This window comes from Dermacentor silvarum, chromosome 7, assembly GCF_013339745.2.
Source record: "Dermacentor silvarum isolate Dsil-2018 chromosome 7, BIME_Dsil_1.4, whole genome shotgun sequence".
NCBI classification, from domain to species: domain Eukaryota; kingdom Metazoa; phylum Arthropoda; class Arachnida; order Ixodida; family Ixodidae; genus Dermacentor; species Dermacentor silvarum.
Window position 1 is genome coordinate 165481985 of NC_051160.1, and position 70745 is coordinate 165552729.

The window sequence follows — 70745 nt, forward strand, 5'->3', positions numbered from 1 at the left end:
GTGGAAAACGTGTTACTGTGGCTTCGAGTCATGGTTTGTGGAGAAATTTGTTGAAAGTTGTGCTTTCGTGTGCTGGAGCTCATCGGCAATTAGACAGTGTTTGCGCCAGAAAAAGCGTCGGCGCCGCGGTGCCTACGAGACAAGGAGCGTTTCATGATCACATCTTGAAAGGTAAGCAAGTCTCCCGTTTGCGCGCATTCTTGTCGCTTATACAGGGTGTTTCAGTTTACTTCGGATAAACTTTAAAACTATGCAAATGTTACGTAGCTTGACAGAACCAAGGTAATGTGTCTGCCGTCGCTTGGAGATACTCAGGTTATTTTTTTATTCCGCCTAAGTAGATAATTAGTTTTAATAAATACTTCTCAGTTATTACAATTAGACTAAAAGTGTCAATGAGAAAGTTGTAGAGTGACATGAGAAACTCCCGATACAGCTTTCTTTTACTCGATCAGTGCTAGATAAAAGTGTTTTTCCGAGCGTGAAAGATGCCCGCGAATTCCCGCAAAACGCCTCGAGCAGCCAGTCTCACGGCAATATTGTGTGCATTCGCGGGCTTCTTTCACGCTCGGAAAGAAAACAAACTTTCGGGCAGATGGCAAAAATCACGCTCGGGCAGATAGCAACAGCCCAGTCTGGTTAAAATAATTCGTTTAAGGCTTCAGTGTTGCCCTGATCTTTTGTTTATTAACTATTTTTGTTTATGAACTTCTAAACCACATAATAAAAGAAAATAACATTGATATATCTAGTGGATCACCAAAACAACTGTGTTTATTATTTGCATGTGTGTTGTGTTTTTCGTCACTGATCTCGGGGGAGTGCGGGTGTTAGAAGAGATGGGAGTGGAAGACGCATGGCAACACAGTAAGCAGATTTTAACAGCACTCAAACTCAAAACCTCAAACTAAAAACTCATTCAAACTAGAATACACTGAACAAATAAATGCTAACAAATATACCACCTAACAAATCACTAAACATGCCCTTAATTCCTCCTACACTATTTCAGGGCGTTTCCTCCACAAAAGTCAGGCAGCCCTAACCTCAGACTGCGACTATACACGAAAGGAATCGTTCTTACAGAGTTCGTCGACGCACGTATTTTCCCGGCCGGATACTTGTCAAATCTTCTTCAATGTCATTGCTCTTGCCGACTGTCGCATAATCGTTGCTGCATTGAAGTCGGTCCGTCCACTCGTTCGTCTCCGAAGCCTGTTTAACCCGGTCGCTGTTGCTGACGTAGAAGAGAGGCTCGACGGGTTAGGCCTAACGACGTTATCGGCTGTTGCTTCCGTCTAGCTCCGTTCTCAATGTGCCGACGTAGCGTTACAGGGATCATCGAACACGCTGGTCTGCCGATGAAGGGGGATCCTCTCTGGAGTGCCCGGCCTGCCATGTGATGCTGCAGCTGGTCCAAGTAGCCTCGCTCGAACGTCTTCGAGGTCGACGGCTGCACCTCGGATTGCCCACGTCACGGACTCGGTCGAACCTTCAAGTCTCCCGTTGCCAGAGCGTAGCTCATGATGCGACCTTCCTGGCCCAGAGTCACGTCGATAATTCTCGATCCATGCTGTTTCTCCCTCGATCACAGCTCGGTTCACGCGCCTCGCGGCCTCGTGACGCATATTGAAAAGCAGAAACAAGGCATATGACGCAGAAAACATGTGCATGTACACATGCACAGCTTACCACTTCATCCTCTATCTTGCAGCAATAAAAGTGCCATTGCGAAATGCAAAAACGCCCGTGTGCTTGTGTTGTAGGGCACGTTCAAGAACCCCAGGTGGTCAAAATGTATCCGGAACCCTCCACTACGGCGAGCCTCATAATTAGAACTGGTTTTGGCACGTAAAACCCCAGAAAGAAGAAAAAAGTGCTATTGAAGTTTTTCTAGTTTTTGGCAGTCCCATTACGTGCCTTGAAGACGTTGTCTGCGTTCATTGCATGTCTTCACAAAGATGATGCGCTTGTTGCTCCGTGGTTGTAACTGAGGGAAGGTGTTTGGAGCCCGGCAAAAACGAAAATCGCACGACATAATCGTCCAGCGGATCGGGCAGCTCTCTGCCTCTAAACATCAGCCTTTGGCGATACCGATCTTTTGCTTCGGTACTAAGCGACTTAATGTAGTCGCTCGTCATCTCGACAATATTCACGATGTAGAATCAGCTCATCACAGATTCCACCAAGCAGTGCAAATCTTTCAGCAGTCTCTTGATCAAGGAATCTTGCCGCTCGATTGGAAAATTGGTAAGGTAGTTTCAATACATAAGTCTGGCAATAAACACTGCGCTCTTAACTACAGGCCCATCTCATTAACAAGCATTCCGTGTAAACATATGGAACATATATTGTACTCACATATTGCTAAATTTTTTAGAATCTAATTCATTTTTTGCATCGGCCCAACAAGGGTTTAGGCGTACATTTTCCTGTGAAACCCAGTTACTTCTGTTCACTCTTTATCTGCATACTGTACTTGACAAACACTCCAAGATAGACTGCATTTTTTAAACTTTGCGAAGGCCTTTGAAAAAGTTTATCACGCCTTACTAATGTTAAAACTCTTATCACTCAATCTCGACTGTAACATACTGTCTTGGCTCAAATGCTTTCTAACAAACCGCCTCCAGTACGTCACAATTAATGGTCATAACTCACCTGAAGTAAATGTAACATCGGGAGTACCACAGGGTTCAGTTTTAGGCCCACTTTTCCCCGCAGGGGCGTCTGCGTCAGCAGACGTTTGGTGAGTTGCGGCACCACGTACCCGAGCACATGGGGGTTGGACCCTTACGCGTGTAGCCGTGCGCGGCTTAGCCGTGTCTGGGGAAAGAGGGATCCTGGGGGTTGAGCCGATGCCGGGTGTTCGGACATTTAAGGCCCCCCGGTGGAGGCAACACACCTCTTCGGCCTCTGCTTCACATAGACGGCACCCCTGGGCGGACCCACCCAGGGGAAATCGGCAGTTGCCTTTTCCTGTCCTCTCTTAAATCTTCGTCTTTCGCTATCACTTTCAATCTATCCTGTCTTCTGTTAACTTCCTTTACTTCCAATTTCCTAGGCAGCTAGGGTTAACCTTGTGTGGGTAGCCAACCTTGGATACTCCATATTTGGTTATAGTGGTTACTTACAGCTGGCGTCTGCAGGTCTTGTGTTTACAGGCCCTGGAGCGTCCCCTTGTTGGGCTCCATGGTGGGTGGCTGGCGTTGCTGCCGAAAAATCCATATATACCTATGGCAAGTTCATTCCCTCCAATCCGTGATCACCGTCTCAAACGAGGGCGCACCGATGAAGTCTACCAGTTTTTTGGTCACCAAAGAGAAACTTTTCCCCGATTCCACGTAATTCACTCAGAAAAAACAGACAAATCAGTACGAACAATTTCACCCTTCCTTGTGTCAAAGACTTTGACTGATATTTTTGGACCAGGCTATCAAGCATGCCGGATGGCAAGCGGGGATCTCCTCTTGGAGCTCCGTGATCTGAAACAATATGAGAAACTGCCTAACCTAGTGTCATTTGGAGAAGCTCAAGTAAGAGTAACCCCGCTCCGTACCATGAATACCACCCGTGGCGTTGTATCAGATGATGATCTGTTGCAGCTGAGTGAGGCTGAACTAGACGGTTTCAGTGAGCAGAATGTAATCAATGTTAAGCGGATCAAGATGAGGCGCGACGGTAAGGAAATCCAGACCAAGCACCTGATACTTACTTTTAACTCAAGTGTTCTGCCAGAATCCATCGAGGCCGGATACATCAAACTGCGTGTTAGGCCATACGTGCCAAATCCTCTCCGATGCTTCAAATGCCAGCGGTTCGGCCACAGTTCACCGAACTGCCGAGGCCGCCAAACTTGTGCGAAATGCAGTACTCATGAACACTCCTCCGAGTCTTGTTAAAGCTCTCTACATTGTGTTAACTGTGATGGGGAGCACGCCGCATACTCGCGGTCGTGCCCATCCTGGAAAAAAGAAAAGGAAATAGTAACTATTAAAGTAAAGGAAAACGAAAACATGACTTTCAAGGAGGCACGCAGGCGGGTATCGTACCTGCCGAAAACCAGCTTTGCCGAAGTGGCGCGTCAGGGGGCAGCGCCACAACGGCTTCCGGCGGCTGTCCGGCACACACACAGTGAACCGGCAGTGACGCCATCCGCCCCCTCAGCGGCTGAAGCTAGCGCTGCTCTGCCAACTCACAAGAAGGGGCCATCGACCTCCGGGCTGGTGGCCTCGAGGGCCTGGTCTCTCGAGGCGAGGCCTTCTCGTCAAGCCAACCGCTCGCAAGAGCGCGTGTCCAGCGCCTCGCAAGAGGCTATGGACACAACAACCAACCAAACGGCGTCACTTGCGCCTAAGGAGCCGCGAGAGTCTCGCGATCGCTCCAAACAAAAAAAAACACCGCATCACGGCGCCCGGAAAGGGCTATGTGAAGTAATTCCTCTTTCTTAACACGCAGCACAAAACCCACATTCAACATGGATACACAAATATTACAGTGGAACGTCCGAGGACTCCTCCACAATCTCGATGACATCAAAGAACTCCTACATAAGTATAATCCAAAGGTGCTGTGTGTCCAAGAAACACACCTCAAACACACGCAAACAAATTTTCTCCGACAATACGCCATTTTTCGTAAGGACCGCGATGACACAGTCGTGTCTTCCGGTGGTGTGGCTATGGTAGTCGACAGAGGTATTGCCTGCCGGGAACTGAAACTTCGTACGCCCCTAGAGGCAGTTGCTGTCCGAGGGGTGTTGTTTGACAAGCTGGTCACTGTCAGCTCTATATACATCCCTCCCAATTATCAACTACATAAAACCGAATTCCAAAACTACATAAATGAACTTCCGGAGCCATACATAGTTGTCGGAGATTTCAACGCACACAACACTTTGTGGGGAGACTCACGTTGCGATGCGAGAGGTCTCCTAATTGAAAATTTTCTGTTTTATTCAGGCGCATCATTACTTAACAAGAAAGAACCTACGTGTTACAGCGTTACACATAACACATATTCATCCATTGACTTAAGTATAGCATCGAGTACACTAATGCCATACCTGGAGTGGTCCGTTCTCAAGAACCCCTTTGGGAGCGACAACTTCCCCATTATGCTAGGCTTAACAGAACAAGATAGATGCTCGCCACACGTTCCCCGATGGAAGGTTGACTCGGCTAACTGGGAACTTTTCCAACAAATAACATATTTAAGCCGTGATGACATTGCCTCTTTTAACGTAGACGATTCTGTGACGTATATAACAGGTTTTATCATTGACGCTGCTGAAAGGTGCATACAACAAACTAATGGACTGGCTAATAAACGTCGCCTGCCTTGGTGGAATGATGAATGCCAAAAAGCACGTAAAAAGCAAAACAAAGCCTGGGGATTGTTTCGCAACTCCCCAACAGCTCAAAACCTGATAAATTTTAAACAAGCAAAGTGACAGGGCAGAAGAACGCGTTGACTTGCAAAGAGAGAGAGTTAGGAAAGGTACATTTCCAGTATAAATTCATACACCGACGAAACAAAAGTCTGGAATAGGGTAAATAAACTAATAGGCCGGGAGTCACATCATCTACCCTTAGTAAGTAGCCAAGGTGATAGCCTGGAAGACCAGGCGGAATGTCTAGGTGAACACTTTGAATATGTATCAAGTGAATTGCAATATACAAAAACTTTCCTGAAGTTCAAAGAACGCGAAGAGCGGCAGCCTCTTAACCGCAAAGGTTCTTCGAGTGAGGCTTACAATCAACCATTTAGCTTAGCCGAACATAAAGCATCTCTCGCTTGTTGTAACAACTCGGCGCCAGGTGGCGATCGTATCATGTACGAAATGATTAGGTACTTACACCCCGAAACACTGACAACACTCCTGTCTCTTTTTAATGCCATGTGGGCGGCTGGCTGTATTCCGTCCTCATGGAAAGAAGCCATAGTCATCCCGGTACTTAAACAAGGCAAAGACCCGTCCTCAGCCAGCAGCTACAGGCCAATAGCTCTAACAAGCTGCCTGTGCAAGCTGTATGAAAAAATGATAAACCGGCGTTTAATCAGTTTCCTAGAAAATAACAAAATACTAGACCCCTTCCAGTGTGGCTTCCGAGAAGGTAGGTCGACAATAGACCACCTTGTTCGCACCGAGGCAAACATGGGAGATGCCTTTATTCATAAACAGTTTTTACTTTCTGTATTTATAGATTTAGAGAAAGCGTACGACACGACATGGCGCTTCGGGATTCTGCGAGATCTTTCTGCGATGGGGTTCCGCGGAAATATGTTAAACACAGTCGAAAGCTTATGTCTAACCGCACGTCTCGTGTAAGAGTGGGCAATGTTTCATGTAGAACATTAACCCAGGAGGCTGGCGTGCCGCAAGGGGGTGTACTTAGTTGCACACTTTTCATTGTAAAAATGAACTCCCTGCATACAGTTATTCCACGCAGCATGTTTTATTCTGTGTATGTCGATGACGTACAGATAGGTTTCAAATCATGTAACATCGCTATCTGTGAACGACAGGTGCAGCTTGGATTACACAAATTGTCTAAATGGGCGAATGTAAATGGGTTCAAAATAAATGCACAGAAAAGTACATGCATACTCTTCTCAAACAAAAGAGGCGTGACACGGGTGCCAAATCTCACGATCAATCGAGAGGAACTATCCATGAGCAGTGAACACAAATTCCTGGGCATAATTCTGGACTCTAAGCTTACCTTTATCCCCCATCTTAAATATCTGAAGACAAAGTGTCTGACGACTATGAACCTTTTAAAAATTCTCTCGCACACAACATGGGGTAGTGATCGAAAATGCCTCCTAAATTTGTACAACAGTCTTGTCCGCTCACGCCTTGATTACGGAGCTATAATTTATAACTCCGCAACGCCAAGTGCATTAAGAATACTAGACCCCGTTCACCACTTAGGTATCCGCCTCGCGACCGGTGCTTTCCGAACAAGCCCGATCCAGAGTCTCTATGTACAGTCGAACCAGTGGTCACTCTATCTGCAGCGTTCATATAGCAGTTTCACGTATTTTCTGAAAGTACAAGCAAACAATGAACATCCTTCTTATTCCACCATAAACGATATGACCGCTGCTACACTCTTCCATAACCGACCTGCAGCGAGGAAACCGTTAAATTAAAATTAAATTAAATTATGGGGTTTTACGTGCCAAAACCAGTTCTGATTATGAGGCACGCCGTAGTGGGGGACTCCGGAAATTTGGACCACCTGGGGTTCTTTAACGTGCACCTAAATCTAAGTACACGGGTGTTTTCGCATGTACTCTTCCGTTGTCCTTACGTTCTCTTTACGAAACCGTTCTCTTTACGTGTAAGGAATCTTAGTGAGCTAATGGGTGTTCCAGTGCTTGAACATCGACCTATGGCTCCTGCTAAACTGTTACCGCCGTGGCAGTGGCAGATCATAGAGTGTGACACATCGTTCGTAGAGGTCACGAAAGACGCTCCAGAGGCACACATTAAAATGCATTTCCTAGAGCTTCAATCCAAGTACTCGTGTAGAGAGTTTTACACAGACGCTTCTAGATCACATGCCGGGGTTTCTTATGCAGCCGTCGGCCCATCTTTCTCGGAATCCGGTGTACTCCACCCGCAAACAAGTATCTTTACGGCTGACGCCTATGCACTATTGTCGGCTATGAATCATATAACGAAAACAAAACTTCAAAAAACAGTTATATTTACAGACTCTCTAAGCGTTGTGAAAGCCCTGATGTCACTCTGCAAACAAAAATCCTGTACTCATTGAGCTCTATTCCACCCTGTGCAGAGCGTATATAGCAAACCAGCATGTAATAATATGCTGGGTGCCAGGACATAGAGGCATTGAGGGTAATGTGCGAACAGACCAAATGGCCACATCAGCTACATCACACACTAGTAATCATACAGTAGCTGTTCCTGTAACAGACTTGAAACCTTTCTTGCGAAAGAAACTGCGAAGCCACTGGCAACGCTTGTGGGACGCTGAAACAAATAATAAACTTCACATGATTAAACCACAGTTAGGTTTCTGGCCCTCAGATACGAAAACACGACGAATTGACGTCATATTCTGCCGTCTCAGAATAGTACACACGTACGGCACCCACAATTTTTTGCTTACTGGTGATGAACCACCAACCTGTGGTAGATGTGGTGAGAGGCTGACCGTCCTCCACGTCCTGCTGGAGTGTCGGGAAGCCGAAACGGAGAGAAGAAAACATTTTCCTGTAGCATACCGCTATCATATCCCTCTTCATCCCATGATGCTTATTGGTGAAGAACCACTTTTTAATGCCAATGCAATCCTCGGCTATTTGAACGATGTGCTACGTGTTATTAGCCCAATAAGTTCGTAGCGCATCCTCTCTCTAGAGGATGCCGCTGTGATAGTTTTTTATAGCACATGCCTCCAGGCCCTTGTGGTTCAAGGGCTCTGTCTAGGCAGTTGTGCTTCTTGCCAATTACTACATCTTAAATATTTTGAATATCGTGTCATTCTTTCTCAATGCATTCTTCATTGCATAGTACACCTCATTAGTCACTGCCATAATTTTAGTTACATGTATATTTTACGCACTTTACAGCGATTATTTTTAGGCCCCTTTACAGCCACGCCTCATCTACTCAGAATTCATCGCTCCACTGCAAACTCACAAACACTGGCATGGCGCTCTTTTGCCATACTTGGCCCTTGCGCCATTAAACACCATACATCATCATCATAGGCCCACTTTTGCTTTTAATATACATTAATGATTTGCCTAACTGCGTTTCATCTATGTATTTGTATGCCGACGACTGTGAACTTTACAGGGAAATACGCAACGATAACGATAAAAATATCTTGCAGACAGGCTTAAATAACATTTCAAGTTGGTTCGATAACTGGCTCATGAATTAAAATCCAAAGAAAGGCAAACTAATGACTGTTTCTCGGCAGTACGATAGCTCCTCAACGTACAAACTAGGTGACATCGAACTGGACCACGTATCATCATACCGGTACTTGGGGGTTACTATTACCTACAATATAACATGCAATAGTCATATTATTATGATCAGTAACAGTGCTAACCGCACATTGGGATACTTACGACGTAACTTCAATAAAGCCCCACCTGCCCTTAAAATGCTTCTATACAAAATTCTTGTGCGCTCGAAGTTAGAATACGCCGCTGCAATCTGGGACCCTCATCACGCAAATTTAATTAGGTCTTTATATTAATTCAGAATAACGCCGCACGTTTCATTCTTTCTAATTACCATCGTACAGCAAGTATAACAGCATTGAAACAAGCTCTATCACTGCCATTTCTGTCATTGCGTCGTAAGTATTTCCGCCTTTGCCTCTTTCATAAGGTCTTCCATCATTCATCACTACGTACCGAGGTTATCACGCCACCCACTTATCGCTCATCCCTGATTGACCATAAACACAAAGTTAAAGGCATTTTTTGGAAAACAAACACATTTTATGTTTCTTTCATACCGCACACATCAAACGATTGGAACCACCTACCTGACAATCTTGTTTCAATTTCTGATCATTATCTTTTTTCCCATTCTTTATCTGCGCACCTGCAATGTGATAGCACTGCTGAATCATCTCATATGCATCTCTCCTCCCCACTTCTTTCTTTCTGTCTTTTTTTTACATGTGTCGGGATGCCTGCAATTTCGTTTCCTTTTTCACGTTTTTTTTCTCATGTTTTCTTTTCTCCCTTTCCCAATTTTGTTTTATGTTCATATTTTACTACTAATATTGTATTACATGATGTGTTTATTTCTGTTCTGTTCAGTTCAGTTATATTTGTTTTAGTACCATTCTGTTATATTTCATTTCACTTTTACAATTTGTCGCTAATACTGTATAATGCTGCATGTTTCATTCTGTTCTTTTCTTTATTTATATGTTACCCACTGCCCTCTGCAAAGCTTCGGCGATTGAGGGTATCGAAAATAAATAAATAAATAAATCGACACGCCGGCCTCACGTCGCGCATGCCTTCAAACAACATAGCCGGAAGTGTTTCTAGCTCTCCTGCCGGAAGTTCCGATGGGTCAACCAATCAGCGGCAAGCGAGGTTTGTTTGTAAACACTGAAACCGTCTATAGTATATGTACGCAACGCTCCGTCTTCCGGAAGCCGGCTTCCGGTTCCGGCTTTCGGCTTCCGGTTCCACTAACGGTTCCATTTCCGGTTTTGTTTCCGGTTCCGGAAACCGGAAGCCAGCTTCCGGCTTCCGGACAACGCTTCCGGCGTTTTGCCCGAATGATCCCCCGGCCGGTGCTTCGCCCACTCATAGATCATTTCGTGGATATGCGGTGTTTTTTTTTTCAAAACACTGCTTTCTCTTGGCCTTCTCTGTTGGGAATCTGACTTTTCTTCAGTGACTTGCATACTACTTGTGTACTCGTAGCTCACTCGTCGCCACCACATTTTCGCTCACCATTCACATTTCACTACACAGTACACTGCACTCGATTGTTCATAATGTTCATTAGTTCAATGTCCCAAACACTATAGACTCGCACAGGGAGACGCGCCCCGCAACGCGGTTGACGGATGCAATTCTCATGTTGCTGCGCCGATTTCTTGGCTTCACCCTGGACAGTGAGATCCTAGCGTACGTTCATCGATGTCGTCGGCTTCCTAACAACGAGAGGAATCTAGAGCCACCGACCAGAAGTACGTACGACGACAAGTGACCTTTTTAAGGCAAACTTTTCCCTGAGACGACGCCGATGCTTCGCTAGGCCTAACGCGTCGCGCCGAAGAGTACGAAGCTTCGCGTCGCAGCTGTGCGTTCTCCAGCTGCGCCGCGTTGTCGACCGAGCCCGCACGCCATAGTTCACCATGAAGGTCACCGTAGAGGGCATCCCAATTCCTCGGGAGGAATTAGCAGCCAGTGATTGGTTGACTAAAGTTAACAAGCTCCGGGTAGCGCGAGCAACACCAGGGCCAGCCGTGCCCGAATTCCCCGGAGACAAAGCGGGACCGGATCAACCGCCCCAAAACAACAAAGGCCAGGCCTCGGGCGCACCTGCGACGAAGAAGGTAGCTGAACCAAAGCCTCGGTAGTGAGGATGCTTACTAGCCGAGAATTCTGTAGCTTTGAACCAGCCTCACTTACCCATCAACGCTCTCAAGCTGATTGTGCGCCCACGTGGCGGACTGCTACTCTCCAAGATCTCGACCTACCAACTACTGGAAGCGATCTGCATGGCTGCTCGCTTCACCAAGGACGCCGTGCGTCACCAAGACGTAATACAAGCTAACCTGATTCAGAACACCTTCGCCTACTGCACCCCAGACGTCCAAAGAACTGAACAGGTCAAACGACTCAAAGTGATCACCATCGACAACAAGAAGTATGAGGTGTCCGTCTACTGTGCTCCAGACGATAGCTCGGGCCGCGGTGTAATTCGCGGCGTCCATCTTCGACTGGACAGAGATACAATTCAACCAGAATTGCAAGATAACCGCAACCCAGCCATAGTGAACTTTCGGCGGCTCGGGAACACCACCGCAGTACTCATCACGTTCGCTCAGCCCCAAGTGCCGACCTGGGTCTACTTTTGCAACAGTCGACACAGATGTAACTTATTCAGGAAAAAGTACGAAGTGTGCTATCACTGTGGCGAGCTCGGTCATAGAGCCGACGTCTGCGCTAGCCCAACTACCAAATGCAGAGGCTGCGGGCTATATATTCCGCCAAACGACTACACGTGCAAACCAACCTGTCGCCTGTGTGGCAAGGAACATTTCACGGGCGATAGTCACTGCAAGAAAATCTACAGAATCCCCTACACGGTCAAGCGCCAGCAGTGGGAGAATTGCCGACAAGCCGAGGCGAACATACTTAAGGCCCAAGAGCCCGCCAAGCAGGTCACGCTTCAGCACACCAGCCTATGGGACCGCCATCGCTCCGGCAGCCGGCAGCGGCAGCCCCGGGACCGCTCGAGCTCCTTTCCATGGCTCGAGTCTACCACTCACCGGGGGCGGTCTCGGACTCCCTCCCGGAGCCGACACGGAGCACCTGCACTCATCCAGCAGCCCCGAGCCTCTTCTCCTCCTCCGCGGCAGCCACCTGGCCCACCGCCATCTCCGCCCGTCCAACAAGAACATCAACTACCGGTGAGTACGCAGGAAGGGACTCCCAGTACTCCATACACACACAACGTGATTGTAGAACTGACAGCAGTCATCCAACAACTCATACTCCGAGTAGACGCTCTCGAAAAGCGAACCGCATCAAACACCCCGTCTCCACCCACTCCGCAGGTCCCACCTACGACGGTACCTATGAAGATCACACCCTCCAGGAGACCCACACACAAACGCAAAGCCCCGGCCGACAACGACCCCCCGGCGGAGAATTGGCAGGCACGTCTCGACAGACTCGAGCAAAAATACGAACTCAAGTCAAGCTCACATCAGAGCTCTAGAAGCACATATCGAACGTTCAGTCCACACAATCGGCTCACAGATCGCCCAAAAAATTGAGACCCTGAGTAAAACTATATAAGCCCAGGGAAAACCCGTGGTGGTCGCTGAACTCGCGGCCTCTGCGCCCCCACTCCCTCCAACCCCAGAACTTTCCCAGGTCAATCATGGCAGTCAGCTCGGGTAACACCATCCACCCGGGAACTGTCGCGGGTTCGCACGTAAGCGTCCGGTCCTCCAACAGTTCCTCACCGCGAGTGATCGCCCCGAACTGATAGCCCTTCAAGAATGTGGCAAGAACACGCAACTTGCCGGTTTGAGTGCATACCTATCGGAACGAATAAAGCCTCAAGTAGCCACTCTCGTCAAACGTAATCTCACTGTCCTCCAACACAATTTGGATCCTACTTTTCTCGAACACGTATTCTTAGAAATATTGCCTCAACCCTCGCGCAAACGTCGCACTAGTCTGTTTGTGCTTAATGTTTACAGCCCTCCACGGGCCCATAAAGACGTTTTCGGGCCCCTTTTCCTCAAAGCCCAGCAGCTAGCACAAGGGCAGCCTCTCCTCATCATCGGTGACTTCAACGCCCATCACCGCGCTTGGGGCTACCACTGCGACTCGGCTAAAGGCAGACGCCTCTGGAATGACTGGCATACGCACCAGCTCGCCCTCATCACAGACGTCTCCTACCCCACCAGACTTGGTTCGGGCCTACACCGAGATACAAGGCCGGATCTCGCCTTTACGAGCTCCGGAGTCAAAGCTGCTTGGTGTCACACTCACGAAAATTTTGGGAGCGATCACTTCATGCTCGAGATCGTGATACAAGAGCCCGCGAGGCAACGTATGCGGCCGACTCAGGTAATTGACTGGGTCGCACAGGAATTTCGCACGCACAGGAAAGAGCAGGCCACACCTCCCGCCATTACCGACATCAAAGCATAGACAGCCGAAATCGTCAAACAAGTGACTGACGCCACGCAAACCGTCGAGGTTGAGGACACAGTCCCACACTGCGCCCGTTACTACGCCCATCTCTGGGAGCGCAAGAAGTCACTCGAAGCTCTTCTCGCCACTCGAAAATGGGACCGCGATATCCGCCGTCGGCTGGCGCGCGCCCACACGAACATTTAGAACTATGCAATAGAACTCACCCGTAAGACCTGGCACAACATTTGTGAACAGATGAACAAGACTCCTAGCGCTCGTAACACGTGGAACCTTCTCCGACATCTAATGGACCCGGCCGGAGGTGATATCCGGACACGCCAACAGCTTGAGCGAATCTTCCATGAGTATCCTGGTACGCCAGATGAGCTCAAACAAGAGCTCATCTGGCGTACAACATCTGCCCCGAACTGGAAACCAGCCTCCCCCCTATCAGGGCTCGACCAACCCTGGCCTAGACACCCCAATCTCTTTAGCGGAGGTCCGTGCAGAACTCAATCGCCTCAATTCCAACTCGGCGGTCGGCCCCGACCGCCTTTCTAACACGATGCTCAGGAATCTAGATGACGCCTCTATTCACGCCCTCAACGACTACCTCCAAGAGTGTTGGGCCAGCGGTGCCATCCCGCAGGAATGGAAGTGCGTCAAGCTAGTCTTCTTCCCCAAGCCGGGAAAACCACCCACCTTGGCGAACCTCTGTCCTATCTCTATTACGTTCTGCGTTGGGAAGTTAATGGAACACGTTATCTAGTCCAGACTTCTTCACTACCTCGCAGACAACCACCTCCTACCTGACACGATGTTCGGTTTCCGTCCTCACTTAGCAGCCCCGGACATAATGCTTCTTCTCCATCACCAGGTAGTCATGCATCGCACACTAGACACGAAAGTCATCGTCGGCCTCGATGTTGCCGAGGCCTTCGACAATATTCTCCATGAAGTGAGCCTTCAACAACTCCAGACTGGGCGTCGGACATCGCACGTACAACTTACGGCTACGGCGCCGCTACAAGTTACGGCGCCGCTCACTTATGCGGAGGCCCTTACACGATCTCATGCCCAACCGACGCCACCCCATCCAGCCCAGCCACCAACTTCTACACTCCGCCAAGTCCGGTACGGCCGGTTTACGTACCGTTCTCACATCCGAGACCACCTATGAACCCCTGGCGCACTCCGGACAACCGGCCATTATGCTACGCTTGCGATATTCCGGGACATGTTGCGCGCCTCTGTCGCCGCCGCGGATTCTATTTTCGCGATGGCGCTCCCAACCTTGGCGCTCCCAACCATCTTACATCTGGCGCGACGGACTCGTATTCCCATCGCCCCGCCTTCAATTCACGCCGATCTCATTCTTCCCGCCGCCGCCCCATTTCTCCGATCATTCGCCGTTCCAACCATGCCCAGGAGGAAAAACTAACAGCCGCAGTTCCTGAGGCAAGAACTGCGCCGTCGTTGAAATTTTCAAGGTCTCTTCTTTCGCCGCCTAACGAGATTGTAGTGTTTATAGACGGTGTCGCGACAAACGCTCTTGTCGACAGAGGATCAGCTATTTGTGTGATTAGTGAGTTTCTATCCCGCAAACTTAACAAAGTGACGACTCCGCTTTTTGATATTTCGCTACGCACAGCGAGCTCGCAACAGGTCAAGCCTTCGGCCACCTGCACCGCTCGTGTTTTAATTCAAGATGTGCTCTACGTTGTCGAATTTGTAGCCCTTTCTCATGCGTCGCATGACGTATCCAGGGCTGGGACTTCCTTTCCGCGCATCATGCAGTTGTCGACTACGCACGTGCACAACTCGCCTTGTCTCCGTTCTGTGCCGCAACCGTCGATGACCCTCGCCCGTCTGCTAAAGTGTTGTCGCTGCTGACGTCGTCATCCCTGCTTTCTCTGTCGCCTTAGTGTCCGTCACCTGTGACGCTGTCCCCAATTCCGCTGCACTTTTTGCACCGTCTGAGGAATGTGCGCGTCGCCGGAACCTTGTTCGATTGTTCGCATTCGTCACACTTGATGATGATTCCGGTGCCGTTTACGCGTGCAATCCGTTTCCCTGCCCTTCAACTCTACTACATGGCGAATCTGTTGAGCGTTTCGACACTTTTGATCCCATCTTTCCGTTTGATGTGCCTTGCGATACGACCCCACTGCCTATCGATGCCGTCACTTCTGCCGCCGCTCCTGCCTCCGCCGCCTCAGCCGACCACAACGTCTTGTTGCGCAGCGTCGATAACACGCTCCCGCAAACTCAGTGCAATCAGCTTGTTCAACTGCTTGACCGTTTTCGGGCTTCTTTATACCTCGGCCAACCTTGTCTGGGGCGCACGTCAGCGGTTGTTCACCGTATTGACACCGGTCGCCATGCTCCACTGCGTCAGCGTCCCTACCGAGCACCACAAGCCGAACGCCGCGTCATTAGTGAACAAGTCGATGACATGCTGCAATGCGGCGTGATCCAGCAATCACACAGTCCTTCGGCTTCTCCGGTCGTACTGGTGCGGTAAAAGGACGGCTCAATCAGATTTTGCGTGGTTTACCGCCGACTCAACAAAATCACACGTAAGGATGTTTATCCTCTACCACGAATAGACGATGCCCTCGATTGTCTACAAGGTGCCGAATTTTTCTCTTCCCTGGATCTTCGATCTGGAAACTGGCAAGTGCTGATGGCTGAATCGGACTGTCCAAAAACAATTTTGTGACCCCTGATGGGTTATAGAAATTTAATGTGATGCCCTTCGGCCTGTGCAACGCGCCCGCGACTTTCGAGAGGATGGACATTATCCTCCGGGTACTTAAGTGGCGTACCTGTCTGTGCTACTTAGACGACATAGTTGTCTTTTCTCCCAGTTTTGAATCTCTCTCTAGAGGCCGGATCTTTAGGCATTAAAAAAGCGCATTTTAGGCGCCAAAAATAGGCAGGCAAAACAACGTTTTAGGCCTCCAACGTTGTAAATATCGGCACAATAAATTTTTAGATCAATGCAAATAATTTCAAACGAAGACGTGCGCGGCCTATATCTACGAGAGGAAAACAAGAAATGTTATTGTCTATGATGGCACAAAGGCGCTAACAGTTGAACATAGCCGTGCAATTGTCCCATAAAACTGCTGGACTAATGACGATCAATTGGCTTCATTCAATAAGCACACTGCTCATATTCATGTTTAATGGCCAGTGTAATCGAGCGTCGCATATAGTGAAACCGGCATGAAAAAGAATACTTGAAAGCTGGGAATACTGATTAAAAAACCGATACTTTTATGTCTACCTGACGCAATTAAATTAAGACACAACAAAAACAGACAAATAACAAATGCGAGAGACTGCTATTTATTCAGAAATTAGCATGTTTTTACATGCGGACTGTTAGGTACAACTCTTCGCAATTTTCTCATATATACTGACATTATCCGAATTGTACAGGCCAGACGTCCCAACATTGCCAAAATACACTTCCACCCATTTGAAGTGCACGTGTTTGAAGAAATATGCTTGCAGAGCACGCGGAACGTAATCGAAGAATCACTGTGAAGATTGTAGAAACAATAGCAAACTACCACCATCTCCAGATTTTCGGATTCAAAATTGTGCCTTTTGTCACTGAGAATGATCTCGTACGCTGAGAAGGAATGCTTTACGGCAGTGAACACCTTAAAAAGTAAATTACAAACAAAACAAAAGCCGCGTGCACGTCACATTTTTCTTTCTTCTTTCGCTCTTCACTCTCCTTTCCCCTGACGTCTCTCCGCGGTTTCGCATTCGCCAACCGCTCGCGCAATATCAGCGCGTCGGCGTATGCTGGCCGGCGCGTCTCATTTCAATGCTGCTAGCAGTTGTTTTCCGGAAGTTGGTTGAACTAAAGGACTAGGTTGAACCTCATAGAGTTCCGAACAGTCAATCTTGCCCGGTAACATGAATAACGGTCTCTAACTGCACTCGAAAGCGAAACTTGAGGCTAAATAGTGTTAATATAGGCGCCGATATTGAAAATAGGCATTTATAGGCATTTAGGCACAAACGCGAAAATACGCATTTATAGGCACTATAAAAACACTAAAAGCCCTTCTTAACCTCTAATTCATGCTCATATATCAAAGTGGGGTGAGAGGAGCGCAAGGAACAGAAAAGGCATTTGCCTAAAATTCGGTCTCTACTCATCTCGATCGCCTCGAGCAAGTTCTGGAGTGTCTCAGGGCCGCCGGTTTACAATTAACCTTGAAACAAATGCCATTTTGGTGCCAGACAGCTTAAGATTCTAGGCCACGTCGTTTCACAAGAGCTAGGTTATCCTACCAAACCCTGCCAAACTGCGTGCCGTTGCCGAGTTTCCCAAGCCAACGACTCTTAGAGCTCCGTAGCTTCATCGGCTTGTGCTCTTATTTTCAGCGCTTCATCTGTAATTTCGCCTGTATTATCGCCCCCTTGACGCAGCTACTCGCCAGCAGCGCTGACCCCTTGGCGTGGACTCCCGATTGTGACGAGTCATTTACGGCGCTCCAGCGGTTCCTTACGTCCCCTCCAGTACTGCGCCACTTCGATCTCAATGCGCCTACTGAAATTCACACGGACGCTAGCGGTGTCGGTCTTGGTGCCATTCTCGCCCAACGCAAAGACGGCTTTTGACGAGTATGTCGTTGCGTATGCCAGCCGTACCCTAACAAAGGCAAAGTCAAACTGTTCTGTAACGGAAAAAGAATGTTTGGCAATTATTTGGGTGGTCGGCAAATTCCGTACTTACCTTTACGGACGCCAGTTTGACGTTGTGACTGACTACCATGCCTTATGCTGGATGTCATCTATGAAAGACCCCACTGCCGGCCTTGCTCGTTGGGCTATAAGCCTTCAAGAGTATGACATAGGTGTCATTTATCGCTCGGGACGCAAACATTCAAACGCCGATGCCCTATCCCGTTCTCCGCTGCCTCCTGACCTACTTTGCTTACAAACTTCCACCTGCGATTCGTCTTCCCTCAGCATCACTGTAACAGACCCCGTGAACGAGGCGCAGACGCCGGGCCAAATTCCAAAGCCGACTTATCGGCTTCCGAAAATAATCCCACGAAAGCAAGGACAATTAAGAGTGGGCCCTCTGGTGCGCCAGCGAACGCCGGTTGCTGTCCAAAGACCGAGTCAGAGCCCAGAGTTGTCAAAACACAACAAAATATATTTGTCACACAAGGCAGTTACACACACACTTGCACACTTAGGCTAGACACAACATAATACAATTCAGATGGGTATTCACAAAACACAGGAAAATAATTAACGACAAGCACTAAGAGTCCAACACGTAAAGTACAAAATGAAAAGGAACACAAAGTGTCCAATCGTATTCACCAGTGTTTGTCTTGAAATCGTACAATCTCGGCGTAACTCGGGCAAATCTCGAAGAAGGAACTTCTTCCGGAAATGCAGACGCTCAATGAGCCCGTCGACTAGCTTGCCGCGGAATCCCCTTTTAGGGGGCGAAGCTCCTTAGGGCGTGGGTCTGTCCTTCCTCCGATGTAGTATGTAGCCACCTGTAGTTTTATGAAGTGTTCACTAGATGGCGTTCCGGTTCCGCTTCCGGTTCCACTTCCTGTTCCGGTTCCACTTTGCGCGCGTTCAGTGCGAATGCGGGCAAAACGCCGACGGCGTCGACAACAGTTCTGCGCGTTGCTGGTGCTGCTGCATGTCCAAGTTCATACAGCTGATAAAGCTACCTTGAGTCGACCCCATGGCTGCTTCGCATACTACTCAGGGTTCCCCTACGGGAAGATAGTGTAATTTTCTCTCTCGTTCCCGACGCGCGCTCTCTTTATCTCTCGTCCGTAGCTGTGGTTTACCCGAATGATCCCCCGGTGCTTCGCCCACTCATCATCATTCACTTCGTGGATATGCTGTGATTTTTTTTCCGCAGACGCTCGGTCTTCACGTTACATCACTTCACCGGTGCGGACTGAACTCCTCTGAACTCCACTGAACGATTCTCGCACTGCGGTTATATAGCTTCCACAGGCGTTCTCGAACATTCTTATCGGAGTTGTGATCTCGTAGCATGGCCAAAGCTTGGGAATCTTCTCGTTTTTTCTCGCTCCTTCGGCCGCCGCCGTCGGAGAGTTGTCAAGGGGGGGGGGGGGGGATGACTCATGCTGTTGGCGCACGCTCACACTGCAGTTATCTCTTTCGACTCGCCGGGTGAGAAGGTGACTCGGCGCGCGCGTGTGCTCTCTCTCTCTCTCCGGTTAACGTCGCTTCCTCGAGGCTCTTCTAGACGTCCAGGCGCCGTTGTTCGCGTAGTTGTTTGAGGCGTATGCGCTCTCCCCCTCTGTTGAAGTTGCCGCTGGGCCGGCGTGTTCTTTCGCTGGCTTGTGTGACACGCGCAGCGCGCTTGGATTACGCGCTCTTTTGTGACAATCACCGACATGCCGGCCGAGCAACGCAAGGATCCCTGGATCGCTTCTCTGCTTGACGTTCTCTCTCACCGTTCGCTTGAATCTGTTTCCACGCACCATTCGTCGCCAAGCGCAACACTTTGCCGTTCGTGAAGGCTTGTTGTACCGCCGCAATTACCAAACCGATGGCCGCAGGTGGCTGCTTGTTATCCCCCGTGATCTGCGCTCGGACATATGCACCGCCTTCCACGACGATCCTCAATGCGGCCACCCTGGCGTATTCAAGACCTACTCCCGCCTGCGCCTGAGGTGTTACTGGCGTGGCATGTATCGATACATTCGCCAGTACGTGCGGTCATGCCTTTCTTTCCAACGCCGCAAGACTCCCCGTCATAGCACCACGGGACCTCTACAACCCCTCTACAACCTTTACCGTGCCCCGTACGACCATTTGACCGTGTTGGCATTGATCTTTACTGTCCCCTCCTGAACACTCCTGCAGGCAACTCGTGGATCATTGCCAGCCCTGTGTTGCCAGCCCAACACAAACTTCGTGGCGTCCGCCCTCTTCCTATCAAGAGCAGCGATTCGCTACTCGATATCGCGACCCTGCTGCGTGGCGAACCCCTGACGATCGACCGATATGCTTTACTTGTCACCGTATCGGCCACGTCGCCCGTTACTGCGCCACCCGCTGGTCCTCGGCGCCTCGAACGCTGTCTACCCCTTACCACCGTCCCGAGAGCACCCGCTTCCCGCCTTCAACACAATCATATTTCCCCAACACCGATGTTTCCCCCAGGATAAGTAGCCGCTCCCCGTCGCCGCGTGGTCACCAGTCACGCTCGCCTCCAGGCCGTCGCCCGTCGTCCCCCTTCTGCCCTGCTCAGTGCCTATCAGGAAAACTAAACAATGCAGCGCCCGGAGGTGACGCTGCATTGACGACTGCCACCACAAATCCTCTTCTGACGCTGCCGACAAGACGAAGCTTGTTAGACGTTGATGTTGATGGCGTAACTATTTCTGCACTCATCGACACTGGAGCGCACATCTCCGTAATGAGTGCAGATTTTCGTCGACGCCTTCATAAAGTGCTCACGCCTGCCGCCTCCTGCATTCTCTGCGTCGCTGATGGAGGGACTGTTGCCGTTCTCGGGATATGCACCGCCCACGTCTGCATTGCTGGTCATCCCATATCCGTCGAATTTGCCGTCATCGAGAAGTGCCCCCACGACCGTATCCTCGGCTTAGATTTTTTGTCCACCCATTCTGCCCTCATTGATTGTACGACTGGTGCTCTTCAGCTTGAGCTGCCCCATCCTCCCGACAGTCTAGCCGACATAACGCCACGCTTATGCTCTCGCCACCACGTTCGTTTGCCGCCTCAAGCTGCTACATGCGTTACTTTGACGTCTTCATGCGACATTCCCGATGGAGACTACGTCTTGTCTCCGATTATCGACGTCCTGTTAGCCCGCGATGCCGCCCTGGCTCACACCATTGTTTCCGTTGCCGACAATACGGTGGTCGTGTCGCTTCTCAACGTCAGCCTGTTGACTCAGGTTATCCCGCAAGGCACATCGCTGGCCACCATTTCCTCGCTTGACCCCTGCAAGATTGCCGCCTTGGATGCCGATGTTTCGCAGCCTTCTTGCGCCGCGAGCGCTTTCGTCTCTCGATGACATTAATAAGATGATTGCTCCCGATCTGACCCAGGCGCAAGCCCAAGATCTCTACTGGGTCCTGGTGTCCTATCGTGACATATTTGATTTCGACGGCCGCCCTCTAGGCCAAACATCTGTCGTGGCTCATCGAATCAACACTGGTGACGCCACTCCTATACGCCGACATCCATATAGCGTATCGCATCACGAACGTCAAGTCATCCAGAACGAGGTCGACAAAATGATTACAAAAGACGTGATAGAACCTTCATCTAGCCCGTGGGACTCCCCTGTCGTTCTCGTGAAAAAGAAGGACGGCAGCTGGCGTTTCTGCCTTGATTATCGGAACTTGAACAAAGTCACTCATAAAGACGTCTACCCTTTGCCTCGTATCGATGACGCCCTCGGCTGCCTTCATGGTGCCCAATATTTTTCTTCCGTCGACCTTCGGTCTGGCTATTGGCAGATTTCAGTCCACCCTATGGACCGCGAAAAAAACTGCCTTTATTAAGCCCGATGGCCTATACCAATTCAAGGTCATGCCGTTCGGACTGTGTAGTGCCCCAGCAACTTTCGAACGTATCTGGACTCTTTGCTGCGGGGATATAAGTGGTCCATCTGTCTCTGCTATTTAGACGATGCGATTGTCTACTCGCCTACGTTTGAGAGCCACCTCACCCGTTTATCGGCCAGTTCTTGCAGTCTTCCGAAGAGCCACCCTTCAGCTGAACTCCGCCAGGTGCCGTTTCGGGCGGCGCGAGATACTGTGCTCGGTCACGTTGTCACTGCTGCCGGTGTTCAACCAGACCCCGAGAAGGTGCGAGCAGTGCAACAATTTCCCGTGCCGCGTTCAGCCAAAGACGTCCGCAGTTTCGTAGGATTATGTTCCTAGTTTCGTCTCTTTGTCCGGAACTTCGCGGATATCGCCGGCGCTCTTACGGAACTCTTGAAGAAGGGCGTTCCTTTAGTGTGGGGACCCGCACAAGCAGCTTCGTTTTCTACCCTCGTCCGCCTACTCACTACACCACCAATACTGGCCCATTTCGACCCCTCATCGCCTACGGAAATCAGTACTGATGCCAGTGGTCATGGAATTGGGGCTGTCCTTGGCCAAACACAGCACGGCAAGGAACGTGTCATCGCCTACGCCAGTCGCCTCCTGTCCTCGTCCGAACGAAACTTTTCCATCACTGAACGTGAGTGCCTGGCTTTAGTGTGGGCTGTCACCAAATTCAGACCTTACTTGTTTGGCCGAACTTTTTCCGTAATTACAGACCATCATGCGCTGAAGGATCTGTCTAGACGTCTCGGCCGCTGGGCATTACGGCTTCAAGAATACTCGTTTGATGTGCACTACAAGTCTGGACGATTGCACCGGGACGCGGATTGCTTATCACGTCACCCTGTCGATGCTCCCGACCTCATTGACCCTGACTCCGACGCCTGCGTACTGTCCATCCTTGCTTTGGATGATATCGCCACCGAACAGCGACGAGACGCGTCTTTGCGGCTCATCATCGACCGTCTTACTTCTCCATCACCAGACCATTCTGTTCGCCTGTTTGAGCTACACGACAACAATCTGTATCGTCGTAATCTCATCTCAGATGGCCCAGAGCTTCTGCTTGTCCTACCTCGCCTCTTCGCTCCAGTGTTCTTCACCAACTTCACGACGTACCAACTGCCGGTCACCTAGGTGTCTCGCGTACTTACGCCCGCATCCAACGCCCGTTTTTCTGGCCTGGCATGTACCATTCTGTGCTCCGCTACGTCGCTGCTTGTGAACGCTGCCAACGCCGCAAGCGCCCTTCAGCGCTGCCTGCAGGCCAGCTACAACCTATTGATATCCCTGCAGAGCCATTCTTCCCCGTCGGCCTTGACCTGCTAGGTTCCCTACGTCCATCTCGGGAAACAAATGGGTTGCGGTCGCGACAGACTACGCCACGCGCTTCGCAATCACCAGGGCTTTGCCGACAATCTGTTCTACAGACGTCGCTGACTTTCTCCTAAACGACGCAATTCTACATCATGGCGCCCCTCGGCAGCTCCTCACCGATCGCGGTAGGTACTTCCTATCAAGAGTGGTGGATGACATCCTTCGTGCCTGCTCCACTGAACATAAGCTCACCACCGCTTATCATCCGCAGACGAATGGATTGACCGAGCGCCTGAACCGAATGCTAACCGAGATGCTGACCATGTATGTTTCACCAGATCACCGTGACTGGGACTGCACGTTACCATTTGTTACCTTTGCGTACAATTCCATGCGGCATGACACCGCTGGATATTCACCGTTTTATCTGCTCTTTGGCCGACATCCTATATTGCCCTTCGAGACTCTCCTTCCTTCGGCTCCTGACTCGCCTACTCAATACGCCAGTGACGTCGCAGCGCGAGCCCATGCAGCTCGTCAACTTGACCACGATCGACTTTCTGCTTCGCAAGCAGCCCAGAAATCCCGTTACGACAGCCGACACAGAAGCGTGAACTTCACGCCTGGCTCTCTGGTCCTCCTAAGGTCGCCATGCCGCCGCATTGGTCTATCAGAGAAGCTCTACTCACGTTACACCGGGCCCTACAAGGTTCTTCGTCAACTCGGTGACGTAAATTACGAAATTGTACTCTTGGATCCTGCTTCTTCGACCTCATCGCTGCCAACTAAAGTTGTTCATGTTTAATGGCTGAAGCCATACTGCTCTTCTAGCTCCTCACCCTCATAGCAAGCGCCAGGACGGCACTTCAGCCGCCGGAGAGTGATGTTACGGAACAATCCACACATGGATCAACGCGATGCTTGGCAGAGCTACAAAGACGACGATGAAGACGCTGGCACTTGGGCCGGATCGGACATCTCTTGCCCTAGCCTCCTCGGTATATATTTTGTAAATATATCCTTTGCCTCCATCTCGCTTCCGTCACAATATATATATATATATATATAGTCTCCGAATCGCTCAGAGCTCCTGTCAGCTGTACTTAAACATTTAACTATAATATTGTCGCGGGCGAAACAACAGAGCCAGCAAGAAGTCCCCGTCTTTATTGGAACCAGACCAAAAAGAAGAACGTTTTCTTCTTCTTCCAACCCCCAAGCGAGTACGTGCCACAGCAGATGGCTCATATTTCACGGCATGTCGCATTACCCCCTCTCCTAAAGAAGCATCGTCTCGATGCTGTAAATGAGGGTAAAAAATATATTAAAAATGAGGGTGACAATATAAATGAAGGAAATGTGTCGTAACGCGAAAGAACAATCTGCTTCTGTGAAAGAAGGAAGAAAACGAAAAAAACACCGAACACAACGAAAACGAACAAAAAACAAAACAAAACAAAAAGAACGGCGTAAGTCGTCAATGTAGTATAGTCACTCGACGGTCGAGTCACGGCGCGAAAAATATGGTTTCAGTCTTGAAACATGAACCACTTCAGTTTGAGGAAGCCGACGGGAGTTTCTTGGGGTGCCTTCTTGGAGAACCTCGTAGGTAACGTCACTGAGTCGCCGTACAATCTTGTAGGGACCGAAGTAGTGACGCAGCAACTTTTCTGACCGGCCCTGCTCTCGGATGGGGGTCCACACCCACACTTCATCGCCAGGATTGTAGGCAACCTCTCGGTGGCGAAGGTTGTAGCGCCGTGCGTCTGCGGTTTGGCGACACTGAATACGGCATCGCGCGAGTTGACGGGCCTCCTCGGCGCGCTGAGCGAACATGGCCGCATACGTGTGAAACATCCCCAAGTTGTCGGGAAGGAGCATGGCGTCGAGCATCGTGGTGACCTCTCGACCGTGCACTAATCGAAAAGGTGTGAAGCCTGTACTTTCTTGAATTGCGGTATTGTACGCAAAAGTGACGTAAGAAAGGATATCGTCCCAGTTCTTGTGGTCAATGGCCACATACATTGACAGCATATCCGCGATTGTCTTGTTCAGGCGTTCAGCCAGTCCATTTGTTTGGGGGTGATAAGCCGTCGTTTTGCGATGTGCAGTGCCACTTAGCCTCAAGACTTCCTGTAACATCTCGGCGGTGAAAGCTGTCCCACGATCGGTAATGACGACCGCTGGCGCTCCGTGACGGAGGACAATGCTGTGCACGAAAAAATGGGCGATGTCTGCTGCGGTAGCTTTTGGGAACGCCTTTGTTTCGCAGTACCGTGTTAGGTAATCGGTAGCAACCACAATCCACCGATTGCCGGACGAAGACGTGGGGAATGATCCCAGCAAGTCCATACCAATCTGATGAAATGTCCTCTGCGGTATTGATACTGGTTGTAGCAGTCCTGCTGGCCGCACAGGTGGAGTCTTACGTCGTTGGCAGTCGCGACATGTGCGAACGCAATGCTTCACAGTCTTTGCGAGACGTGGCCAGTAGTAAGAGCGGCGAATTCGTTCCAACGTGCGTGCCCCAACGACGTGCCCGACCCCAGGTGTCCGGACGATGGTTCGTCGTGACAGGCACGTAAAATATCGTCACGAAGCGAGGTCGGCACGACTAGCAGGTATATAGCTTGCGTATGGTCAAAGTTCTTCTTATAAAGGACGCCATCCCGGAAACAAAAGGAGGCTAGCGCGCGTGGGAAATTTCGAGGAAGGCTGGACGTACGTCTTTCCAGGTAGTCAATGAGAGGACTGAGCTCCAAGTCGTCGCGCTGTTGTTGATCCATGTCTGTTACTGATACGGCAGAAAGAAAACTGTCATCCTCTTCAAGGTCAGCGGGGGCACTTCCGACTGGAGCACGTGAGAGACAGTCAGCGCCGGTGTGTTTGCGTCCTGACTTGTGAACGATGGTGACGTCAAATTCTTGCAATCGAAGGCTCCAACGCGCCAGGCGACCTGAGGGATCTGAGAGATTCGCGAGCCAGCAGAGCGAATGGTGGTCGCTGACTACTCTGAATGGGCGACCGTACAAGTATGGCCGAAACTTTGTTATGGCCCAGACAACGACTAAGCATTCTTTTTCTGTGGCAGAGTAGTTTTTCTCGGCAGCGGATAACGTTCGGCTCGCATAGGCAATCACACGCTCTATGTCATTTTGCCGCTGAATCAAGACAGCTCCAAGGCCGACGTTGCTGGCGTCTGTATGCAACTCCGTGTCAGCGGTCTCGTCAAAGTGACCGAGTACAGGTTGGGCCTGGAGAAGGTTTCGGAGGGTATCGAATGCGAGGCACTGATCCTGACCCCAAACAAACGGCATGCCTTCCTTCGTCAGGTGGTTGAGGGGTTCAGCGATTTTAGAGAAATTTTGACAAAGCGTCGGTAGTACGCACAGAGCCCCAGAAATCGGCGTAGATCACGCTTATTTGTTGGCACGGGAAATGCGGTGACGGCGCTTGTTTTCTCTGGGTCTGGGCGGATGCCGGCATGGCTCACAACGTGACCTAAACACTTCAGTTCTTCGTATCCAAAATTACATTTTTCGGGTTTTAGAGAAAGTCCAGCTGTTCGAATTGCCTGAAGAACTGTCTGGCGGCGCTGGACGTGCTGCGCAAATGTGTCCGAAAAGACTACCACGTCATCGAGGTAAACGAGACACGATTGCCATTTCAGGCCAGAGAGAACCGTGTCCATCATTCTTTGAAAAGTAGCTGGCGCTGAGCATAACCCAAAAGGAAGCACCTTGAACTCGTAGAGGCCGTCAGGAGTAACAAAAGCGGTCTTTTCACGATCACGCGCGCCAACGGAGATTTGCCAGTAGCCACTGCGTAAATCCATGGAAGAAAAGTAGCGAGCGTTGCGTATACGATCCAAGGAGTCATCTATTCGGGGCAGGGGGTAAACGTCTTTCTTCGTGATCTTATTTAATTTTCGATAATCCACGCAAAAGCGAAAGGTACCATCTTTCTTCTTTACTAACACAACTGGCGAAGCCCAAGGACTGGTCGATGGCTGGATGACGTCATCTTTAATCATCTGTTGAACTTGATGACGTATAGCGTCTTGTTCCTTTAGCGATACCCTATAGGCATGTTGTCGAACATGCCTTTCGGTAGGTTCGGTAATGATACGATGCTGGGCAAGCGGCGTCTGGTTAACCTTCGTCGTTGTAGCGAAACAATCTCGAAAAGAATCGAGTACATCCAGAAGCCTTTCTCGTTGTTCTGATGGTAGGCTCGGGTTCACATCTAGAGTGGTCGCAAGCGCCTTGGCAGAATGGTCACACGGCGAAAGAGCAGCTAATACTGGCGGACCGTTGACGTCGGCAATTTCCGCAAAGTATGCAATCGCGGTCCGTCTGGCAAGATGACGATATTCCTCACTGAAGTTCGTGACCAGCAGGTGAGCCTGTCTGTTTCGAGGCTGAATAACTCCTCTGGCAACGCATATTTGTTGTGCAAGGAGGAAAGACAAATTTGCCTCCGCAATTACAGCGTGGGGAACGTCCTGCTCACATTCCACGCCGACAAAGAGGCTGCTGCGAGGGGGCAGAGTCACGCATTCATCGGACACACGTAGCACGGTCTTCGGTACTTGGGTGATGTCAGCTTCAGAAGGAAAAGCGTCCTCGAACGACCCCAGCAACTCACGTAAGTCAATGATTGCGCCGTATTCACAAAGAAAGTCCATTCCAAGGATTATTGGGCGCGAGCACACAGGTAATATGAAGAAAGACCCCGTGAACGTCGACGCACATATTCGAATACGTGCCGTGCACATTCCAGTTGGCATCACCAGATGGCCACGTGCCATGCGTAACTGGGGCCTTTGCCATGACGTGGTGACTTTCCTCAATTTAGATGCCAGTGCGCCGCTCATAACTGAATAATCGGCACCGGTGTCAACGAGGGCAGTGACAGCATGCTTATCAACAACTACGGCGATGTCGGCAGAAATAATCTTATTACTGTCGGAAAATAAAGAAAAATCGGAACGATCGTCGTCGGGTCCTTGCGTCGAGGGAGGTTCTTGGAATGTTCGTTGGAAAGCGACTTCACCCACAGAAGTCGTGGTTCCTAGTTTCCCCTGTGGGTACTCGGTGAGCGGTTCCTTAGGGGAGCGTAAGACGACGAGGGCAAGCTAGGTGACACGGACCGGCGATGGGATGGTGATCGCGATTGGCGGCGCTGAACAATCGATAAAATTCGCTGGCCCGTCAGATACGCTTCGATTTCGCGGGGACGCTCACCGTAACGTGGGCACCGCGCGCCGGGATGAAAGCCGCGAAGACCTAGCTGGCAGTACTGGCAGTCGCGGTACACGTGACCCGCTTCGCCACAGTGGTAGCATAGCGGACGGTTATCCGACGTGCGCCATACACTTGCCTTAGTAGCGCTCTGTCTTGAGTGATCGGTGGTCGATACGTAGGTACGCTCGGGTACCTTGAGCCGGATAGCGGATGCGAAGAGGTGTCCGGGAGCAGATGTGTAGCCTGGTTCACTGTACGCATGATGGGATCTGTAGATGGTGGTGCAGGAGCCCTCAATGCCGCTGCATAGGCTAGCACAGGGACCTCAGGTCTAGGTGGTGCGAGTGGTTGCACCGCCTGCCTGATTTCACTTCGGATGACGTCCGAAAGTGCTGTCATGGGTGGTTGGGGTCCCACTGGTGACACTGCTTGGAGTTGCCGCAGTTCGTCACGCACAACGTTTCGTATGAAGTCTGCGAGGGCCTGCTTCTCGCTGTCGAACCCAAGAGAGCACGCAGTAGCCGTGATGTCGTGGCGTTCGTACTGTGACGACCACTGCTGGAGAGTACGCTCCATCGTGGTTGCCTCACTCACGAACTCGGCCACAGTTGTTGGTGGATTGCGTACGAGTCCGGCGAAAAGCTGTTCCTTGACTCCACGCATTAAATGTCGTACCTTCTTTTCCTCGGGCATTGCAGGGTCTGCGCGTCTGAAAAGACAAAGCATGTCCTCGACAAATATCGAGACTCTCTCGTTGGGCCGCTGGTTCCTAGAAGAGATGGCTTGTTCAGCTCTCTCCTTTCTTTCGGCGTTGCGGTACAAATCGCGAAGCTGTCATCTAAACTCGTGCCATGTCGCAAAGGAACCCTCGTGGTTCTCATACCATGTCTTCGCAGAGTCTTCTAGCGCGAAGTAAACTCTCCGCAGCTTGCGAACATCATCCCACTCGTTGATGCTGACAATCCGATCGAAGTGGTCCAGCCAGTCTTCAACATCTTCAAAAGTGTCTCCAAGGAACGGTCTGGGCGTCTGTGGCGCATGAAAAAAACGCGGGAGAGAATACTGGGCATCGTGGGTTTGGCTCGCCTGGTTTGTAGTGGTCGTTGACATTGGTGTTTCTAGTCTCGACGACAAGGGAACAAATTCGGGTGGTAGTCCTTGCAGGCGGCGGCTGCTTCTTGCTGTGGGAGCTGTGGCGGTCTGGGAGGTGCCAGCAGTGACGGCGAAATCTTGAGAGCGAAGGTGCATTTACCCAGCACTTCCACCAGTAATGTCGCGGGCGAAACAACAGAGCCAGCAAGAAGTCCCCGTCTATACTGGAACCAGACCAATAGTATGGTATGGTATGGTATGGTATGGTATGCCTTATCTGATGGCGCATACCCACTGCGGGGGATTGGCCAAGATTTGGATGGAATTAGGCAATCTTTTTTAATACTAAAATCGGTAAAGCTAACTGGAGAAAATGAGAAACATAAAATATTTATGAATTCAAGAAAATCTATTTGAAGCACTCATAAATTCTTTCACGGCTGAGAAAATATCCCTGTGGCATTTTCCAAGAGAGGAGGCTCCTAAAGAAAGTATGTTTAGAATAGAAAAGCTTAATCCAAGCTGTGTAAATTTTGATTCTAGAATATTTTTTCTTAAAGAAGAAAAAAAGAAGAACGTTCTCTTCTTCTTCCAACCCCCAAGCGAGTACGTGCCACAGCAGATGGCTCATATTTGACGGCATGTGGCAATATGCGTACTGTATACCTGCAAGATCGCGTCCACTGCAGCGTCTTTCTCTTGTAGTGGCTTTCCGAGCTCTTCACCAAGAAAGGACCAGAGGCTTTATATCAGAGGCTCCGGCAACAGTCACCAACGCCGCACGCATTTTGAGCGAACGCGGGCAAAACGCCGATGGCGTCGACAACAGTTCTGCGTGTTGCCGATGCTGCTGCATGTCCAAGTTTATACAGCTGATAAAGCTAATATCATTACTCCGTATAGCTCTCTACAAGTTTGCTATCGCAATTGATGCTTCGCCTTTCAGGTGAAACTGCGACAACTTTTTTATAAGAGGAGGCTATGACCCAACATTAACGAAAGACTGCGCGTTTCTAACGCGTTTGTGCTAGCGCGTTACGGCCCGTGTAAGAAGCTGGTGTAAGACGCTGTGGCATCTCCGCCTTACCCCCGTATTCATAAACGCTGATGGCGTCGGCAAACGCGGTGCACGTTCCGGCATGTGTAAACGGCTGCGTAAGACGCTGTGGCCTCTCCCCCTTACTAGAGAGTACTGCACGTTTCTAACGCGTTTGTGCTAGCGTCCCCTTAAGCGGGAGATGGTGCAATTATAATGAAGAGCGCTGTTATAAAATAGGAATGACGTCACATATGGCGCGTGTCATTGGTGGAAGTCAATCGTTCGATTTAGTGCGGCGAGACTGGGCGAATTACACGGAATATTCACGGTTTACCGATGATTCCCTCCGGAGCTTCGCCCACTCATCATCATTCACCCCGTGGATATGCGGTGTTTTTTTTTATGTCCATTAGCCCGAGCGGCGGTCAGGGCTTTCGCCACGGGCCAATGGACATTAGAAATGAAGTGGGCTAACTAATAAACACTGTCCGGTGTCTTCTAAAAGGCGATTCATGCAGTCGCAGAAAGGTTTGGACTGTTAGTAGCCGAAACCTAGCCACTAACTAAGGTCAATGAGCTAGCCCAGGCCCGCGAAGCGCGAACTCGCCCACCACGCCGGAGAAACGCCGCTCGAAAGCGCGGACGCGGGGCTCCACGAGGACTCGATTCACACGTTCAAGGAGACAACTAAGCGCTATCAGCTCGGCAGGAGTGTATATCTCCCACCCCACACCAAGGTCTCCACGCCTCAGTCCTCTACGCTTCGCATGCTGCAGACCGGGTCATATCCAATGTAAATTATATAAAACCCTCGTTCAGCCGATACTTGAGTATGCCAGTATTGTATGGTGCACGCACCAGTCTTATCTCATTGATAAACTAGATAGAATACAGCGGATGGTACCTCCGTTTTATTTATTGCAGATACTAACCGTATGACAGCGTCACTGCTTTACGTGAACAAGCAAACATCCCGACTTAATATCAGGACGGCGTATCGCTGCCATGAAGTTTCGTTTCCTTCTTTATCACGGGCGCATAAACATAGACAAAACAAAGTACATCAGGCCTCCTTTTCAACATTCGGAAAGAACAAATCATTATAAGTGCATAAGGCATTTTTCGGCGCGCTGCAACACATTTAAATATTCATTTTCCCTCTGCAATTGAAGCCTGGAACCATTTGCCAGAAGAAATTGTGCATGTTGACTCTATCTAACAATTTCAAACCAAAATACGTGCACTTTTCTATGAGTAGGTCTGCTTGCGATTGTTTAGTGCTCTGCTACAACATTGTGCTGCGCAACCATGTTCTCATTGTTTGATCACCACGTTTGAGTTTTTCGCAGCTCTTACCCCTTGCCTGCATTATCTGTCTTGCACTGTTTTCTTTGATCTGTTCGTTCTGTTTGTGTCTTATTTATTTGCGCTGTAAAAATTACCGCATTTCATTGCTTTCTCCTGTTTTGGCCCACAAGGTCTTGTTCTGTTCTGCTTGTGACCCACTCCTGTATGAGCCTGGAAAGGCTTGCAGTATTTCTAAATAAATAATAAATGAATAAAATATCCTAGTCTAGCCAGGGTCAGCAAGTAAGCCGACTCGTTCGAGCCCGATTGTCCGGATTGCGGCGATCCTTTCTGCACTTTAAAACACATTCTCTGGCGGTGTCTCTCGTTGCGGGCCCACGGTCATCTCAACACGGAAGAAGATTAGGGGGAAGCGCTCAAGAGCTCCGACCTCGCCGCTAACTAATGGCGAATTCCATTGGGAGAACAGGAGCACTCAAAAGCACGCTGAAAGTGCTCGTTCCAGACGCGACGTGTTTCAGTGGTCGAACAGGAGTGGGAGCGCCGTCATCCAGTGGTAGAACAAGAGCAGTTTCGCTGCGCCGAGAGCAGCCGGGAGCAGTCCGGACTGCTCTCGCCTGAAAAGCGGAGTACGGAGGAAGTCACGTGACTTAAACCGTCATATCCTCCTCATTTCTTTTTATTTTGCTTCAGCCGGCGCGCGCGGCGGCAATGGCGGCAGCCAAGTGTAGTTGGTGTTTTGGTACCGCTGTTTTTGACGTCGGTGATACGAGCGAGCTTCGCAGCGATTTAGCGACAGATCCTGGCATTTCTAGTCCGCCTTGCTTCTCGTTGGATGCGCGGGGGACAGCGGCAGCAAAGCGTCGTCGCCTTGCTGAAGTGCTTGAGACGCTCGACGGTGACAGCAGCGAAAGCTGCTGGAGCTCAACTTCAGATTCAAGTTGCAGTTTCAGATGATCTTCGCAGGCGGACACTTTGTGGGATGCGTCCGCGCTGCACAAAAGTATGTAGTACGTGGCCGCAAACGGTGACATGGTTACGCCCGACAGATTACAAGACGATCACGTGTGTTTTGCCGCTCTCCTGAAGAGAATGGGACGTCGATTGCTTTAGTCACATGGTGCATTTCTCCTCACACGTCCCCCTCCCACCTGCTCTCCGAATGCACGCCGTATTCCAGTGGCGGGTCGAGTGTGCCTGCTCTCACTGCGCTGTCGCCCGCCTCCGCACTGCGCGGCGCCCTGCTCCTGTTCTCCCAATGGAATTCGCCATAAGGGCCGTCCAAAGGGCCTGCGGCGCAGCGGTCAAGCACGGCCTGCCCGTCCCGACGTGGGAGCGCCCGCGGCGGCTCCTCCCCCATAAGGGGGTCTCGGATCGCTCCTCAGGACATGAATAAAGTTCATTGTCTGTCTGTCTGCCTGTGTGTCTGTCTGTCTGTCTGTCCATTGGCCCCGTTTTCATACGCCACAGGTGGCTTTTGCGCCGGCACTACTCGAGCCATTGATTGTTAAACTCAACTCCAGCAGTCTACTACCATCTCCCTAGAAATTACTTTATTGCAATAGCAATTATATGGACACTCAAAGCGGATTTCTGCCGTCGGCGTCGCCGTGACGTTCCGTGTCAAGTCCAAGGGCGGTAAACTCGCCGCGCACCGTATGCAGTTTGTGCGACTGAAAGCGGGCGAGGGACGCACGCTTTCGCAGCGAGCAAACGCACGGCGGAGAGCAAACACGATGTCTTCCGTCTTGCGAAAGGCCGTGGGGGTATGGGAGGAAGGAAGGGAGGGAGGGGAGGCGACGTTTAGCTGCGGCACCAAATGCGTATCTTGCGACCGCGCACAAGCGGAACTGCCGACTCAATCGCCCACGTTAAAGGAGGAAAGCAGGAAGGCAGTGCGGAAGGGAGGGGATGCGGCTTCTACTCTGCCAGCAACTGCGTACTTGTACTTTGCGCGGCTCCGGGTTGTCGCGCGCACTGTACCTTGAAATCGATCTCCACACGGATTTGACCTTTGTATGCGCTGTGCATTCGCCACTCAGTTTCCGTTGAAGCGATAGACCGCACGAACCATCGCTCCCTGCTTCTGCCATGCTTGCTCCCGCCAGCGTTCTGACAGCGGTTGTCTGCAGGTCATCGAGTGTGATCTATTCATGTTTGTTTGTTCGCGATGACACCATGCTTGTTAATTCAGTTAGTAAACGAATGTGTCAAAGTTTACGCAACCGATAAAACTGATGTCCTTACTCCGTATAGCTCCACTAATTTGCTATCGCAATTGATGATTCGCGTCTTTCGGGCCAAGCTGCGACATTTTTTTAAACATCTACCCAAATAATGCAAAGCATGCATCTTCACGAATTCTCAACAAGTTGCTGGGTGATCACTTTAGTCATACTCAGACCAACGCTATAGCAGCTACAGATGCCTCACAGAGCTACAACAGACAGGTGTAGGAATTTTTTCTCATTCGCTACATTGGTGCTATTTGGTTAGACTTCCTGATTTTACTCTTATCAAAACAACATAATTCTAAGCCGTAGCTTTAGCCCTGCGCAAATTGAACCCCTCCCATTCATGCATAGCTATTATCAGCGACTCCCTGAATGTTCATCGCTTACAAGTGCCTCGCTCTTGTATGGGAAGTTGCAAAATTTCGCCCTTACCTATTTGGCCGACCGTTCGCAGTAGTTTCCAACCACCGTGCGCTCTGTTGGCTCGACTCTTTGAAACATCATACAGGCAGACTCGCTCGATGGGCCCTGCGCCTGCAAGGGTACACCTACACGGTGGTATACAAAGCAGGGAGCCAGTACAAATATGCGGATTGTTTGTCCCTCTACCCCGTGGCTGACTGTGACTCTTCGCGCACTGAATCCCTCGATTGCGTTTAGGGGCGAAGCTCCTTAGGGTGTGGGTCTGTCCCTCCTCTGTAGTAGTAGTAGTAGTCGTCGTAGTAGCCACGTCTACTTTTATGAGAAAAAAAATTCCGAAAGTTGGGTCCGTAGCGAGGAATCGAACCAGGGACCCCTCGCTTCCGAACGCGCGGCGCTAACCACTACGCCACGAAGCGCACATGGACACACGCACCACGATGACAATAAATACCCAACATTAACGAAAGACTGCGCGTTTCTAACGCGTTTGTGCTGGCGCGTTACGGCCCGTGTAAGAAGCTGGTGTAAGGCGCTGTGGCCTCTCCGCCTTACCCCCGTATTCATAAACGCTCCTCGACTTGAACTTGACTTGCCACCGCCTTGGGCAGCGCGTTCGAAACGCGTTGAAGGCGGTTGCAAGTCAAGTTCAAGTCGAGGAGCGTTGATGAATACGGGGGTTATACTCTCTCAACAGTCATGTGATGGCGTCGGCAAACGCGGTGCACGTTCCGGCATGTGTAAACGGCTGCGTAAGACGCTGTGGCCTCTCCCCCTTACTAGAGAGTACTGCACGTTTCTAACGCGTTTTTGCTAGCGTCCCCTTAAGCGGGAGATGGTGCAATTAAAATGAAGGGCGCTGTTATAAAATAGGAATGACGTCACATATGGCGCGTGTCATTGGTGGAAGTCAATCGTTCGATTTAGTGCGGCAAGACTAGGCGAATTACACGGAAGATTCACGGTTTACCGATGATTCCCTCCGGAGCTTCGCCCACTCATCATCATTCACCCCGTGGATATGCGGTGTTTTTTCCCCTGAGCCAGTTGCTTGACATCGTCGATGAACAGCGTCAGAATGGCTACTTAAGGGCGCCTGGAATCCTCTTCCAGCGACGCCTCTGTGCACGTGTTCACCGTCAAGGATGGTACCTTATATCGGCGTAACATGTACCCTGACGGTCTGATCTTCTCTTAGTTATACCATCCCACCTGCATTCCACAGTTCTTCGTGAGCTTCACGACGCCCCAACCGCTGGCCATCTTGATGTTACTCAGACACACGACCGTGTGCGCCGTCGCTTCTATTGGCCTGACCTAACACGCTCAGTGCGGCGTTATGTAAGCGCCTGCGAGCTATGTCAACGGCGAAAGAAACCGTCTATGCTGCCTGCTGACTATCTTCAGCCTATCGACGACCCTCCTGAGCCCTTCTTCCGCATAGGTTGGGACGTTCTCGTACCCTTTTCTACGTCTGCTTCAGGAAACAAGTGGGTTGCCATCGCTACCGATTACGCGACGGCGCTACGCAAAGACGCGAGTGCTGGCGACCAGCTGTGCTACAGACGGGGCACAGCTGGTAGCCACCTCCTCCTCTGTGACGTCATGTTAGTGCGCGTGCCCCACGTCAATCAGCCTTTTTCACGGCGCTACGGCGCATGCGCCCTGCCCTGGCGGATTAGTCGCGAAACGTTTTGGAAGGGTCGCGCGCGCGGCCGTGCGGCCCCGTCTCGGGGGAACGTCCACCGAAAAAAAAATGCGCTCGCACGCGCGCTACTGCAAGTGCAAACTCGTGCTGTGTACCTCGTTGAAACTTCACTGGTAGCTCGACGTCGGTGCGGTACCGAAAACGCGCGTAGCGTAAGACTGCAACTCCACTTTTAACAGAAAGCGGTGAGGGCTTCGTCTAGACTGCACAGGGAACCACGTAGTTTCCGCCTTGCATTGATGGCTGTAATAGCAAATTTATCGATAAACCCCTGTGTTACACTTGGACGACACCTAAAAACACGTTGCTGACGAATACTTCATGCAGCGTCGGTCCTCGCTTGCTGGTAGTGGCAGCGTGTGGCCCGACTTCACGTACTCGTTCAAGGCGCGGTAACAATGGGTCGATACGAGACCGACAAGACGCGCACGCCTACGATTGGCCGACCATTCAGCACTGTGTCGCTGAGACCATTTTATCATACCAGGCCTACAACACCTAACCGACGAGCGCGAGTTGTCGTACTGCGATGGGCTTTCTTGTCGACGGCACCGATAAAATCAGCGTGCCGACCATCATTCGGCCGAACCCCATGCGATCGCCCATCGAACCGATAACGCGATAGCCGCAACGGCTTCGTTAGTATATATAAATAATTGCACTCAAAGTGACTCAAGACATGCCTACGAAGTTGAAATGCACAAAATTCGACCCTCTCACTCCGTGCACATAAGTTTGAGCCAATGTTGATCCTGTTCAGCGAAGGTTAGGCCTGGCGCCGTCGAGTTCGCGCACCCGCTACCGGCGGACCGGTACTGAAAAGTAAGCAAGTTATACTGAAGGAAACTGTTTTTATAGTCCAATTCTAGTCTTAGCGATTTGAAATAATCTACCCTTCGCTTCGATCGCCGCGTACACAATAAACTGCAAGCGGGGACACAGCGCTGTGCCCAAAGCCTCTGCCAACATCTGTACGTCACTGTTCCCGTAGGCTGCCGGTCGTATTCGCGACGTAGATGGGTGGGTTTTTACGTGTTGGCATGCTGACACATTCCTTAATTCCTGCGATGTACTCTTTATCTCTGCGTCAAACCCGAAACAAGAGACGGTACATGCGGTACAGCAGCGTAAACAGCCGCTTCGCTCAGTTATATACCAACGGTGTCATCAATGGCATCCGCGTTTTTGCAGTAGAACAACACAGCCTTTAAATGAGCGCTTATGCGAGCACAGTTTGCTCTAATAATGCTTTATGACACGCGCAAACTAACTATCGCGAAGTTAAAGAAAAGCGAGAATCAATAATAAATTAACAGCGCAATATTTGTAACTGGATCACAGCCGCCATTGTTTAAGTGGCTCAGCCGCTCATACTGACTCGTCTCACGATGGAACGACGCGGCTCATATGAGCAGATATGTGTATTTTATTCTACGTTTTGACAATCTTTCATAGCGCCTTTTCATTTATGCACCTTTGCCCCCATTTTTTGACGCTAACAACGATCTGTGGCTGTAGATGCCGATGTAAACAAATGCATGGCTTTGCAAAATTCGACGCGGAAGGCTGCGCACTCGAAAACATCTTATTTATGCGAAACGTCTAAAGAACGTGTAAAAAGAATTACAAAAAAACACCGCATATCCACGGGGTGAATGATGATGAGTGGGCGAAGCTCCGGAGGGAATCATCGGTAAACCGTGAATCTTCCGTGTAATTCGCCTAGTCTTGCCGCACTAAATCGAACGATTGACTTCCACCAATGACACGCGCCATATGTGACGTCATTCCTATTTTATAACAGCGCCCTTCATTTTAATTGCACCATCTCCCGCTTAAGGGGACGCTAGCACAAACGCGTTAGAAACGTGTAGTACTCTCTATTAAGGGGGAGAGGCCACAGCGTCTTACGCAGCCGTTTACACATGCCGGAACGTGCACTGCGTTTGCCGACGCCATCACATGACTGCTGAGAGAGTATAACGCGTTGAAGGCGGTGGCAAGTCAAGTTCAAGTCGAGGAGCGTTTATGAATACGGGGGTAAGGCGGAGAGGCCACAGCGTCTTACACCAGCTTCTTACACGGGCCGTAACGCGCCAGCACAAACGCGTTAGAAACGCGCAGTCTTTCGTTAATGTTGGGTATTTATTGTCATCGTGGTGCGTGTGTCCATGTGCGCTTCGTGGCGTAGCATTCTGCTTCCGGCAGCCGAGCTGAACGGTCAGCAGAGTCATGGGCTCCAATGGAGCGGCGACAGCGGCCCTAGTTGGCCGCGGAAACAGGGTGAACTGCGAAGATGACACGGCTATCAGATTATTTTGCCTCCCCTGCCAAAAGGACGCGTGGTGTTGAACACCGTATTTTTGCACGGTGACGTGCGAGCCAGACCCTACAGAGCTGAGGATTTTCGGGACGCTCTCGGCCCAACAGGACTGCTGCCGGAGGTGCTTGCGCTTGGGGCTTACCAGATCAACCACGTCTGGGCGGTGACCATGAACAACGCCGACGCCACGAAACGGCTGCTGGACGTCAAGGAGCTCAAGGTAAAGGGGCGGCGCTGCATCGTGGTTGACCCCCAAGACCAGCAGGTACGGCTGCGTCTTCATTGGGTAATACATGGTGTGGCTGATGAAGATGTAAGAACGGCGCTGGCGGCCTTTGGAAAGGTCGTTCAGGTCACCCGAGAGCGATGGCGGGTACAAGGAATCAGCGACAAGGGGACGACTACCCGCTCCGTGTTGCTCAAGCTCAAGAGCGGCGTGAAGCTGGAAGACCTCCCGCACCAAATCAGGGTCGCAGGTGAACTGGCACTTGTTGTCGTGCCTGGCCGCCCAATGCAGTGCTTGCGCTGCCAAGGCTCTGGTCATGTAATTTCTTTAAACATCTGTGCTTGAACAGAACAAGACAAAAAAACTTGTATATCTATGGGGGCGTGTCTATTCGTTCCCTTCAAAGTTGTTGTGCATGCAACGCCGTATATAAAACAACCAAACATCTTTCGCAGCCGTTCATTCTGTCGCCAGATCGTATTATGGCTAGGGTTCCCGATGATGAACGGCGCTCAATTGTCGATCTTTCCCTGAAAGGTTATTCCCAGCGGTATATTGGCGCTTTAGTTAATAGGCCCCTGAAGACTGTGAACAGGATAATTCAAGCCTACAAGTATGAAGGTCGCATTCAGGATGCACCCCGCGCGCCCCGCCCTAAAGCTACCACAGACGATGAAGACGCCCTCATAGTTGCAGCTGCTGTTCGTAACCCTTTCTTGCCAGCCCCAGCAATACGCGAGGACTTGGATTTGGACGTTTCGGACACCACTGTTCGACGTCGCCTGCGTACTGCGGGCCTTCGCAGTCGCGTCGCAGCGCAGAAACCACTACTAACGGCGGCAAACAAGGACGCACGACGGCAGTTCGCTGAGCTGCACGAAGCATGGACATCAGAAGAGTGGGGTCGCGTCATCTTTTCGGATGAGTCGACGTTTTCGACGCGACAAGACCAAAGATTGCGTGTTTGGAGACTACCAGGCACACGGTGAGGCAAACTTCCTGCTTTGAAAAGCAATTGTTTTAGTTAACGTCACAATGCCACGCAGGAACGACCCGGACAACGTGCAAGGTGTTTCTGCCAGTGGGAGATCGAGTGTGAACGTGTGGGGTGCTGTTTCAAGATATGGTTTAGGGCCCCTGCAACGTATACGTGGACACTTATCGTCGGAGCAATACTGCAACATTTTGAACAATGTGCTGTTGCCATATGCGAGCAGTTTATTCCCAGACGGTGATTACCTGTTCCAACAGGACCGGTCACCGATACATACGGCGCGGGCTGTCAAGGAGTTCCAGGCGGAGCAGCACATGCAGCTACTGGAATGGCCTCCGAAAGGAGCGGACCTGAATGTGATAGAAAACGTGTGGGGCCGTCTGAAAGCTTCTTTGGCAAGGAAGCCCCTTTATTCCGCGACTTCGGACCAGTTGTGGGCGCAAGTCAGCAACGAGTGGGAAAGGCTGAAAGCCGATCGGGAATATGTTCGATCACTTTACGACTCGTTACCGTCCAGAATAGCTGCAGTCGTTGCTGTAAGTGGTCACATGACTCGCTATTAGATTTGCTCATGTTTTTATATTTGTTCTCATGGTCTTGTTTAACTTGAATTGCAAAAGTGCAATTTTCTTGAATAAAAAGTTTAATAATTATCCCTCTTACACTCACTTTTTTCCTTCACGCGCCAATCTTCAATCCAGATGGACCTTGAAATGCAGAAGGTATCAGCTCAGCGAACAAAAAATGCGGCTAGCAGACGACGAACAAGCGTATCGATGACGTGATGCGCGCGGTGGAAAGAGTGTTTCGCAAAGCACATGCTGCGCATGTGCAATGTTTCCAACGATCGGGAGTGCAAGGTCCCTCGGTGCTCGCAATGCCGCAGGTTTGGTCACTCGGAAGACCAGTGCATACGCACGTACGCTTCTGCGACCGGGCCGGCCGAGGGTGACGACGCCGCGCAGTTGGTGATGGATGTGGCCGAGGCCGAGGACGCGGCAAAAGGGGCAGGAGACCAGGCAACCCCAAGTGCGGCAGCCTGTTCGCTTGCACCGGCTGTCGAGGCGGTGGCACCAGTGGACAACAAGGCTACCGATGGAGGGGCAGAAGATACAACGGACAAGACTACGGAAGAAAGCACAAGCAACTCAGCGGAAGCATGTGTGCCAATGCAGACAGTGGAAGACCCGTCGGAAAAGAACGACGCAACGGGCAGCAACGTCGGAGCCTCTGTCAAACGTCCTCTTGAACAGCCTGCAGGCAGCAACGCAGCGAACCAAGGGAGTAGCGAGGACGGGCCGCCTTCGAAGACATCTGTGGGCAGGCGCAGCAGCTACAAGCCACGTCCCAACATTAATACAGCGGAAAAAAAGACTGACAACAAGCCACCACCACTCTCCAGTGGCACCGGTCCACCGGGTGGACCTGGGGGCGTCTAGCGGAGAGCTAGACGCTAAAGGTAAGCACCATGCTCCGGGCCCAATCTCATTTCACTAGATAGCCATGGCTACCAACCCGACGCTTAGATTGGCGACGCTAAACGTTCGAGGTCTGGCCGCCAAGCGAAATCAGCCAAGTGTTCAGGCTCCTGGTGGACCATGACCTTGACGTGTTAGCAGTGCAAGAGACAAAAGTGGATGGTGACGAGGAGACACGGAGCATGGTGCAGCGGTTTACGTCGTGGTATTACGCGATAGTGAGCCACGCCATAGAGCGTCGGCGGGTTGCGTATTGTTTGTCAAGAAATTATCGGGTCTCGCGGTGCAACGTATTTTTTCATGTTCATCCGGCCGGTTAGTTTCGTGCGATTTTGTATTGAGTGGACTTGAATGGCGTGTGGTGTGTATTTATGCGCCAAATGTGTCAGAAGATCGGTCGCTTTTTTTCTCAAAGTTAAATGAGCACATGTCTTCTGATAAGCATATGGTACTGTTAGGTGATTTTAATTGTGTTCTCAATGCCAGAGATAGGTCAAATCGAGGCCTAAAGAGCGATAAAGGTCGGGACATTTTGGCCGAGATAATTACTGAATGGGAATTGGAGGACGTGGCTGACTGCATGATGGGGACGCGAGATGTGCGTTTCACGCACTTTCAGGGAAACAGCCATGCGCGTTTAGATCGCATTTACGTGTCGCTTGCAGCAATACCGATGTGCAACAGTTACAATGTCTGTCCTATTTCCTTCACCGATCATTGTCTAGTTAAATGTGACATAGGAAGAAAGACACAAGGTTGCAGATTCTCTTGGGAACTGTGGAAAATGAATTCGAAACTGACCACTGATGAAAGTTTCGTAGCAGAGGTGTTGGAGTGCATCGCAGAAACTCTTGTGAACGGAGAAGGTAAATTTGCAGAGCGATGGGAAGAGTTTAAACAGCGGATTAAAATGAAAGCCATCGATCGTACCGTCACACTAAATTATGAAGCAAAAAAGAAAGAAAAAGAACTAAGAACAACCTTGGAAAAGTTAACAGAACTGGAGTGCCAAGAGCCGGGAGCATTCAAAAGTGATATACGGAATATCAAACAGCAACTTGAACTGCATGACGAGAAGCGTTATCGCGGCGCGATTGTTCGTGCTAGAGCCGAGTCCTTTGCTGTGGGGGAGACACCCACAAAAAGGGCGCTTGGACTGGAAAAGGCGCACGCACGACGCAATCAGATTGACGTGATCGAAGCGGGCGGTCACGAAGTTACAGGTACCGATAGCATAGCACGTGTGTTCTTTCAGCACTATGAGAATCTATTTGCACATAGGCAGGTAGACCTGGAACGCTTTAAAACGAAGTTTTTAGCACGCATGCCCCAACTGAGTGATGAAACGAAAGCTGCATTAGAAGCACCGATAACTGTTTTTGAAGTGGAACGCGCGATTGATAACTTGAATCCCGGCAAATCGCCTGGCCCTGATGGGCTTTGCGCTGCGTGGTACAAGCAATTTAAAAAGGAATTGTCAGAAGTGCTCGTAGCAGTTTTCAACGAAGCGTACGAAGGAAAGGTATTACCACCGTCGTTCAGTGAATCCCACACGGTGCTGATTCCGAAGTCAGAGGATGAAGACAAGCTGAAGCAAGTAACATCATATAGACCAATAGCACTCACAAATGTGGACTACAAGGTTTTAATGAAAGTTCTAGCTGCCAGACTTCAGACAGTTATTAAAGACATAGTCGGTCCGCACCAAACATGTGGAATTAAGGGTCGCACTATAGCTACGAATGTTCACAAGATGCGGTCCGTTCTAGAGTGTTGCGATTCCCTGGAAGCAATGTGTGGCCATACTTCAGTTGGACCTGGAGAAGGCATTTGATTGTGTAGCGCATGTTATTTTGTTTACCATATTAGAACACATTAATGTCGGGTCCATCATCATGGACGGTGTAGCTCTGGCGTATCGGAATTGCTCTACCAGACTAATTATTAACAAGGCATTGGGGGCCCCCATAAAAATCCAGCGTTCCGTTCGCCAGGGCTGCCCCATCAGTCCACTTTTGTTCTGCATTTACATTGAAACGTTATGTTTGACAATACTTGAAAATAATGCTATTAACGGTTTTTGTTTACATTCGTCAGAGGTGAAATTGCTTGCGTATGCCGATGATGTTGCAGTCTGTTGTATTGATTACGAAAGCATCGAAGAATCTATTAGAGCTGTCAAAATTTTCAGCGACGTTACAGGAAGTCGGGTAAACTGGGGAAAGTGCCTGGGATTTTGGCACGGAGTGTGGCCGTCGACGCCGGACATTTTTGCCAACGTCGTGTGGCAGAGGATGCCTGTGAAGTACCTCGGTGTGCCACTTCAGTACTACAAAAATAATAATGACTACTGGCAGCAACAAGCAGACTTCTTACGTGAAAAGGCGAATGCTTGGAGGGCTAATTATCTCTCCATGTTTGCGAGGGCTACCGTGTGTAACATGTTTTTTGTGGCTAAATTATGGTATGTGATGCAAGTTATGTACTGTTCTAGGGTAAATGTGCAAAAATTGCATAGGGTTTTTGCGATCTTTGTGTGGGGATCTACCATGGGAAAGGTGCAGTCGCACAAACTTGTTCAGGAGAGTAAAGTGTGGGGGGCTTGGACTGGCACATCTCTTTCTCAAACAGTTAGTGAACCGGTTTTTCTTTTTTCGCGAGGTAAGCGACCCATTCCTGCAAACGGTGTGCCAGGCAAGATTAGGGCGACTATTACCCGACTATGTTATTAGCACCCATGTCATGTCGGGTACGGTGCAGGGTTACTTTCGGGAAGTAGTGTCAAGTGTGCGATTTCTGTGCGTTCGGTTTTCCAATAATTATTTGTATTCTGTTACAAAGAGAAAATTGTATAAAGACATATGTGACATAGTGTTGCCAATTCCCTTGTACAGAGCCATATACAGTGCAGGCCAGGGTCAGAATGTCCTGAAAAGAGTTAAAAGAATGCAAGTAGCGCCAAGTGTGAAATCATTCTTTTTCAAACTGCATACCGGGACGCTACCAGTGAGAACTTTCCTGGAGGAGCGTGGGTTTTATATGCCCTGGGGTTCTCACTGTTTTATTTGCAAACAACCGGAAACAATCGATCACGTTTTTCTTCACTGTTGGGAGGGGGTCTTTTTTTGGGATGTGTTGCAGCGGACAATGAAAAAAGAATTCCCGCTAGATACGCACGGCATCAGGTACCTTGCAATAGACAACGAAGAAGAAGTACCTTTTGATCTGATTATGTTGACTGGCCTGCACAGTATATGGCGCTCACGAATGGCTGGCTTCTACTGTGAACCAGATAGAAGACCGGCAAGGCTGTACTTTCGAGAGAGCATGGCTCGTTTAATAGAAGTAGAAAAAGCAAAAGAAGGTGTTTCCCCCTGGATTGCCAGTGTGGAACCCTTGGTTACACTAAAAGAATTTTAATTGACATCGCCAGTCACCACGTGACTGACGGCATTATCTGCACAACAATAACAACCTTTATTGTAACCTTATTTTGACGTCTCATTTGTGATGTGTGCTACGTGTTTTGTTGTTGAAAAACCGGCAATAAAGAAAAAAAAAGCTCGTTAGTATAGTGGTCAGTATCCCCGCCTGTCACGTGGGAGACCGGGGTTCGATTCCCCGACGGGGAGTGTTTTTTTTTTTCCTTCCTGTTTTGCGTCTATAGGCTTACACGTGCTAGTGCGAGAACGATGGCATCGCGCACGCTCCCGCAGTCAGATAAGGTTAACAGTGCTAGGCATGTTTCCCCCTTTTATCTATAGAGCTCTACTTGTTACCCTGCTTTCCGTTCTCCTCGTTAGTATAGTGGTCAGTATCCCCGCCTGTCACGCGGGAGACTGGGGTTCGATTCCCCGACGGGGAGAATTTTTTTTCTTCCTGTTTTACGTCTATAGGCTTATACGTGCTAGTGCGAGAATGATGGCATCGCGCACGCTCCCGCAGTCAGATAAGGTTAACAGTGCTAGGCATGTTTCCCCCTTTTATCTATAGAGCTCTACTTGTAACCCTGTTTTCCGTTCTCCTCGTTAGTATAGTGGTCAGTATCCCCGCCTGTCACGTGGGAGACCGGGGTTCGATTCCCCGACGGGGAGATTTTTTTTTTTCCTTCCTGTTTTGCGTCTATAGGCTTATACGTGCTAGTGCGAGAATGATGGCATCGCGCACGCTCCCGCAGTCAGATAAGGTTAACAGTGCTAGGCATGTTTCCCCCCTTTTATCTATAGAGCTCTACTTGTAACCCTGTTTTCCGTTCTCCTCGTTAGTATAGTGGTCAGTATCCCCGCCTGTCACGTGGGAGACCGGGGTTCGATTCCCCGACGGGGAGAATTTTTTTTTTCTTCCTGTTTTACGTCTATAGGCTTACACGTGCTAGTGCGAGAACGATGGCATCGCGCACGCTCCCGCAGTCAGATAAGGTTAACAGTGCTAGGCATGTTTCCCCCTTTTATCTATAGAGCTCTACTTGTAACCCTGTTTTCCGTTCTCCTCGTTAGTATAGTGGTCAGTATCCCCGCCTGTCACGTGGGAGACCGGGGTTCGATTCCCCGACGGGGAGAATTTTTTTTCTTCCTGTTTTACGTCTATAGGCTTATACGTGCTAGTGCGAGAATGATGGCATCGCGCACGCTCCCGCAGTCAGATAAGGTTAACAGTGATAGGCATGTTTCCCCCTTTTATCTATAGAGCTCTACTTGTAACCCTGTTTTCCGTTCTCCTCGTTAGTATAGTGGTCAGTATCCCCGCCTGTCACGTGGGAGACCGGGGTTCGATTCCCCGACGGGGAGAATTTTTTTTCTTCCTGTTTTACGTCTATAGGCTTATACGTGCTAGTGCGAGAATGATGGCATCGCGCACGCTCCCGCAGTCAGATAAGGTTAACAGTGCTAGGCATGTTTCCCCCTTTTATCTATAGAGCTCTACTTGTAACCCTGTTTTCCGTTCTCCTCGTTAGTATAGTGGTCAGTATCCCCGCCTGTCACGTGGGAGACCGGGGTTCGATTCCCCGACGGGGAGTGTTTTTTTCCTTCCTGTTTTGCGTCTATAGGCTTACACGTGCTAGTGCGAAAACGATGGCATCGCGCACGCTCCCGCAGTCAGATAAGGTTAACAGTGCTAGGCATGTTTCCCCCTTTTATCTATAGAGCTCTACTTGTAACCCTGTTTTCCGTTCTCCTCGTTAGTATAGTGGTCAGTATCCCCGCCTGTCACGTGGGAGACCGGGGTTCGATTCCCCGACGGGGAGTGTTTTTTTTTTCCTTCCTGTTTTGCGTCTATAGGCTTACACGTGCTAGTGCGAGAATGATGGCAAGGCGCACGCACCCGCAGTCAGATAAGGTTAACAGTGCTAGGCATGTTTCCCCCTTTTATCTATAGAGCTCTACTTGTTACCCTGCTTTCCGTTCTCCTCGTTAGTATAGTGGTCAGTATCCCCGCCTGTCACGCGGGAGACTGGGGTTCGATTCCCTGACGGGGAGAATTTTTTTTTCTTCCTGTTTTGCGTCTATAGGCTTACACGTGCTAGTGCGAGAATGATGGCAAGGCGCACGCACCCGCAGTCAGATAAGGTTAACAGTGCTAGGCATGTTTCCCCCTTTTATCTATAGAGCTCTACTTGTAACCCTGCTTTCCGTTCTCCTCGTTAGTATAGTGGTCAGTATCCCCGCCTGTCACGCGGGAGACTGGGGTTCGATTCCCCGACGGGGAGAATTTTCTTCCTGTTTTGCGTCTATAGGCTTACACGTGCTAGCGCGAGAACGATGGCATCGCGCACGCACCCGCAGTCAGATAAGGTTAACAGTGCTAGGCATGTTTCCCCCTTTTATCTATAGAGCTCTACTTGTTACCCTGTTTTCCGTTCTCCTCGTTAGTATAGTGAGATTCCACTTCCGGACACCGTAGCGAACGGTCACGGAATGTATCGCTCCCAAGGGGCGGTTTCAGCGGCCCAGCAGGGCCGTGGTATCAGGCTTACGGAAACGTCTTCACAGGATTACCAACTTGTTTTGCCTCAGCTGCCATCAGGTACGACCGTGTGTAACACCGTGTTTTTGCATGGTGATTTGAAGGCCCGGCCTTATCGTGTTGAACATTTTCGCGATGCGCTTGACCGCTATAAGCTTATGACGGAGGTGGTAGCCCTCGGGGCCTATCAGATGAACCATGTTTGGGCCATAACATTCAAGGACGATGTCGGAAAAAGGAAGCTTTTGTCGGCGAAGGCGTTTAGCGTGAAGGAACATCGCTGTGTCGCGATTGATCCCTGCAACCAGGACATCAGAATGAAGCTTTACTGGCTGCTTCACACGACCCCCGACGAAGACGTCAGAGCAGCCCTGGCTCCATTCGGCACTGTGACCGAAATATCCAGGGAGAGGTGGCGAGTGCCCGGTTGCGGAGACAAAGGCTCTCACACGCGACTTGTATCCCTACGCTTAAAGGCTGGTATGACCATGGAAGACATCCCGCATCAGCTACGAGAATCAGAAGACCATGCACTCGTGATCGTACCAGGCAGACCTCCGCTCTGCCTCCGGTGCCGCGGCACCGGCCATATACGGCGCGAGTGCCGTGTGCCACGTTGTGGGCTCTGTCGTCGTTTTGGCCACGACGAGACCCAATGCGTGCGAAGCTACGCTAACGTGACTGGGCCGGGCCGGAGTGACGCCATCGACGAGCACCTGATGGACCAGGCAGACGCGGAAGAGACTGCTGGAGGGGGTGGTGACCCACAAGGCAAGCAAGAGAAGCCAGTGGTCTCGGCTAGCGACAAGTGCCAACCTACCAAGGGCAGCAGTGAGGGTAGGGACAGCGAAGCGCAAGGTGAACCGGCTGCGGAAAATGCGATGGTGTATGAAAGCGCAGACAATGCGGTGGATACCGAGGGCGTTCTACGACAGGGCAACCCTGGCGCGGCCGGACTCAATGAGTCTTGCGAGAAAAACGACCAAGCCATCGCAGTTTCAAAGAGGCCCCGGGAAGTCACCGACGTGGATGGCACGCTTGAGCAAGACGACGGTGGTAGCAACGAAGGGCCGCCCTCGAAGGCCTCCGTTTTCCGCCGGTCTACGCTTAAGCCTAGACCAAACGTTCCGACAGACAGGAGGCAGACGCCGGCAGTTCCCCCAGACAAGCAGACGACGCCGACAGTACCCCCAGACGGACGGCAAACGCCGGCGGTTCCCTCGGACGGGCGGCAGACGCCGGCAGTTCCCTCGGACGGGCGGCAGACGCCGGCCGTTCCCCCAGATAACCAGACAACGCCGACAGTTCCTCCGCAGTAGCGGGGTGCTGTTCTCGTAGAACGCTAAGTTGTGACTCGGGTTTTTGGAACGATCGAGGTCAATGATGTGTGCCGAAGAGCGAGACGTCGTGGCTTCGTCGCATGCGACGGAGCTTATAAGAGCGCAGAGAATATCTGTAAGTTACACTACCTTTGATTCCATAAAGTTATTGTGTTATCGCTTGCTCTTCTCTTTCCATGGCAAATAATCTTGGGCTAGCATTAAGTATTGGCACGCTTAACGTACGCGGGTTAACGGCCAGACGGCGACAAGCCCAATTAAGTCGCCTGATGCTAGAAAATGACATAGACGTTCTTGCGGTTCAAGAAAGTAAAATTGAAAGTGAAGAGCAAACAGACAAAATGGTCGATATTTTTAAATTGCGTTATAGCATTTGTGTTTGCCATGCGGTAGGCAAGGCCGGTGGCTGTCTTTTATTTTTGCGTAATTCAATAGGCATTGTTGAACAAAGTGTAATGACGGCCCAAGATGGGCGATTGGTACTGTGCGACTTCTCTTTAAATGATGTTGGTTGGCGAATGATCTGTGTGTACGCTCCGAACAATGTTTGTGATAGGAAAATATTTTTTGACTATGTTGAGACACTTCTGGAATGTGAAAGAAATGTCGTCGTCCTCGGAGACTTTAATTGTGTATGCATGTCCGAAGATAGGGTGCCGAATACTGTAGTACGCGATAAAAGTGCACATCAACTCAACGCAATCATGGCAGGCTATGATTTAGTAGACGTGGGAAACGTTTTAAGCGGAAACAGTGTTCTTTTTACTCACTTTCAAGGTGAGAGTCATGCTCGACTAGACCGTCTATACGTATCAGCAAGCCTCGCGCGCACGGTCACTAGCTACACAGTAAAGCATGTGAGCTTCAGCGACCACAGCCTGGTAACCTGTACAGTGGGCGAGAAGCTTAAAGGGTCTAACTTTAACTGGGAACTGTGGAAAATGAATGACACAATCTTAAGTGATGAATGTTTCGTAAAAACTGTAAAGGAAAAAATTGATGGGATGCAAATGGATGTCACATCAAACTATGCTGAGCTATGGGAGCAGTTCAAAATTGTTGTGAAAATGAGTGCAATCGAGAGGGCTTGCGTGATACGTCATAAAGCAAAACAAAGAGAGAAAGAACTACAAAACATGCTGGATTACTTTCTAAATGCGGAGTGCACAGTGCCGGGATTTTTTTTCTAAGCAGATACGAGAAATTAAAAGCGAACTTGAAACGTTGGACGCCGAAACTTATCAAGGGGCTGCGATAAGAGCACGAGCCGATCGACTGTGGCTCGGAGAAACGCCAACTAAGCGGGCGCTCAGTGACGAAAAGAGTTACGCTTCTAAGAACATAATTAAAGAAATCTGGTTTAACGACGCAATGTCTAAAGACCAAGAAGTCATTGAGAAAGCTTTCGTTAAACACTACCGAGCTTTGCTGGGTAGGCAGGTGCCCGTTACGGTAGAGTTTGTTAACACTTTTCTAACGCTTCTGCCGAAACTAGAAGATGAAATTAAAGAGGGACTCGAGAGCCCTATCACGGCTAAAGAAATTAAAGAAGCCATTGAAGACTTGGGTAAAGGAAAAGCGCCTGGACCTGACGGCCTAGGAGCTTCATTCTATAAAACTTTCAAGGTGGAACTAGCTGAGTTACTTTACTGTGTTGTTGCGGAAGCTCATGAAACTAAGCACTTGCCGCCATCATTCAGGAAAAGTCACGTCGTACTTATACCGAAATCCAATGAAGCGGTAAAGCTGCAATTCGTTAATGGATACAGGCCTATAAGCCTCACGAACGTGGATTACAGGATCTACATGAAAGTGCTTGGAAAAAGACTGCAGACAGCTATCAAGTTAATAGTAGGTCCTCACCAAACATGTGGTATCAGAAAAAGGACAATAATGTCGAATATTCACGTCGCTAGGAGTATATTGGAGTGTTGCGACGCAAACCTCGAACGTGTAGCAATGGTTCAATTAGACCTAGAAAAAGCTTTCGACAGGGTTGCTCACAGCATACTCCTTGCAGTGTTAGAACACATCAATGTAGGAAAAGTGATTCAGGACGGAGTAGCCATGGCCTATGAGAAGTGTTCAGCTCACCTGGTAATCAACAAAAGAATTAGTGAAAATATACCAGTGTTATCCAGTGTGCGCCAGGGGTGCCCTTTGTCCCCTTTACTTTTTGCCATTTTTCTTGAACCTTTCTGTCTGAAAGTACGGGAAAACAAAAATATTCGCGGCTACCGTCTCTTAACGCAAGAGGTAAAAATATTAGCTTACGCAGATGACATCGCGCTTTTTTGCATTGATCAAGAGAGCATTCGGCAAGCAGTCAAGGATGCAAGAAGGTTTTGCGCTCTCACCGGGAGTGCCATAAGTTGGCAAAAAAGCTTAGGCTTTTGGCACGGTGAATGGGATAGCCGGCCTGCAATGGTCGAAACGATACCGTTCACTGATACGCCAGCCAGTTATCTTGGTGTTCCTTTAGAATACTATCGCGATACTACCACGCAATGGACCGAGCAAACCGAGCGGCTTAAAGCACAAACAACGAAGTGGGGTGGCAAGAATCTGTCAATATTCGCGAGAGCCACGGTGTGCAATGTGTTTCTTGTAGCCAAAGTGTATTACATGTTACAAGTTTTATGTATGTCGCGAGTGTGTGTACAGAAGTTGCACAGGGTGTTTGCTTTGTTCGTGTGGGGGTCCGGATGGGAGGGCACGAGTCGTTTGAATCTGTTTCATTCAGTGCAGAAAGGAGGTTTGGGGTTATCGCATTTGTTTTTGAAACAGATAGTGTCGCGATTCATATTCTTGCGAGATGAAAGCAATTGTTTTTTGCGGTGCGTTATCCAGACGCGATTAGGTGACGCACTGCCAGAGTATGTAGTGACGTCATGTGCTAGAAGGAAAGTAGTTGTCCGAGGTTTTTTGTTCGAAGTGATAAGTGCTTTCCGTCTTTTAAAAGCACACTTTTCTATGGAGTACGTTAGTACTGTCGCAAGAAAGCGATTATATAAGGATTTAATAAATATAATGTGTCCCGTGCCAATATACCGTGCAATATATGCACTGGGGCGAGAGCAGAACGTGTTGAAGCGTGTTAAAGGAATGCCAGTAAGACCAACGACAAAAACCTTTTTTCTTTATGCTACACACTGGCACGCTTCCTGTCAAGCCATGGCTGCAGGAGAAAGGGATCTTTGTACCCTGGAGTGTTAATTGCCACATCTGCAAGAAACCGGAAACAATTGAGCACATTTTTCTGGAGTGCTGGGATTCAGTCTTCCTTTGGGATATTCTACAAAGGACCATTAAGAAAGAATTCCCATTAACACCCTTTGGAATCCGGTTTTTACCTTTTGATGAGACAGAAGGCGTGCCATGTGACATGGTGATGTTACTCTGCATGCACAGCGTGTGGAAAACACGAATGGCGGTGCGAAATGAAGATGTGCGCGCAAAACGGGCAAGAGAATATTTTATAGAAAACATCTTGTTTATTCGCGAAGTCTATAAAGTACTCAGTGAACCACCTGAGTGGTTACCAACCTTTGAACAGCTTGCAGCCATTAAGCTGTTTTAAACATTTACTGACAAGGTACACTTGCACCTAGAACTGTACTGTCTTTTTCTGTTTTGAATTCGAGGCGGTGAATTCCTGTGCGTTGTATATATGTTGTTATGTAACAGGCAATAAAGAAAAAAAATCCTCGTTAGTATAGTGGTCGGTATCCCCGCCTGTCACGCGGGAGACCGGGGTTCGATTCCCCGACGGGGAGAATTTTTTTTTTCTTCCTGTTCTGCGTCTATAGGCTTACACGTGCTAGTGCGAGAATGATGGCAAGGCGCACGCACCCGCAGTCAGATAAGGTTAACAGTGCTAGGCATGTTTTCCCCCTTTTATCTATAGAGCTCTACTTGTAACCCTGCTTTCCGTTCTCCTCGTTAGTATAGTGGTCAGTATCCCCGCCTGTCACGCGGGAGACTGGGGTTCGATTCCCCGACGGGGAGAATTTTTTTTTTCTTCCTGTTTTGCGTCTATAGGCTTACACGTGCTAGTGCGAGAATGATGGCATCGCGCACGCACCAGCAGTCAGATAAGGTTAACAGTGCTAGGCATGTTTCCCCCTTTTAGCTATAGAGCTCTACTTGTAACCCTGTTTTCCGTTCTCCTCGTTAGTATGAGATTCCACTTCCGGCCGCGAAATCCTACGGACGTGTCTATCATGAGCTCCGTTGGAGCGGATGTAGCGGCCCAGTTAAGCCGCGGTACCAGGAATGAAGTGTCGCAGGATTATGCAGTCATTTTGCCCCCTCTGCCAACTGGGTATGTTGTCCAAAATACTGTTTTTCTACATGCTGATATAAAAGGAAGACCGTACCGTGCAGAAGATTTCCGTGAACCACTGTTTCAACGTGTCCCGCCCACCGAAGTTCTTGCGCTTGGCGCCTATCAAATGAACCATGTGTGGGCGGTTACCTGCAAGACCGCTGAAGGCACGAAGAAGTTTTTGGGTGATCCGGAATTGACGGTGAAGGGCCGGCGATGCATCGTAATTGATCCAAGCCACCGCGACGTCCGTCTGAAGCTTCACTGGTCGCTCTACCACGTACGCGAAGAAGATGTGCGAAACGCGCTGAGCCCCTACGGAACGGTCATTGAAATAGGACTGGATAAATGGCGAATTGACGGCTACAGCCAGCAGAGCACCATGACACGTACAGTTGTGGTGCGACTGAAGGCCGACGTAACGTTGGACGATTTACCACATCAGCTGCGTGTTGGAGGCGAGCTCGCCCTTGTCGTGGTGCCCGGAAGAGCACCAAGGTATTTGCGCTGCCAGCAAATTGGCCACATCAGAAAGGATTGCCGCGTCCCGCGATGCAACGTCTGCAAACGCTTTGGCCATACCGTAGAAAACTGCTCGAGGACGTATGCTGCAGCTGCCATGACCACGGTGAGCACGAAGAAATCCGAGCTCACCATGGACGAAGCCGAAGCAGAAGAATGTGTGAGTCCAGCAGCAATTTCAGGGGCACAAGAGACAAGCACCCAAGAAAATGAGCCACCGAAAACTAAAGAAAGTTTGAAAATCACTGCACATGTGCAAATTCCAATTCAAGCGAAGACGAAGAGTACGGACTCCAATGTCACCGAGGATGCCACCAATAAAACAAGTGCAAACACTGAGGCAGCGGAAGTTCACCAAAAGCCTCCCGAAGAGGATTTCATGGATTGCCGTGAAGCAGAAGAAAATAGTGCGGTGGTAAAGAGACCACGAGACGACGGCGGTGAAGAGTCAAAGGACGCCAGCAGCAGTGAACCTCCGGCGAAAGCGGCAACTAGTCGCCGGCCGCGGCCCACTGCAAAGCCAAACGTCAAGGAGGGGGAGAAGAGGGCGGCTCAGCCGCCCACTTGACAACACAGCTAACGCACTACGTGTGTACCCGAAAATCGGGGCACACCTTGTTTTTGGTGAGCGCATCCTTTTTTAACAAAAAAAATGGCTATTAGACTTGAGAGAGCAGTTCGTTTCGCCACTCTAAATGTGCGCGGGTTAGCTGCTAGAAGACGTCAGTACCAATTAAGCAGACTGTTTGCAGAACACGATTTAGATGTGATTGCCGTGTAAGAAACGAAAGTAGAGAGGCAGGAGGAAACTGATCGAATGGTTCTGCCTTTTCTCACCACGTATAATATTTGTGTATCACATTCCAATGGCTTGTCGGGAGGGTGTGCCATTTTCGTAAAAAAATCTATTGGTGCTGTGGAGACAAATATAAGAAGCAGTGATAGCGGACGATTCGTAGTATGTGATTTCTCACTACTGAATTTTGAATGGCGCGTGATTTGCTTGTATGCCCCGAACCGCGAGAACGAAAGGAAAGCTTTCTTTTAAGAAATTAGTGGTTTTCTTGATTGTAGTAGACATGTGATATTTATGGGTGACTTTAACTGTGTGTGCGCAATGGAGGACCACTCCAAGCGTGTAAATATCCGCGATCAAAGCGCGTTGATTTTGAGTGAACTGATTGCAGAGAATGGACTAGAAGATGTGGCCCTCTGCATGTCTAATGGCAGGGCCCAGTTCACACATTTTCAGGGTCAAAGTCACGCGCGTTTAGATAGAGCCTACATTCCACTTGACCTTGTGATGTGCTGTGATGAATACTTGGTTACACCAGTGTCGTTTAGCGACCACTGTTTGGTGAGATTCACGCTTGGAGAGAAGGAAAAAACGACAAAGTTCAACTGGAACCTTTGGAAGTTAAATCATAGCATTCTGAAAGATGAAACGTTTACTAAAAAGTAACAGAAGCGTTAACGATGATGTATGAAGATGAAAAAGATGACTGGGAAGAACGGTGGGAAACTTTCAAACAAAATGTTAAACTAAGTGCTATCGAACGAACGACGAAGCTTAATTTTGAGAAGAAACAAGGCGAGAAGAATTTGCAGTTGCAACTGCAAGCACTTTTAAAGGAAGAGAATGCGAAACCGGGCACGTTCACCGAGGAAATCAAAAATACAAAAAACAAGCTCGAATTTTTAGATAAAGAGAAATACAGAGGTGCTATTATTAGGTCAAGAACAGAAAAGCTTTGGATGGGCGAGACACCTAGAAAACGGGCACTAAGTGATGAAAAGCAATATGCAGAAAGAAAAGAAGTAAAGGAAATAGTGTACAATGGCACATTGACGAAAGAAAAAAGTCAGATAAGGGAAGCATTTGTTGAACACTATCGCGAATTGCTTGGAAAGCGTTTGTCGATGGCGAGTGGATTTAGTGACGAATTCCTTTCTTTCGTGCCCAAGCTTGACGATGAAACGAAAAAAAGTTTGGAGGCTCCTATCAGCGTACAGGAGATTAAAAAAGCTATTGATGACTTAAGCACTGGAAAGACGCCTGGTCCAGATGGAATAGGAGCAGAATTCTATAAAATGTTTAAAGAAGAGATCGCACGCGCGCTGTTCGAAGTTATCGAAGATGGTTATAAAAAGAAAAGACTACCACGCTCGTTCACTGAGGCGCACACTGTTTTAATCCCCAAAACAGATGATAGCACCAAACTCCAGTCTGTGACGTCGTATCGGCTCATTAGCCTATTGAACACGGATTACAAAATTTTCATGAAGGTGTTGGCCAGGAGACTGCAGAATGTCATTCAAGACATTGTAGGACCGCACCAGACATGTGGCATAAGAGGTCGTAGCATTACGACAAATATACACATAGTAAGAAGTGTCTTAGAGATTTGTGATGACTTTGGAGACCGAATCGCAATGATGCAATTAGATCTACAGAAAGCTTTTGACCGTGTTTCCCATGAAGTGTTGTTCAGTGTGTTGGAACATGTGCAAGTAGGAAGTGTGCTTCTTGATGGATTAAAGATGGCATACTCGCGATGCGTAACACGCCTGGTAGTTAACAGGGTGCTCAATGAAGAAATTGAGATACTCAGTTCTATCAGACAAGGATGTCCGGCATCAGCCTTACTTTTTGCCATGTACCTAGAACCCTTGTGTTTATCAATTATTCATAATTCAAATGTGCATGGATTTAGATTACAGAACACCGAAGTAAAGATTCTAGCATAGGCCGATGACGTGGCTGTACTCTGTCAAGATGGCAGAGCATATGTGAAGTTGTCCACACGGTCAAACAATTTTGTTCCATGACAGGTAGTATGATTAATTGGGACAAAACAACTGCATTTTGGTATGGTAATTGGGATATGAGACCTGATGTATACGTAAATGTAAGATGCGAAACCCGCCCGCTAAAGTACCTTGGGGTACCACTTCAGGTCTATCGTGACAACAACGACTACTGGAAAGACGAAGCAGAAACAACCCGACAAAAAACAAACGCCTGGGGAGGGCGTGAACTCTCTATTTTTGCACGGGCGTCTGTATGCAACCTATTTTTGATATCCAAAATACGGTATGTGTGCCAAGTCATTTGTATGTCACGCGTGAATGTGCAGAAATTTCACAGGATTTTTGCTGTGTTTGTATGGAAATCGACGTGGGAGCGAACAAGTCGCTCAAATTTGTTCCTATCGGCCCGAAACGGAGGTTTGGGTTTGTGTCACTTGTTTATTAGGCAACTTGTGTCTCGCTTTATTTTTATTCGCGACCAAAGAAACGAATTTTTGCAAAGTGTAATAAAATTAAGACTGTGCTCCCACGTTCCAGAATTTGTTGTGTCGTCGAATAACATGTATCAATATGTGTCAGGGTATCTGCGTGAAGTTGTACAATCTTTTAATTTTCTCAAAGTACGTTTTTCACTAGAGTACTTGTCCTCTGTAAAACGGAAAAGACTTTACAAGACCTCATTGAATGCTTGTTACCAACGCCGCGATACAGATCTTTATTCAATGTCGGACCCGGACAGGACGTGTTACGAAGAGTTATAAGGATGAACGTAAAACCGGGAGCAAAAACTTTCTTCTTTAAACTTCACTCTGGGACGCTCCCAGTAAAGCAGTGGTTAGCCGATAAAGGCCTCTACGTCCCATGGACGACGAATTGTCTATTGTGTAAGAAGCCCGAAACTGTGGAACACGTGTTTATTTACTGCTGGGACGCCGTCTTCCATTGGGACATCCTTCAGCGCACATTGAAAAAAGACCTACCCATCACAAGTTACGGCATTCGTTTTCTGTGCGTGGACAATGAAGACGGAGTCCCATACGACATGTTTATGTTAATAGGACTACACAGCATATGGCAGACGAGAATGGCGGTCCGTAATGCAGACCCTCACACACGTCCTGTAAGGGAAAACTTCATCGCGAACATAGATTACATACGCGAATTGTACAAAGCGCAACCAGAGCCTCCTGACTGGTTACCTCTGTTGGATGAATTATGTAACTTGAAAAAATTTTAATGTGAACACACCGGACCAAGGCTCGGTCCACGTGTTCATTTTACCTTTCATGTTTCTGTGTTCCTATGCCCTGTAAAAAGAAACAGGCAATAAAAAAAATCCTATTTAGTATAGTGGTCAGTATCCCCGCCTGTCACGCGGGAGACCGGGGTTCGATTCCCCGACGGGGAGCGTTTTTTTTTTCTTCCTGTTTTGCGTCTATAGGCTTATACGTGCTTGTGCGAGAACGATGGCAAGGCGCACGCACCCGCAGTCAGATAAGGTTAACAGTGCTAGGCATGTTTCCCCCTTTTAGCTATAGAGCTCTACTTGTAACCCTGTTTTCCGTTCTCCTCGTTAGTATAGTCGATTCTACTTCCGGCTACCGTTCGGTACGGACGTTGAATGTCACGCTCCGTAGGGGCGGTGTTTGCGGCTATGCCAAGCCGCGGAAACAGGATGACTGCTACCGCTGAACCGGATTACCACGTTGTTTTGCCGCCTCTGCCAACAGGTTCGTGTGTTTTAAACACCGTTTTTCTTCACGGTGACGTGAAAGCGAGGCCATTTCGTGTCGAAGATTTTCGTGACACGTTGGCTCATCTGGAATTGCTCCCTGAGGTGGTCGCCTTGGGGGCGTTTCAGATGAACCACGTCTGGGCTGTGACGTTCGAGAGTGCAGAGGCGACGAAGAAGATGCTGAAGCACGCGGAAGTTCAAGTCAAGGAACGACGCTGTTTGGTTGTGGATCCGCATAACCGGAAGGTGCGGCTAAAGCTGCACTGGTTACTGCACAATGTGCATGACGATGACGTACATGCGGCGTTTGTTCCGTACGGAAAAGTATCTGACATCCAAAAAGAACGCTGGCGTGTACAAGGTGTCACGGACAAGGGATCGTCTATGCGTACGGTGTCCCTGAAGCTGAAGCCTGGCTTGACAATTGATGATCTTCCGCATCAGATACGAATAGCAGGCATAATGGCGCTAGTGGTCGTGGCAGGTCGTGCTCCCCTATGTCTTCGGTGCAACCGTACGGGGCACATCAGACGTGAGTGCCGCGTGCCGCGTTGTTCTGTGTGTCGAAGATTCGGCCACGAAGACAGTCAGTGCGTACGCACGTACGCAAGCATCGCAGGGCCACCAAAAAATGAGGAAATCGTCAACGAGCTCCTTATGGACGAAGTTGACGCGGAGGAAATTTGCAGTGCGTCTGGACCAACCTTGTCGCCGCCTTCGAAGAAAGACTTGGCGGTAACGACGGAGAAACACGATCTTACGCAGGTCGCGAGTGAAGCCATATTGACATCAGGCGCGCCTACACCTGCTAAAGAGGCTGAAACAAACAACGACGCAAGTGCAGGGAAGCAACCGTCCGCAACAACTTCACAGGATGATGCATGCCTCATGGACACCACGGAAACGAGCAAAGCGGCAGCAGCGGCCAAGAGAACGCACGAAGAAAGTGCCGGAGGGGAGCAAAAGTTGAGCACTTCCAGTGCGAGCGAACCACCTGTGAAGACAGCAACTGGCCGGAGGCCTACCTTTCGACCGGCGCCAAACCTACCGCCGGACAGAAAGGTGTCGGGGACACCTCCGACTTAATACGTCGTGCTTGCGTGTGTTTGTGCCCGTTTCAGTGGGGGGTGAGGGGAGGCAATGCTGCTACTTTGGAGCTACGGATGGAATGCCAGTCAAACGTGCAAGCTGACTGCAGACACGTGAAGGCAATGTGAGTGACCTTTCGTAGCCGACAATAGCAGTGCATAGATTGTGATCTCTTTCATGTAGAAATGGAGCTACGCCTCGAAACACCCTTACGCGTCGGCACGATTAACGTGCGGGGTCTTACGGCAAGGAGGAAACAATGTCAGCTTAACCGCCTGTTCATCGAAAAGAATCTCGACATTATTGCGGTTCAGGAAACAAAGATTGAAACTGAGGAAGGGACGGACCGCCTAGTGCAACCTTTCATGACTAGATATTATGTGTGTGTTTCCCATTCTGTTGGAAGAGCGGGGGGCTGTGCGCTCTTTCTCCGGAATAATATTGGTATATGTGTTGAAAATGTATTTAGTGATGATAGCGGGCGCATTATAGTGTGTGATTTTTTGTTTTGTACTCTGAAGTGGCGTGTTATCTGCATTTACGCGCCCAATAGAACAGCCGAGCGAAGGGCGTTTTTTGAATGCGTGGAATGTCACTTGAAATGTGAGAGAACCATAGTCATCATGGGAGACTTCAACTGTGTCTGCAAAGTGGAAGACAGAGCCCGTAAGCAGCCTGGTCTCGATGTAAGTGCGCTACGTTTAGCAGCACTGGTGGAAGAACATAATTTAGAGGATGTAGGCGCCGTTTTGGCCAACAATGATTCACCTCAGTTCACTCATTTTCAAGGGGACAGCCACGCAAGACTGGATCGTGTCTATGTTTCTGCGGAAGCGATACCATGGTGCAGTGATTATGAAATCAGCCATGTTTATTTTAGCGACCACAGTTTGGTTCTTTTTTCACTTGGTCCAAAAAAGTCGTCAAGTTTCAACTGGGGACTATGGAAATTCAATGAAAAACTGCTGCAGGACGAAACCTTTGTAAAAAAAATTCAAGACAGCCTCAAAGAGCTGTTATCGGGTGGTCAAAAAGATTATACAGAAAAGTGGGAGTGTTTTAAGCAAGACACGAAGTTAACAGCGATAGAAAGATCCAGTGTTTTACACCACCAGGAAAAAAAGAAAAGAAATGGAATTACAAAGTGAGCTCAACTTTTATTTAAGCATGGAGAGCAACCATCCGGGATGTTTCGCAAAAGAAATAAAGCAAACGAAAGCACAGTTGGAACTTGTCGATAAGGAAAAATATCGTGGTGCAATTATACGCGCACGCGCAGAAAGTTTATGGTGTGGGGAACAACCTACAAAGCGCTCGCTTTCTGATGAAAAGAGTTATGCCGCGAGAAAAGAGATAAATGCGATAACATACCAAAATGTAGTAGTACGGGACAAAGAAACCGTCCAACGCGCCTTTGTAGAATATTACGACGAACTTTTAGGACAGGAACCGCAATGTGAACAAGGTTTCGATCGCGAATTCTTACACCTTTTGCCCGGACTGGAAGAGGAAGACCGAAAAAGATTAGAAATGCCAATTAGCATCAAAGAAATAGAGGAAGCTATAGACGACTTGAGCCCTGGCAAAACGCCAGGACCCGACGGATTGAGTGGGGCATTCTATAAATTTTTCAAAACAGAAATAGCTACAACCCTTTATCACGTAATCACAGAAGCTTATGAAAACCAGTTACTGCCGCCATCGTTTCGCGAGAGCCACATTGTACTGATACCAAAATCCACCGATTCCACATCTCTCCTATCTGTACGAGCCTATCGTCCAATCAGCCTAACGAATACAGACTATAAAGTATACACAAAACTTTTGGGTAGAAGGCTACAAAGCATAATAACACGGTTGATAGGGCCACATCAAACATGTGGCATCAAGGGCAGGTCAATTACCACTAACATACACGTAGCAAGAACAGTTCTTGAGCATTGTGATGACTTTTCTGGTAGGGTGGCCATGCTACAATTGGACTTGGAAAAAGCATTCGATAGGGTGACGCACGCTATTCTTTTCGATGTTTTGGAGCATGTGAACGTGGGATCAATCTTAACAGAAGGGATTAGAATGTGCTATGCAGACATCTCCACAAAAGTGATAGTTAACAGAACACTCAGCACCAGCATTCAAGTCAGATCTTCCGTGAGACAGGGATGTGGTTTATCGCCTTTACTGTTTGCCCTATATCTCGAGCCATTGTGTCTAAAGATATTAGATGATAGCAACATCAGAGGTTTTAGGGTGGGTTACAGTGAAGTAAAACTGCTGGCATACGCGGATGACGTCGCTGTTTTTTTGCGACGACGCGCAAAGTGTAAGCAATGCTGTGAATGTTGTGACAAAATATTGTAAAATGACAGGAAGCGTAATTAATTGGGGCAAGTCGACTGGGATATGGTATGGACAGTGGGAGGACACACCTCCATTTTTTGCAAAAATACAGTGGACAAATTTGCCGACCAAGTACTTAGGGGTACCTCTACAACACCACCAGGACACAAAAGATTATTGGCAAGGAGAGGTGGAAGAAATGAAGGCAAAAACGGCGAAGTTCGGTGGACGAGATATGTCAATGTTCACCCGAGCAACGGTGTGTAATGTATTCTTAGTGGCCAAAATTTGGTATGTGATGCAAGTACTATGCGCATCAAGAGTTAGCATACAAAGAATACACAGGCAGTTTGCCATCTTTATTTGGGGGTCCGTCTGGGAGCGCACCAGTCGCACTAATTTGTTTAGGACGGTGAAAAGTGGAGGCCTAGGGTTAGCTCATCTTTTTTTAAGACAAGTCGTGTCCAGATTTTTGTTTCTACGTGATCAAAAAGATCCGTTTTTGTGCGCAGTCCTTCAAACACGTTTGCGTAATGCGCTGCCTCAATTTGTTGTGTCCTCAAATTATACAATAGGACCTAGGATCAGAGGCTTCCTGCGAGAAGTCGTGTTGTCTTTTGAATTCTTATACGTGCGCTTTTCAATGGATTACCTTGCATCTGTTAAGCGCAAAAGACTTTACAAAGATTTACTTGATGTATCATTGCCAGTGCCTGTTTATCGTTCAATGTACCATGTTGAATCCAGTGGAAGGAATGTGCTGAAAAGAGTCAAGCGGATGCCGATACGGTCATCCGTAAAAACGTTTTTCTTTCAATTACACACTGGAACGCTCCAGTGAAGCCATGGCTGAGGGAAAGGGGAATCTTTGTACCGTGGTCCGTGAACTGCCTGAGATGCAGGCAACCGGAAACTATTGAGCATATGTTTCTTGATTGTTCAGATGCGGTGTTCCTATGGGACATCCTGCAACGAACGTTGAAAGAAGAATTGCCGATTACACCATACGGCATCCGCTTCCTGCCAACTGAAAACGCAGATAAGCCATGTGATATGTTTATGGCACTTTGTTTACACAGCGTCTGGAAGACACGAATGGATGTGCGTCACGAGAGGCTAGTTATTCGTCCTGCGAAAGATCATTTTTTGGAAAGCATGCTGTATCTGCGTGAAGCTTACCGAGCAAAAAAAGAACCACCCGAATGGATACATGTATTGGATGAATTAGTGGCGATCAAGTGTTTTTAACTATCTGCAAGGACCCAAGACGGTCTTTGCTTTTATCAGTGTAAAGTGTATATGTTATGTGTGTATGTCGAAGACCGGCAATAAAGAAAAAAAAATCCTCGTTAGTATAGTGGTCAGTATCCCCGCCTGTCACGCGGGAGACCGGGGTTTGATTCTCCGACGGGGAGCGTTTTTTTTTTTTTCTTCCTGTTTTGCGTCTAAAGGCTTACACGTGCTTGTGCGAGAACGATGGCATCGCGCACGCACCCGCAGTCAGATAAGGTTAACAATGCTAGGCATGTTTCCCCCTTTTATCTATAGAGCTTTACTTGTAACCCTGTTCTCCGTTCTCCTCGTTAGTATAGTGATTCTACTTCCGGCTACCGTTCGGTACGGACGTTGAATGTCGCGCTCCGTAGGGGCGGTGTTTGCGGCTATGCCAAGCCGCGGAAACAGGATGACTGCTACCGCTGAACCGGATTACCACGTTGTTTTGCCGCCGCTGCCAACAGGTTCGTGTGTTTTAAACACCGTTTTTCTTCACGGTGACGTGAAAGCGAGGCCATTTCGTGTCGAAGATTTTCGTGACACGTTTGCTCATCTGGAATTGCTCCCTGAGGTGGTCGCCTTGGGGGCGTTTCAGATGAACCACGTCTGGGCTGTGACGTTCGAGAATGCAGAGGCGACGAAGAAGATGCTGAAGCACGCGGAAGTTCAAGTCAAGGAACGACGCTGTTTGGTTGTGGATCCGCATAACCGGGAGGTGCGGCTAAAGCTGCACTGGTTACTGCACAATGTGCATGACGATGACGTACATGCGGCGTTTGTTCCGTACGGAAAAGTATCTGACATCCAAAAAGAACGCTGGCGTGTACAAGGTGTCACGGACAAGGGATCGTCTATGCGTACGGTGTCCCTGAAGCTGAAGCCTGGCTTGACAATTGATGATCTTCCGCATCAGATACGAATAGCAGGCATAATGGCGCTAGTGGTCGTGGCAGGTCGTGCTCCCCTATGTCTTCGGTGCAACCGTACGGGGCACATCAGACGTGAGTGCCGCGTGCCGCGTTGTTCTGTGTGTCGAAGATTCGGCCACGAAGACAGTCAGTGCGTACGCACGTACGCAAGCATCGCAGGGCCACCAAAAAATGAGGAAATCGTCAACGAGCTCCTTATGGACGAAGTTGACGCGGAGGAAATTTGCAGTGCGTCTGGACCAACCTTGTCGCCGCCTTCGAAGAAAGACTTGGCGGTAACGACGGAGAAACACGATCTTACGCAGGTCGCGAGTGAAGCCATATTGACATCAGGCGCGCCTACACCTGCTAAAGAGGCTGAAACAAACAACGACGCAAGTGCAGGCAAGCAACCGTCCGCAACAACTTCACAGGATGATGCATGCCTCATGGACACCACGGAAACGAGCAAAGCGGCAGCAGCGGCCAAGAGAACGCACGAAGAAAGTGCCGGAGGGGAGCAAAAGTTGAGCACTTCCAGTGCGAGCGAACCACCTGTGAAGACAGCAACTGGCCGGAGGCCTACCTTTCGACCGGCGCCAAACCTACCGCCGGACAGAAAGGTGTCGGGGACACCTCCGACTTAATACGTCGTGCTTGCGTGTGTTTGTGCCCGTTTCAGTGGGGGGTGAGGGGAGGCAATGCTGCTACTTTGGAGCTACGGATGGAATGCCAGTCAAACGTGCAAGCTGACTGCAGACACGTGAAGGCAATGTGAGTGACCTTTCGTAGCCGACAATAGCAGTGCATAGATTGTGATCTCTTTCATGTAGAAATGGAGCTACGCCTCGAAACACCCTTACGCGTCGGCACGATTAACGTGCGGGGTCTTACGGCAAGGAGGAAACAATGTCAGCTTAACCGCCTGTTCATCGAAAAGAATCTCGACATTATTGCGGTTCAGGAAACAAAGATTGAAACTGAGGAAGGGACGGACCGCCTAGTGCAACCTTTCATGACTAGATATTATGTGTGTGTTTCCCATTCTGTTGGAAGAGCGGGGGGCTGTGCGCTCTTTCTCCGGAATAATATTGGTATATGTGTTGAAAATGTATTTAGTGATGATAGCGGGCGCATTATAGTGTGTGATTTTTTGTTTTGTACTCTGAAGTGGCGTGTTATCTGCATTTACGCGCCAAATAGAACAGCCGAGCGAAGGGCGTTTTTTGAATGCGTGGAATGTCACTTGAAGTGTGAGAGAACCATAGTCATCATGGGAGACTTCAACTGTGTCTGCAAAGTGGAAGACAGAGCCCGTAAGCAGCCTGGTCTCGATGTAAGTGCGCTACGTTTAGCAGCACTGGTGGAAGAACATAATTTAGAGGATGTAGGCGCCGTTTTGGCCAACAATGATTCACCTCAGTTCACTCATTTTCAAGGGGACAGCCACGCAAGACTGGATCGTGTCTATGTTTCTGCGGAAGCGATACCATTGTGCAGTGATTATGAAATCAGCCATGTTTATTTTAGCGACCACAGTTTGGTTCTTTTTTCACTTGGTCCAAAAAAGCCGTCAAGTTTCAACTGGGGACTATGGAAATTCAATGAAAAACTGCTGCAGGACGAAACCTTTGTAAAAAAAATTCAAGACAGCCTCAAAGAGCTGTTATCGGGTGGTCAAAAAGATTATACAGAAAAGTGGGAGTGTTTTAAGCAAGACACGAAGTTAACAGCGATAGAAAGATCCAGTGTTTTACACCACCAGGAAAAAAGAAAAGAAATGGAATTACAAAGTGAGCTCAACTTTTATTTAAGCATGGAGAGCAACCATCCGGGATGTTTCGCAAAAGAAATAAAGCAAACGAAAGCACAGTTGGAACTTGTCGATAAGGAAAAATATCGTGGTGCAATTATACGCGCACGCGCAGAACGTTTATGGTGTGGGGAACAACCTACAAAGCGCTCGCTTTCTGATGAAAAGAGTTATGCCGCGAGAAAAGAGATAAATGCGATAACATACCAAAATGTAGTAGTACGGGACAAAGAAACCGTCCAACGCGCCTTTGTAGAATATTACGACGAACTTTTAGGACAGGAACCGCAATGTGAACAAGGTTTCGATCGCGAATTCTTACACCTTTTGCCCGGACTGGAAGAGGAAGACCGAAAAAGATTAGAAATGCCAATTAGCATCAAAGAAATAGAGGAAGCTATAGATGACTTGAGCCCTGGCAAAACGCCAGGACCCGACGGATTGAGTGGGGCATTCTATAAATTTTTCAAAACAGAAATAGCTACAACCCTTTATCACGTAATCACAGAAGCTTATGAAAACCAGTTACTGCCGCCATCGTTTCGCGAGAGCCACATTGTACTGATACCAAAATCCACCGATTCCACATCTCTCCTATCTGTACGAGCCTATCGTCCAATCAGCCTAACGAATACAGACTATAAAGTATACACAAAACTTTTGGGTAGAAGGCTACAAAGCATAATAACACGGTTGATAGGGCCACATCAAACATGTGGCATCAAGGGCAGGTCAATTACCACTAACATACACGTAGCAAGAACAGTTCTTGAGCATTGTGATGACTTTTCTGGTAGGGTGGCCATGCTACAATTGGACTTGGAAAAAGCATTCGATAGGGTGACGCACGCTATTCTTTTCGATGTTTTGGAGCATGTGAACGTGGGATCAATCTTAACAGAAGGGATTAGAATGTGCTATGCAGACATCTCCACAAAAGTGATAGTTAACAGAACACTCAGCACCAGCATTCAAGTCAGATCTTCCGTGAGACAGGGATGTGGTTTATCGCCTTTACTGTTTGCCCTATATCTCGAGCCATTGTGTCTAAAGATATTAGATGATAGCAACATCAGAGGTTTTAGGGTGGGTTACAGTGAAGTAAAACTGCTGGCATACGCGGATGACGTCGCTGTTTTTTGTGATGACACGCAGAGTGTAAGCAATGCTGTGAATGTTGTGACAAAATATTGTAAAATGACAGGAAGCGTAATTAATTGGGGCAAGTCGACTGGGATATGGTATGGACAGTGGGAGGACACACCTCCATTTTTTGCAAAAATACAGTGGACAAATTTGCCGACCAAGTACTTAGGGGTACCTCTACAACACCACCAGGACACGAAAGATTATTGGCAAGGAGAGGTGGAAGAAATGAAGGCAAAAACGGCGAAGTTCGGTGGACGAGATCTGTCAATGTTCACCCGAGCAACGGTGTGTAATGTATTCTTAGTGGCCAAAATTTGGTATGTGATGCAAGCACTATGCGCATCAAGAGTTAGCATACAAAGAATACACAGGCAGTTTGCCATCTTTATTTGGGGGTCCGTCTGGGAGCGCACCAGTCGCACTAATTTGTTTAGGACGGTGAAAAGTGGAGGCCTAGGGTTAGCTCATCTTTTTTTAAGACAAGTCGTGTCCAGATTTTTGTTTCTACGTGATCAAAAAGATCCGTTTTTGTGCGCAGTCCTTCAAACACGTTTGCGTAATGCGCTGCCTCAATTTGTTGTGTCCTCAAATTATACAATAGGACCTAGGATCAGAGGCTTCCTGCGAGAAGTCGTGTTGTCTTTTGAATTCTTATACGTGCGCTTTTCAATGGATTACCTTGCATCTGTTAAGCGCAAAAGACTTTACAAAGATTTACTTGATGTATCATTGCCAGTGCCTGTTTATCGTTCAATGTACCATGTTGAATCCAGTGGAAGGAATGTGCTGAAAAGAGTCAAGCGGATGCCGATACGGTCATCCGTAAAAACGTTTTTCTTTCAATTACACACTGGAACGCTTCCAGTGAAGCCATGGCTGAGGGAAAGGGGAATCTTTGTACCGTGGTCCGTGAACTGCCTGAGATGCAGGCAACCGGAAACTATTGAGCATATGTTTCTTGATTGTTCAGATGCGGTGTTCCTATGGGACATCCTGCAACGAACGTTGAAAGAAGAATTGCCGATTACACCATACGGCATCCGCTTCCTGCCAACTGAAAACGCAGATAAGCCATGTGATATGTTTATGGCACTTTGTTTACACAGCGTCTGGAAGACACGAATGGATGTGCGTCACGAGAGGCTAGTTATTCGTCCTGCGAAAGATCATTTTATGGAAAGCATGCTGTATCTGCGTGAAGCTTACCGAGCAAAAAAGAACCACCCGAATGGATACATGTATTGGATGAATTAGTGGCGATCAAGTGTTTTTAACTATCTGCAAGGACCCAAGACGGTCTTTGCTTTTATCAGTGTAAAGTGTATATGTTATGTGTGTATGTCGAAGACCGGCAATAAAGAAAAAAAAAAAAAAAAACCTGGTTAGCTCAGACGGTAGAGCGGCTGCCCCTGAAAGGCGGTGGTCCCGGGTTCGAGTCCCGGACCAGGACGAATTTTTCTTCAACTGCGAGGCTTTCTTTCGAGGAAACCGGTTGGGTTTCCATTGTAGCAAATTGCTACATTTGGGTGGATGTCTCAGTTTCCCTTTAATTACTTATCTACACCTAGCGGATTTCCGCTGAACTAATACGTCATACACTTGCCTTTGCTTCGAGTTGTCGACAAATTCGACTTCGCCCTGCCATCTGCTAGCCGCCTGGTTAGCTCAGATGGTAGAGCGGCTGCCCCGGAAAGGCGGTGGTCCCGGGTTCGAGTCCCGGACAAGGACAAATTTTTCTTCAACTGCGAGGCTTTCTTTCGAGGAACCCGGTTGAGTTTCCATTGTAGCAAATTGCTACATTTGGGTGGATGTCTCAGTTTTCCTTTAATTACTTATCTACACCTAGCGGATTTCCGCTGAACTATTACATCATACACTTGCCTTTGCTTCGAGTTGTCGACAAATTCGACTTCGCCCTGCCATCTGCTAGCCGCCTGGTTAGCTCAAATGGTAGAGCGGCTGCCCCGGAAAGGCGGTGGTCCCGGACCAGGACGAATTTTTCTGCAACTGCGAGGCTTTCTTTCGAGGAACCCGGTTGGGTTTCCATTGTAGCAAATTGCTACATTTGGGTGGATGTCTCAGTTTCCCTTTAATTACTTATGTACACCTAGCGGATTTCCGCTGAACTATTACATCATACACTTGCCTTGCTTCGAGTTGTCGACAAATTCGACTTCGCCCTGCCATCTGCTAGCCGCTGGTAGAGCGGCTGCCCCGGAAAGGCGGTGGTCCGGGTTCGAGTCCCGGACCAGGACGAATTTTTCTTCAACTGCGAGGCTTTCTTTCGAGGACCCGGTTGGGTTTCCATTGTAGCAAATTGCTACATTTCGGTGGAGTCTCAGTTTCCCTTTAATTACTTATCTACACCTAGCGGATTTCCGCTTAACTATTACATCATACACTTGCCTTTGCTTCGAGTTGTCGACAAATTCAACTTCGCCCTGCCATCTGCTAGCCACCTGGTTAGCTCAGATGGTAGAGCGGCTGCCCCGGAAAGGCAGTGGTCCCGGGTTCGAGTCCCGGACCAGGACGAATTTTGCTTCAACTGCGAGGCTTTCTTTCGAGGAACACGGTTGGGTTTCCATTGTAGCAAATTGCTACATTTGGGTGGATGTCTCAGTTTCCCTTTAATTACTTATCTACACCTGGCGGATTTCCGCTGAACTAATACGTCATACACTTGCCTTTGCTTCGAGTTGTCGACAAATTCGACTTCGCCCTGCCTTCCGTTCTCCTCGTTAGTATATCATTCTACTTCCGGCTACCGTTCGGTACGGACGTTGAATGTCGCGACCGTAGGGGCGGTGTTTGCGGCTATGCCAAGCCGCGGAAACAGGATGACTGCTACCGCTGAACAGTATTACCACGTTGTTTTGCCGCCTCTGCCAACAGGTTCGTGTGTTTTAAACACCGTTTTTCTTCACAGTGACGTGAAAGCGAGGCCATTTCGTGTCGAAGATTTTCGTGACACGTTGGCTCATATGGAATTGCTCCCTGAGGTGGTCGCCTTGGGGGCGTTTCAGATGAACCACGTCTGGGCTGTGACGTTCGAGAGTGCAGAGGCGACGAAGAAGATGCTGAAGCATGCGGAAGTTCAAGTCAAGGAACGACGCTGTTTGGTTGTGGATCCGCATAACCGGGAGGTGCGGCTAAAGCTGCACTGGTTACTGCACAATGTCCGTACGGGAAAGTATCCGACATCCATAAAGAACGCTGGCGTGTACAAGGTGTCACGGACAAGGGATCGTCTATGCGTACGGTGTCCCTGAAGCTGAAGCCTGGCTTGACAATTGATGATCTTCCGCATCAGATACGAATAGCAGGCATAATGGCGCTAGTGGTCGTGGCAGGTCGTGCTCCTCTATGTCTTCGGTGCAACCGTACGGGGCACATCAGACGTGAGTGCCGCGTGCCGCGTTGTTCTGTGTGTCGACGATTCGGTCACGAAGAAAGTCAGTGCGTACGCACGTACGCAAGCATTGCAGGGCCACCAAAAATTGAGGACATCATCAACGAGCTCCTTATGGACGAAGTTGACGCGGAGGAAACTGTCAGTGCGTCTGGACCAACCCTGTCGCCGCCGTCGAAGAACGACTCGGCGGTAACGACGGAGAAACACGATCTTAAGAAGGCCGCGAGTGAAGCCATATTGGCATCAGGCGCGCCTACGCCTGCTAGAGAGGCTGAAACTAACAACGACGCAAGTGCAGGCATGAAACCATCCGTAACAACTTCCCAGGAAGATGCATGCCTCATGGACACTACGGAAAGCAGCAAAGCGGCGGCAGCGGCCAAGAGAACGCACGAAGAAAGTGCCGGAGGGGAGCAAAAGTTCAGCACTTCCAGTGCGAGCGAACCACCTGTGAAGACAGCAACTGGCCGGAGGCCTACCTTCCGACCGGCGCCAAACCTACCGCCGGACAGAAAGGTGTCGGGGACACCTCCGACTTAATACGTCGTACTTGCGTGTGTTTGTGCCCTTTTCATTGGGACCCGCCGTGGTTGCTCAGTGGCTATGGTGTTGGGCTGCTGAGCACGAGGTCGCGGGATCGAATCCCGGCC

At 49.2% G+C, this 70745-nt stretch overlaps 2 protein-coding genes and 12 non-coding genes across 14 annotated transcripts; all 14 read left to right on the forward strand.

The window, feature by feature from the left end:
* Nucleotides 1-45203: 45203 nt before the first annotated feature.
* Trnad-guc (transfer RNA aspartic acid (anticodon GUC)) lies at nucleotides 45204-45275 on the forward strand. Its single transcript has one exon. It is a non-coding gene; the product is annotated as a tRNA-Asp (tRNA).
* Nucleotides 45276-45432: 157 nt separating this feature from the next.
* On the forward strand, nucleotides 45433-45504 carry Trnad-guc (transfer RNA aspartic acid (anticodon GUC)). The gene has a single exon. It is a non-coding gene; the product is annotated as a tRNA-Asp (tRNA).
* Nucleotides 45505-45665: 161 nt separating this feature from the next.
* On the forward strand, nucleotides 45666-45737 carry Trnad-guc (transfer RNA aspartic acid (anticodon GUC)). The gene has a single exon. It is a non-coding gene; the product is annotated as a tRNA-Asp (tRNA).
* Nucleotides 45738-45896: 159 nt separating this feature from the next.
* On the forward strand, nucleotides 45897-45968 carry Trnad-guc (transfer RNA aspartic acid (anticodon GUC)). The gene has a single exon. It is a non-coding gene; the product is annotated as a tRNA-Asp (tRNA).
* Nucleotides 45969-46125: 157 nt separating this feature from the next.
* Nucleotides 46126-46197, forward strand: Trnad-guc (transfer RNA aspartic acid (anticodon GUC)). Its single transcript has one exon. It is a non-coding gene; the product is annotated as a tRNA-Asp (tRNA).
* A 157-nt stretch (nucleotides 46198-46354) lies between these two features.
* Nucleotides 46355-46426, forward strand: Trnad-guc (transfer RNA aspartic acid (anticodon GUC)). The gene has a single exon. It is a non-coding gene; the product is annotated as a tRNA-Asp (tRNA).
* Nucleotides 46427-46583: 157 nt separating this feature from the next.
* Nucleotides 46584-46655, forward strand: Trnad-guc (transfer RNA aspartic acid (anticodon GUC)). The gene has a single exon. It is a non-coding gene; the product is annotated as a tRNA-Asp (tRNA).
* Nucleotides 46656-46815: 160 nt separating this feature from the next.
* Nucleotides 46816-46887, forward strand: Trnad-guc (transfer RNA aspartic acid (anticodon GUC)). The gene has a single exon. It is a non-coding gene; the product is annotated as a tRNA-Asp (tRNA).
* A 158-nt stretch (nucleotides 46888-47045) lies between these two features.
* Nucleotides 47046-47117, forward strand: Trnad-guc (transfer RNA aspartic acid (anticodon GUC)). Its single transcript has one exon. It is a non-coding gene; the product is annotated as a tRNA-Asp (tRNA).
* Nucleotides 47118-52418: 5301 nt separating this feature from the next.
* Trnad-guc (transfer RNA aspartic acid (anticodon GUC)) lies at nucleotides 52419-52490 on the forward strand. Its single transcript has one exon. It is a non-coding gene; the product is annotated as a tRNA-Asp (tRNA).
* A 160-nt stretch (nucleotides 52491-52650) lies between these two features.
* Nucleotides 52651-52722, forward strand: Trnad-guc (transfer RNA aspartic acid (anticodon GUC)). The gene has a single exon. It is a non-coding gene; the product is annotated as a tRNA-Asp (tRNA).
* Nucleotides 52723-57995: 5273 nt separating this feature from the next.
* LOC119459323 (uncharacterized) lies at nucleotides 57996-59195 on the forward strand. Its single transcript, XM_037721132.1, has one exon. It carries the CDS (start codon nucleotides 57996-57998, stop codon nucleotides 59193-59195), a length of 1200 nt encoding a protein of 399 aa, XP_037577060.1.
* A 3925-nt stretch (nucleotides 59196-63120) lies between these two features.
* Nucleotides 63121-64368, forward strand: LOC119459324 (uncharacterized). The gene has a single exon (XM_037721133.2). It carries the CDS (start codon nucleotides 63169-63171, stop codon nucleotides 64366-64368), a length of 1200 nt encoding a protein of 399 aa, XP_037577061.1. The 5' UTR covers nucleotides 63121-63168.
* Nucleotides 64369-68059: 3691 nt separating this feature from the next.
* Nucleotides 68060-68133, forward strand: Trnas-uga (transfer RNA serine (anticodon UGA)). Its single transcript has one exon. It is a non-coding gene; the product is annotated as a tRNA-Ser (tRNA).
* Nucleotides 68134-70745: the final 2612 nt, after the last annotated feature.

Excerpts from the sequence above, each read along its gene's own strand:
- LOC119459323 (XM_037721132.1), top strand. The coding sequence starts at position 57,996 with ATGTCACGCTCCGTAGGGGCGGTGTTTGCGGCTATGCCAAGCCGCGGA.
- LOC119459324 (XM_037721133.2), top strand. The coding sequence starts at position 63,169 with ATGTCGCGCTCCGTAGGGGCGGTGTTTGCGGCTATGCCAAGCCGCGGA.